General features: G+C 42.1%; 3 protein-coding genes across 5 annotated transcripts in view; 2 read left to right on the top strand and 1 right to left on the bottom strand.

Moving 5' to 3' along the window:
* Positions 1–23,174: 23,174 nt before the first annotated feature.
* Osgin2 (oxidative stress induced growth inhibitor family member 2) lies at positions 23,175–39,496 on the top strand. Of its 2 annotated transcripts, XM_041657129.1 has the most exons (6): positions 23,175–23,323; positions 29,965–30,119; positions 32,105–32,241; positions 33,014–33,205; positions 36,596–36,687; positions 37,712–39,496. In XM_041657129.1, exons 1-6 carry the CDS (start codon positions 23,280–23,282, stop codon positions 38,742–38,744), a joined length of 1,653 nt encoding a protein of 550 aa, XP_041513063.1. In that variant the 5' UTR covers positions 23,175–23,279; the 3' UTR covers positions 38,745–39,496. The 2 variants fall into 2 exon arrangements, with proteins under 2 accessions (XP_041513063.1, XP_041513064.1); XM_041657130.1 differs by lacking the exons at positions 23,175–23,323; positions 32,105–32,241 and having other exon boundaries at positions 29,998–30,119.
* A 2,558-nt stretch (positions 39,497–42,054) lies between these two features.
* On the bottom strand, positions 42,055–69,717 carry Nbn (nibrin). Its single transcript, XM_041657128.1, has 16 exons — positions 69,547–69,717; positions 65,951–66,084; positions 64,646–64,794; positions 64,177–64,336; positions 63,401–63,504; positions 61,304–61,421; positions 60,352–60,545; positions 58,962–59,059; positions 55,959–56,088; positions 52,684–52,956; positions 51,066–51,507; positions 49,299–49,370; positions 48,499–48,651; positions 46,492–46,605; positions 43,007–43,056; positions 42,055–42,219 (listed from the first exon to the last, which is right to left on the bottom strand). Exons 1-16 carry the CDS (start codon positions 69,581–69,583, stop codon positions 42,192–42,194), a joined length of 2,256 nt encoding a protein of 751 aa, XP_041513062.1. The 5' UTR covers positions 69,584–69,717; the 3' UTR covers positions 42,055–42,191.
* Positions 69,718–72,036: 2,319 nt separating this feature from the next.
* Decr1 (2,4-dienoyl-CoA reductase 1) overlaps positions 72,037–72,089 on the top strand; it is a 25,195-nt gene continuing 25,142 nt past the window's right edge. For both annotated transcript variants that reach the window (XR_005974749.1, XM_041657357.1), the window contains exon 1: positions 72,037–72,089. This exon is cut by the window's right edge and continues 62 nt beyond it. Coding sequence is in view for 1 of the 2 variants with exons in the window: in XM_041657357.1 (XP_041513291.1) it covers positions 72,083–72,089 (7 nt within the window). In the remaining variant the exon portion in view is untranslated.

The raw sequence follows: 72,089 nt of genomic DNA, 5'->3' as shown, positions 1-72,089 counted from the left end.
CATACAATCTCTAGAATAGAGCTGGGGGATTTTTGTAAGCAAATTATTTTACTGGCGAATGGGGATTAAACCATTTTCATTCAAGTCTCAGTGTGGGGAGACATATCTTTATTCTTGCCCTAAACACAAGTTTTATAGTATTTGATAGGAAAGACTCAGTTATTTCTTACACTACCACTCCCTACAGTGCCATCATCAGATAAATGCCCCATTTTCCAGGTAAGAAGCAGGAACTCAGAGCCATCAGTTCCCAAGGTTCATTAGCTAAGAGTCAACCTGTAAAATCTGGTCTTTGTGATTCTATTGCCTAATAGCTCCTTCACGTCGCTTGGCCTCCCTGCATCAGGCATCAATATTGTAATGCTAAGAGAGACTATTCTATACATAAATTATATGTGTGCATATGTAAACGACATCATATACACATATATAAATCACACGTATTATATGTGTAAACATGTATGTGTCATCCTCTGTACTTACCCCAGCTGCACATTAGGTCATACACGTTTGTGTCTCCACACCCAGCAACATCCTGATCCTGAGCCAGAGTTCACTAAAAATAAAGAAATATTCTCTCTCTCTCTCTCTCTCTCTCTCTCTCTCCCCCCCCCCTTTTTTTTTTTTTTTTTTTTTTGGTTTTTTGAGACAGGGTTTCTCTGGCTTTGGAGCCTGTCCTGGAACTAGCTCTGTAGACCAGGCTGGTCTCGAACTCACAGAGATCCGCCTGCCTCTGCCTCCCGAGTGCTGGGATTAAAGGCATGCGCCACCATCTCCCTGCAAGAAATATTCTTTAATTTGAGGCAAATATAGGAATATTTCAATCAAAACATACTTTAAAATATTTTTAGTCTTTTTTGTCTCGCTCAACAAGAATCCTGCTCAAAGAGAAAAATCTCTGCCAAACTACGGTTTTTGCAAAACACTAAGCTCCTTTTGTTTTCTGAGAGCTGAGCTCAATGCAACTTTTTTTTTCGGGTCTGTGCCACGTTCACTCAGTTCCACCCCAGAATGGAATGCACACTTGATGCTTGTTCAACTGATGATGCCAACAATTCTTTGTTGCTGGCCTAAAACCAGACTCTAAAGTTTGCCCAGCCTCTCAGATCTGGCTGCCAACATTGGCAGCACCGTTTCCAGATAATTGACCTTGGTTCTGCTGACTGAGAAAGTCAACCCCCAGAGTCAAACAGGACTCCTATTTAGATAGGATCAATGTTGTTTAAGCTCTGGGGAGTGGGGATCGGGAAAGGTAGACACAATACTGAAAAGAAGGAACTCCTGTGAATCCTGAAGCCAATGTCCGGAAACCTAAAACAAGATTCAAAAATCAAAACAATTTGTAAGACCATTTACTTTTCCTTGTTCTCTTCTAAAATACTTTCTCCCAGGAATGACCTAAGGTGGCACAGCTGTATCTGATGGGAATAGCATAAGTCATAAAGCTAACACAGCTGCTTGACAAAGATCCAGCAAAGCTGAGCCACATGACGGCCAGAATGCCACCTTTGCTTTTCATCTCCACCTGTTGCATACACGAGAGACTTTTAATATTTGTGCAATTTTGGAATATTGGAGTGATGGAAAATTTCTTATGAATCATTTATGCCTTCTCCCAGGAATGCTATTCCTAAGCTTTCCTGAACATACTATCCCCCTTCCCCTTTAGGAAGATAGCCTTATCTATTTGAAGGTTTTCCTTACGTCTTGGAGGTCGTGACACACGTAAAGAAGCCAGAGGTCTCTTTATGAGGTTATGAGACATTTTTGAAACATCTGTCCCTGTACTTACTCAGACACAAGATAATCAAAACAAAGTAAACTTAGAAAGGTCAACAAGATTCGGTGGGCTAGAGGAGCTGGCCACAGTTCAGACTGAAAGCCTCTTCCCACTATACACTGAGGTAATTACGTGGCATAGACAAGTTAGATTAGCTGAAGTCACCTCTGTCCTGCACAGAGACTTATACTGATGAGCAAAGAATGATACAGAAAGATGATAAACATATTCTATAAAGATATAAAATATAAACATTGTGTTATGCCAGAATTTAAATAGTAACTGCAGCAGCTTGGGCCTGGGGATATTCTTGGGCACTCTGAACATTAAGAGTTACTAATACACAGCTTGGGACATGGCAGCATGCCTGGAATGTCTTGAAGATTATTTGGATCAAATGTCCTTGTAGCCAAAGAAGCAACCGGACTAAGAACAACTTGTCATTTGCCTCTAGATTCTTAAAAATTGGGTTATCGTGCTAATGAGTAAAAAATGATAACTTTGTTTATCAATAATGTCAAAACTTGAGGGGAAATGATTGGAAATGATAACTCTTTTCTGTCATCGTTTATTAATGATGACTAGAAGATGAAGAAAAGGAAATGAAACCAAAACTGATATGATGTATGTTTTGGAACAACAGGAATGTATCTCTACTTACTAAATTCTGTGTAAATAAAGAAGCACTGTGGCTGCCAGTCAGTCAGGCTGCAAGAGTCTCCCAACCATCATAGCCTGGCTCCCTCCCTTGCTAACTCTGCTTCAGTTGGGACCTGTCCACTGTCGAAGATGGCTTCCGGTACTGAGGTTAGGCTTTCGATGGATGATCTAATAGAGTGCTGATGGTCCTTATAACAAACACATTTATCACCACTAGCTTATTCAAAACACTAGTCCATTTGGGAGAAGTTTGTATTCCCATCAAAAGCAAGCTCGAGGTGAGATGAAAAGCACTGAATTGAGAACTTTGTACAATAACAAGATCCATTGCAAAAAAAAAAAAACCATGACAATACAGCTTTATTCCCATGAGCCAACCTTGAAAGCTGCCACAAATTTGATGCTGTTCAATTAAAATGTAAATTATTGAGGAGTTATGCCCTCTTCTCAGGCATGACAGTCAAGCAACAGTGTGTTGTGAATTACAGAACTGCTCTTGTAAAGACAGTGCACTGCTTACCCACTCCCTAATGTTTCTGAGTTTGTCTTGCCTGCAACTCTGCACAGCACACACACAAGTGTGCTTCCTTTGAAAAACCAGTTTAGGAACCTTTATCTTCCCCATAAGCCTTCTCATCCCCTTTTGTAACAAAGCACCCTGCAAAGATCTACAAGTCCAAGGACTGCCCCCAGAAGACTATGCTGCTGGAAAGACCGGGAATTTTAACAAGCTTGTGTTAGCTGTTGACAACCAAGAAAACCGAGTTTTGGAGAATTCCAGCAAGTTCCACCACATCACCTAGCAGAGACAGAAAACAAACTCAGTCATATGACTCCACACTCTAATGAGTGTGAGCTACATATTTAAGATAACAGGAGTATGTGTGCCATGGATCTTATCATTTTCCCTATCAGTGACTGTTAGATTTAAATCCTTAGCGCTAAGTCATTCCCCTATCAGTGACTGTTGATTTAAAATCCTTAGAGCTAAGTCATTTCCCTATCAGTGACTGTTAGATTTAAAATCCTTAGAGCTAAACAGAGTTCCAAACTAAGTGGATACTGCTTTTGTAAAATATAATTTGGTGATGTACACAAGAAAGGTAGCAGTGTTAACAGAGAAACTATTACAAGAATGAAACTGAAAATTCCAGGGAGAAATTCCATGCACATTGCTTCTGGATGAGTCTGCACTCATGCATTCCCAGGACTAGACAAGAAGCACGTTAGTTACAACATATCCTGCTAATTCTAGGCCGTTGAAGAAATGGAAAAAGTGCTTGGAACGACAGAGGCAGCTGAACTAATCTGCAGGGTGCTTTCAGGCTGTAATGTTGTATCATCGCAGTCCAAAAGCTATCCTGGACAGGATAGACAGATTAAACACCGACAAATATTTTCTGTCTACAGTATTTTTAAATCATTAAAATGCCTATAGCATGTGATAATGGAAAACCCAAGTAATTAAAACATTTACAAAACACAAAGTTGCTGTTTTTAATAAATAGCATAAAACATGGAAATACTAAGATATGCTCACAGGAAATCTTTATAAGTTAATATACTGAAAAGTAAGCAGAAAAAACAAATCCCCTATAATAATCATTCTAAATCCCCTAGGATCATTCTAAGAGGAGAGTGTTAACTGAGACGCTGCCTAGCTCAGATTGACCTGTGGAAATGTCTATTGGGATGGTATTGATCATTGACAGGCCCAGGAGGGCCCTGACCAGTGTGGACAGCGCCATCCCTAGGTAGGTGATCTTAGGCTGTATAAGAACACCACCTAAGCATGAGTCTGTGAGTGGGCAAACCGAAAAGTAGCTGTGTTCCTCCATGATCCTAGGCTCCTGATTTCTTCCTTCAGTTCTGGATTGCTCTGTGATGAACTTTGACCTGGAACTGTAAGCCAAATAAACCCCCTTTTCCCCTAAATTGTGTTTGGGTTGCATGTTTTATCACAGCAACATAAAGGAAATTAAAGTAAATGTATTTTTAAAATTTATTCCCTGAGAAAGAATTTCTTGCACACAGTGTCTTTTAACTACACTTGTTCTCCAGTCCTCCCTCCAACTCTTGTTAGTTTCCTACCTCATCTCCCTTCTAACTTCATGTGTGTCCGTGATTCTGTGTCCGTGATTGTGTGAGTGTATGTGTGTGTACTGTGTGTGTACGTGTGTATGTATATGTGTGTTTATGTATGTGTGTATGTGTGTCTGCCTGCATGTGTGTGTATGTTAGCGTGTGTGTGATTGTGTGTGTATATGTGTGTGTGATTGTGTGTGTGTGTGTGTGCGTGTGTGTGTGTGTGTATGATTGAGTCAGTCAGTGCTGCCTGTGCATGAATGTGTCCCATCCACTGGATCAGGGGCAATGAAGATTTATCTCTTCACTGTTGTTTCTTTTTTGCTGTAAAAATTTTTCATTTTGTTAAAAGAATCTCATTTGTCTATTTTTTGTTTTGTTTCCTGTGATTGACTATTCTAATGCTGTAACACATTTCTTTAATGTATTTTAGTAATTTTTGTAATTTCATGTTTTACATTTAACTTGAAACTGTTGAGATACGAGTGTCTAATTCCACTCTGACCTTTTATATTTTTATCTCCTTATTGCATCTCTTTCCTTGCAGTTGGGGGTCTGCTCTCTGTCAGTGGAATATGCTATAAAGCAACTGGGGGCAACATTCACGTCCTGAGCCCATGGCAAGAAAACTTACAAGTGTAACTTTATCTTGAAAAGGACAGAGCTTTTAAATAGAACTCAGCTAACACATGGCAACCTCCCCCTCCTTGGGAATTATACTTGTTTTCTCCAAAATAGAACCAAATGCTAAGAGCTTTCACTTATTATTAGACACATTTATATCTGGAAACAACACTGCTTGGTGAAATAACCGAACTAACTCCACAGAGGATGTTGTAATCATTTTGCTTGCTCTCTCCATGACTTCATCTCCCATAATACCTCCCCAAGTCCTATAACCCTCATCTCTCACAGATAAATGGGGATATTTATCATTAAAGTCTTTTAGAAAAAGACAACATGTTCTATGGAATTTTCTGAAGTATAAACAGGTGTTCCTTACATTTTAACTTTTACGTTCTATGTATACAATCCTAAACACTCATTTAAGGCTAGAGAGACGGTTTCAGAGGATCAAAGTTCAGTTCCCACCACCTTTAACTCTAGCTCCGGGTTATGTGATGCTTCTGGCCTCTGTGGGAGCCTGCTTGCGCACGTGCAAACACACACACACACAGATAATTTTTAAAAGTCTCAATAGTCTAAACTAACGTTTAACAGTTGACAATAGCCAGAGCCATATGGCACATCAAAAATAAAGATCCTGTTGGCCATGGTTGTGCACACCTGAATATCTCAACATCCAAGAGGCTGAGGCAGGGGATCTTAAATTGAATGCCAGATTGAACTATGTAACTTGAAAAACCCAATGTCAAAAGAAAGGGCATCAAAATGACTCAGCAGGTAAAGACATTTGTCCCCAAGCCTGGCAACTTGAGTTTGATCCCTGAGACCTATATGGTAGAAGAGGGAGCCAATTCGCCAGATTGTCCTCTTAGCTCTAAACATGAGCTCATCTATGCCCATATACACACACACAAAATAAGTATACAAAGTGTATTTTAAAGCCACAGAAATAAGCCTATGAAGCTGGGAGGAGTTGGCACACGCCTTTAATCTCAGCATTTGGGAGGCAGAGGCAGGTGAATCTCATGAGTTTGAGGCCAGCGTGGTCTGCAGAGCAAGTTCCAGGAGAGTCAGGGCTACACAGAGAAACACTCTCTCAAGAAACCAAAAGGCAAAACAAAACAAAACAAAAAACAAAGAAAACAAAAAACGAAAGAGAAAGAAAGAAGTATATGAATATTGTGCTCATCAAAATATTTAAAATTTAGGTAATCTCATCATCAGAAAAATATGTTAAATCTTAAGAACAAAGAAAACCATAAATGAGAGCTGACGGTGTAGCCCAGCTGGTGGAGTCCTTGCACAGCCAGCACAGTTCTCGTCTGTGACATCTGTTTTTCTCAAGGTGCAAGTCTAAAGTCAGGCAGCACCACTGTTTGGGCTTTAGGGAAAGGCAGTTAGGTGGTCTGAATGTAATTGGCCCCCATAAGCTCACAGGGTGTGGACTCGTTGGAGGAAGTGCGTCACTGTGGGGGCGGGCTTTGAGGTCTCTTGCTTAAGCTTTGCTCAGTTCCCTCCCCACCCCACTCCTGTCTACTTCCTGCTGTCTTCTGATCAAGACCTAACCCGCACCAGGTCTGATTGCAGCCACCTTGCTTCCTGCCATGATCGTGACGGACTGAACTGTGAGCCGCCACATCAGTGACCTGCTTTCCTTTGTAAGAGTTGCTGTGGCCATGGTGTCTCTAATGAGCAATAGAAACCCAACTAAGACAGCAGCACATATGAGGCGAACAAGTGTCAGACCAGGGTGTCACATCTTCAGCCAGAAAAGAGAGAAGGGGAGAGAACGGTGAGTGGAGGGCACGGCAGGAAGGGTAGGTCGGCCCTCGATGGGTACACACCCAACAACCTAATGTCCTCCCGTTAGATGCTAACTCCTGAGGTCCCATAGCTCCTCTTGGTGCTCCACTTGCTGAGATTTGGGAAGGTTTGGGATCTTCTTCTAAATCCTCCTTTCATCCCATGCAATTCTTCAGAATTTTCATTTACTTCTAACCTAACTTGTGTGGCCAAACCCTGTCTTATCACAGTTATGATACAGCTTTATTCAAAGAGATAAAGAAGATACAGTTGTTAAATATTTAATTTCTTCAGTTCATGTTTCTGTATCTACACTGTCATTTCATGTTTTCTTAACATCTTAAATAGAATGACATCTTCTTTCCAAGTTCTCGGTTCATTTCATAATCACGTGATTACAGATAAAGAACTCAGTGTTCTGGAAAGGAAGCCATGCACCTACCATGAACCCCATATTTAGGCAGCAACCAGCTGATGTGGCATAGGATTTGTGCAAGTGGCACCTGTAAGAACATGATTTTCTGCATGTATGTGCATATGTGGTCATATAATTACATGGATACATATGTTTACCATAAGACAAAGTAGAAAACCCATTTAAAATGGCTGTATCCCACCATATGCCCATCACACCTCACCTTTAAGCACTGGTCTTACAGCCTCACAGAATATGACACTGTCTTCATTGCACCAAGGAATATTGAATTATTATTAGAATTATTAATTATGAATTATGATTAGAACTATTGAATGAACATTTATGTAGGGGATCTCTTTCTGATAAAGAATTTATGTTACAATATAAAAGAGCTCTTACAACTCCGAAGAAAACAGATAAGGGCTGGAGAGATGGTTCAGTGGTTGGGAGTTCTGATTCCTCTTCTAGAGAACCCAAGTTCGATCCTCAGCACCCCCATGGCAGCTCACAACAGTCTGTAACTCTAGTCCCAGAGGATCCAGTGCCCTCTTCTGGATTCAGCAGGAACCAGGCATGCACATGGTACACAAACATACATGTAGATGAAGCAGTCATACACGTAACATTTAATTTTTAAACAAAAAAAAAACAATAAAATAATGGGCCAGAGGTACCAACCGGCACCTTACTAAAGGAGGCAGATGAGGGCTGGTAAGATTACTCAGTGGGTACAGGTGTTTGCTGCCAAGTCTCACCCCCTGCATTGGATGTCGGGACCCACATTGTAGAAGGAAGTCAGATCTCTGACTTCCACACACGTCACAGTGAAAAAAGAGAACATTCTCCCAAAATTTACCCTCTGACAACCTATGTATCTGGCAGCATACATTAAAATTTTCTAGGATATTACTTGATGCTACATGCAATTGAATCATAAATATGTTGTTATGGAACTCTGTGTGCTTGCATGAGATGGAGTTTCTCTTTCAGTGTTCTGAAGACCATGTTAATCGAAGTGTTAGGTCTTTACAATGGTGTGTTTGTGGACGATTGTGGAATATTAGTTGAAGATGTCGCATCTCTTTATGCCTTGGAACATTTGTTTAATGATGCAAGGATGTGTTGCGTTCTTTTATGTTGTATTTGTGAAGCTGTGTTACTTTGCCTATTTAAAACACCTGATGGGTCCAATAAAGAGCTTAGTGGCCAATAGCAAGGCAGGAGAAGGGATAGGTGGGGCTGGCAGGCAGAGAGAATAAATAGAAAGAGAACTCTGGGGCTGGAGAGATGGCTCAGTGGTTAGGAGCATAGCCTGCTCTTCCAAAGGTCCTGAGTTCAATTCCCGGCAACCACATGGTGGCTCACAACCATCTATAATGAGATCTGGTGCCCTCTTCTGGCCTGCAGACATACACACAGACAGAATATTGTGTACATAATAAATAAATATTTAAAAAAAAAAAAGAAAGAGAACTCTGGGAGAAGATTGTGGAGCGAGAAAAGGAGGAGAGAGGACATCAGAGGCCAGCCACCCAGCTACACGACAAGCCACAGAGTAAGAAGTAAGAGAAACAGAAAATAGTTTAAGCCCAGAGGCAAAAGGTAGATGGAATAATTTGAATTAAGAAAAGCTGGCTAGAAACAAGCTAAGCTAAGGCTGGGCATTCATAAGAAAGATTAAGCCTCTGTGTATTTATGTGGGAGCTGGGTGGCCTTCCAAAAAAGTAATCAGTAAAAATACAATAACAGGGGACAAACATACAAGAGATAGGATTGTTGTTCACCATCACTACCAAGTCAACGAGTGTTCCTGTGAGCATGTTTCTAGAGAGGTTTCACTAAGGAGGGATAATCCCCCTACTGGGGTAGCACTATCCCGTGGTGATAAAAAAAGATATTTGAGTGGTACTGAAGAGATGGCTTAGAGGTCAAGAGCACTGGCTGCTCTTCCAGAGGACCAGAGTTCAATTCCCAGCAACCACATGGCAGCTCACAATCATCTGCAATGAGATCTAGTGCCCTCTTCTGGCATATAGGTAGGTCATCGTATACAGAATAAATAAAAATCTTTTTAAAAAATATTTGAGTAATGTAAAAAAAATTTAAAATTTTAACTATAAAGAATATTTTCATAAGAAGCTAAGAAATTCAACGCCTAAACTAATTACAGAGTTTACAGGCTATCCTTTACCTCCAAGTGAGAACCCTCATAGACGCATAAGCAGGAAGAAGCTGGATCGATGACAGTTCCCAGGCACCTAAGTTACCACAGTGGTGGCTACTTGCCAACTGGATGCTTTTTTCACCAAGTCTTCCTGTGGTGGGCCTTGGTGCTCTCTGGGCCTGAGGCCTGAGGCAACTGAAGGACCTATTGGAAGGGAAGGTACACAGATAAAGGTATCAGCAACAAACAGGGAGGAAGGAATATGAGCTAGCAAACACGTTGGTCCCAGGAAGATAACTTCTCTAGAAGCTTATAACCCACTTGGACCCATTCAGCTTGTGGCTGTGCCCAGTGTCTAAGCTCAGCACATCTGAACACGTTTTCTGATCTGCTCAGCCTGCCTACTTTGTATCCCAACTCTGATTCTAGTATTCTGTTGCAAGACAAAAACTCTAGGGCCCAATTGGACTCAATTCTGATTTTTAAAAGGGCCTACTTTGAGCCATGTGTTAAGGTCATTTCCCAGTAGTCTCCCTGGCCTTCAGTCTACTGGGAACGAGCTCAGCATTTTTCTTGTCTGATAGCTCATATAATCCTGACTTTAAGTAATAAAAATTACATGTAAATTCTGCCAAAGTACTTTTACTGGGTATAATTACATGCCAAATAACAACAGCAACAACAATAATAATATACTAAGTATTGTGTATTTCAGTAGGAAATCCAAAGAATTGTATTATACCTCAGGAATGATGAACACTCAGAAACTACATAACGTAGATCAGATCTGTCAAATTTTTCAAGGTGAAAAAGTGGGGAAAAAAACCCTACTTACTGTCTTTGAATCTGATACAAGTAAATATAATTTCTACAAAGAAACCCATTCCTTTGTATAGTAACTTAAAGTTAATAAAAAGCTAAATATTTGCTTTTTCAAAAACAGTCATTAGTAGATCTAATTAGAATTCATAAGAATCAACTGAATAGTAAAGGTTTATGACAACCTTTATGCATTAAAGGAACCCACACATGGTTAGGTTAGTACATCAATATAAGCTGATACCCACTCTGCGATACAAATACGTAAATCAATCTAAATCACAGTGGAAAGTCTGATAGACTGTTAAGCTAAAAATGGCTAGGAAACTTTCTAGATGTCAGGAATAAAGGTTGAGTAGAAAATTGGAGGCAGAGACTGATGAGGGTGAACAAGATTAAAAACCGTGATGGTATCCTCAGCATTGAGAAGACAGAGGCAGATATTTGAGTACTAGGCAAGCTTGCTGATCTACACAGTGAGTTCAAGGTCAGGCAGGTCTACAGATTGTGACTTTGTGGCAAAAACAAAACCAAAATAAAAATTTGTAACACTACAGTGATCATACAGTGATACTTTACCAGGGCTAAGTCTTTTTCCTACCAGCTTCTCCAGAGTAATTAATACTAATATAAAATTCAGTTTCCAAAGCACTGACTTAATGATTAGCTGTCAGCTCTTGCTAGCTTACCAGATAGTTTGAAATCTGATATTATGCTCATGAATGTGATGTTGGGATACATACAAGCAAACACGAAGTGCTAGCACCCTGACCACAGTGTGACTAAGTTGGTTGCATAGACGCAGGAGTTTCGAGGGGATGACTAGTCTGTGATACGGAATATGGGGTACGGATATGAGAGATGGGAAAATCTCTGTCCTTGATCACACTCCTGAGTCAGCAAGAGTTTATTCTCCAATGAGGCTCTAAAATGGAACAAAGCCTTAGCAAACCAGCACTTCAGCCTATGGTTAGCTTCTGTGTGCTTGGCTCAAATGATCCTAAGCAGATGTCTGCATGGTAACCGGTCAGGATATAACCAAATCCACTCAATCTAAGCAAATGTAAAACTGCCTGTGGTTAAGATTCTATGTACTAAGCACACACCAGCCAACTACGCTTCGTTGGAGATGAATTTACAGTTTGAAGAAATGAGCCACTCCAAGGAAGCATCGACAGAGACGACAAATAGAATTTGTACAGCAAGGACTAGAGAAGGGACACGGTCTTCTCATGAAGGAATATAACCGCAATGAGAGAAATACAGACTCAAAAGAAAAATAATAAAAAGTAAAAACAGTAGGTGGAAAGTTCAAATCACTTTTCTTTCATGAGTTTATCTAAAGCATTGGTGGTTTGTGATGTTGTGGTCTGGAAATTAACTCTTGAATACAGAGGAATTCTAGATTAGTTTTTCCTCATGAAAATGCATGTAGAAGGTAGATGTGTTTTCCATGTTAGCTGTTGTTTGTTTCAATTTACTTCAAACTCTAATTTTAAGTTCAGGATACCACACTACACTTATTGCGCACTTGGCAGCTTTTATTGATTTTTCTACGGTACATAAATTGACATTAAAGTCTGGTTCCTTGTCAATTCTGTAAAGAAATACCTTTGCTAAACCATGCAGTATAATAGGCCATTACTTAATCTAATGATCATGTCAACTGTGTTCTGACCAGTACATAACACAAACAAAATAACTACTTATGATTGAAGATTTTATTTATTGGACTTACAAAGATCTGTTATTAGACTGAGAACCAAGATGAGAATATAGTTATTCCAGTAATACTAAACATCTTATAATATCACCATTACATAAACAAAGTGATTGTATTATAAAAGTTCAATACTTCAAGTTGGACTTTGTGGCGGATCTCTCGACCGGCGAGAAAGAATAACCACCACATCAGGATTCCACTCAGATCACGCTTTACTGGAGTACCCTTGATTGATGGGGAGCAGGAAACGAGAGGGGCAGGAAGCGAAGGGGCAGTAAGGGAAGGGCAGGGAGAGCATGAAGCGAAGGGGCAGGGAGCGAAGGGGCAGGGAGCTAAGGGGAGAGACAGCATGAAGCGAAGGGACTGGGGGGCACTTAGGCAGCCGCTTAAATAGGGAATTGGCACACGGGTCGCCCTGTGATTGGCTGCCACCAACAGCTGACATCAGACCGCATCGGGATAAGCTCAAGGATCCTCATCCACCGCGCATGCGAGAAGCTGGGACGCGCAGCTCTCAAAGCCATAGCCAAATATGGAGTTGTTTATAACCAACAAGACAGGATGTCAGTGCCATCTTGTAATGGCGATCCTGTCCGGCTCACTACAGGACTTTAAGGCATTTAATATATTAATGATTTCTACCTTAAGCATAAATTATGTAATAATGGAACTAAATGCCTTAAAGTGTTAACAACTTTACCATAAAACATACTAAAATAAATAAATAGTGGTGAACATTAATTTGTTCCCTGGTATTTGACAGTATGCTGCTTTGGTGCAGTTTTGTTTATGAAATACATAGAGAGCAGTAGTGAACAAACTGGGCCTAGAGGAACATGCTAATACTCACAGCTCTTGGGAGGCTGATGTTGTTAAGACCGTAAGCTTAAGGCAGGTCAGAGAAGCTTAGTTAGACCTTATGTAAAAATGAAAAGCTAAACAGTTTGGGGGGCCTCAAGAAATAACTTAGTCAATATAGTTAGTGTCCGCTGGATAAGCAAGAGGACCAGCACCCAAGTCTGAGCTGGGCATGGTGGTCCATATGTGTAACCCAGAATTACAGAGGTGGAGATGCTGAATCTCGACCTCACAGGACAGCTAGCCTTTGCCAACAGGTTAGCTGCAGGTTTAGCAAGAGACTCTGTCTCAAAACATGTAAAGGGGAGCGACAGAAGACACCTGACAACATCCTCTGGCCTCCAAACACGCATACGAACATGTGAATACATATCCACATGCCCACACTCACACAAAAACACACAAGACTCAAGCACACATGCATTCACATACAAGCATGAACACACACACGATCACACGCACATGCGTGCACACACATGCACACATACATGCATACACACACACACGTGCACGCACACACTCACACACATCTCCTTTGATTTCTCTCAGGACAAGGGCAGCATGCCTACCCATGCACTCTCTCTGTAGCTAAGGTAGGCTTTGAGTTCCAGACCCTTCTGCTTCAACTTCTGGAGTTCTGGGATTACACACAGGTCCAACTAGAGCTGTTAAAGGGTTGAGATGTAGAGCATAGAGTGGTGCCTGACTTTAATCACAGTAAAGCACCTCCCTCCCCACCCTGCTCCCCAGCCTTTCTCCAAAGCAGTGTCCTTGTTAGGTGTCCCACATGGAGCTGAGATCAAAGATCATTGCGCATACCAAAGCACTGCTGAGCTGGAGAGTCCTGTCAAGGACTGGGGAGCTTGACCTTTTAACCCAAACAGTAAGAGCAGAATACAAAAACACACTTGGAAGGGGAAAAATAGCATTAGCATCCTCTTAAATGACCCTATTGGTGGCATCTATTTGAATTCTGAAGCTTATAGATTGAAAGATAGGATAGGGATCCCTTTCCAAATATACCTTGCTCTACAATGCTGAGTTTGTGTTCAACCTGAATGACATAGTGAGGTCCTGTATCAAAACCAAAAGCAATCAATAAAAGGAAAATTCAATATTAACAGTTGTTTTTCAAGCTCACAACTGATAAGAAAATACTATGTAATAGAAAAGCAAGTTAAATTAGAATTTGTTTATGTTAATCTTGTTCTTTTATATATTATGTAACTGAAGTTCACAGTGGTAAAATAACTTGACTAAACTTTTGTAGAGACTTAACAGACAAAAGGAGATCAAAGGCCAGATCTCCTGACTGCTAGCCCAGGCTTCACTGGGAAACAGAACACTTGCCTGGGGAGATTGGAACTCAGGAAGATTTTATGTAACCATGTAATGTTAGTACATTCTAAACACATATTATGTAACGTGACTAAACACATATTTTTTTAGGAAGAAAATGAGCCAAATGCTATTTAAGAGGTTACTGAAGTTCAACAAATACTTACTGAGGGTTCATTAGTGTTGAGTGTTTCAGACATTTAAGGTTTATTAATGAATAAAATGAAGACCCATCATTTTACTGGCTTATATTCTTAAACATATTAAGCATAATAAATCTAAGTATGGAAATTATATTACAAGTGTTACAATAAAAATGGGCAGAACAGCTGAGATGAGGGTGCCATGGGGGTGTTTTTGAGACAGGGTCTCTGTGTAGCTCTGGTTAACCTGGAACTCAGTGTGTAGACCATCAGGCTGACCTGGAACTTGTAGAGACCGTCCTGCCTCCTGTGTTCTGGGATTACAGGTGAGCACTACCAAGCCCGATATGGTGGGTGCCATTTTTAACACTGAGGGAAGGATTTCTTTTTAAACAGGGTGATGGCATCAGCCTCATTGAGATAATAGGAGATTTAGGTATGTGTAAAATGGGTGAGTGTTGAAGTGGGACTCCCCTTTCTATGCTATGAATATGTTTCATTACCGTTGGTTATTAAAGAAGCTGTTTCAGTCAATGGCTTAGTAGAGTAAAGCCAGGCAGGAAATCCAAACAGGATATGGAGAGAAACTAGGCAGAATCAGGGAGAGGCCATGTAGCTGCCAGAGGAGAAAGACGCCAGTTGCCAGCCAGAAACAGTAGGCCACAGCCTCGTGGTGATTCACAGATTAATAGAAATGGGTTACTTTTTACTTTAAGTTAGCCAGAAACAGTCAGCACAGAATTTTTTTTTTTTTTTTGATTTTTTGAGACAGGGTTTCTCTGTAGCTTTGAAGCCTTTGAAGCCTCTCCTAAAACTAGCTCTTGTAAACCAGGTTGGCCTATAACTCACAAAGATCCATCTGTCTCTGCCTCCCTAGTGCTGGGATTAAAGGCGTGTGCCACCACCGCCGGGCTGCTGCAGCACAGAATTCTAGGAGCTTGCTTGGTGAGAACTGAGGTAGGTGTGAGAGGAATGAGAGACTATGGAAAACAGCTGATGTCTGCTATCGTAAATCAGGGAAAGGCACATTGAGAGGAGAGATCTTAAACAGAAGTAACTTTGCCAATAAAACAAAAGCTACACATTTTCTATTTATGCCATAACTATGAAAAGCTAAAAAAAAATGTGCACAGAGGCCGGGCATACAACTCAGTGGGTAGAATTTTTTGTATGTGCATACATCTAGCATGTATGATGTTCACATACAGCTCAGCTGGTAGAATGCTTGCATGTACATACATCTAGCATGTAGGATGTTCACATACAGCTCAGCTGGTTGAGTACTTGTATGTGCATACATCTAGCATGTATGATGTTCGCATACAGCTCAGCTGGTTGAGTACTTGTATGTGCATACATCTAGCATGTATGATGTTCGCATACAGCTCAGTGGGTAGAATGCTTGTATGTGCATACACCTAGCATGTATGATGTTCACATACAGCTCAGTGGGTAGAATGCTTGTATGTGCATACATCTAGCATGTATGATGTTCACATACAGCTCAGCTGGTTGAGTACTTGTATGTGCATACATCTAGCATGTATGATGTTCGCATACAGCTCAGTGGGTAGAATGCTTGTATGTGCATACACCTAGCATGTATGATGTTCACATACAGCTCAGTGGGTAGAATGCTTGTATGTGCATACATCTAGCATGTATGATGTTCACATACAGCTCAGCTGGTAGAATGCTTGCATGTACATACATCTAGCATGTAGGATGTTCACATACAGCTCAGCTGGTTGAGTACTTGTATGTGCATACATCTAGCATGTATGATGTTCACATACAGCTCAGGTGGTTGAGTACTTGTATGTGCATACATCTAGCATGTAGGATGTTCACACACAGCTCAGGTGGTAGAGTGCTTCTATGTGCATACATCTAGCATGTATGATGTTCGCATACAGCTCAGCTGTTAGAGTGCCTGTATGTGCATACATCTAGCATGTAGGATGCTCTGGGTGGGATCACTAACCCATGTCAATCAGGAGTGGTGGCATATGTGTATAATCGCAGCACTGGGGAGGCAAAGGCAGAGGACCAGAAGTTTAACATCTTTAGCCATATATAGTAAGTTTAGTGAGTTCAGGGCCAACCTAAAATACATAAAACTCTGCCTCAAAAAGCAACAAAGCAAAACAACAACAAGAAGACAAATCTGGGGAATTTCAAATATTAGAATGAAAATGTTTGAACAAAGGGAAGTTGAGGTGGGAATGATGGCCTGGTCCTGTCATCCCAGGACTCGGGACACAGAGGAAGGGGGACTGCTGTAATTTGAGGCCAACCTGGTTAACAAAGTAACTCTCAGTCTACTCAGGATGATTTAGAGCTACTCCTCCTCCCCTCAAAGATAGGGGGCCGGTTTGACAGTTTTTTCGATTCATTGGCTAACTGTTCAGTAATTGTATGATTTGAATGATGGGCCTGAGGAAACTTTTAAACTTATTGGCAGTGGAGAGGGGAAGTGGGGAACAGCTCCAGCCCAAGCATGAGAGTGTGTTAGCAGCACTATGGTATTCTAATGTGCAGCCGTGGTTAAGAAACTCAAAGAGCAAACCTGGTTCCTCCCATTCCTGCCCCCAACAACAGCTCACTTCTCATCAGAACTACTCCTTTCCCTGCTACCCAGAGCTCCAGAATCACAAATCCTACCTGCAGGAGCACTGGGAACTCTATTCCACTAGACTTCGTGGGGGGTTTTCTGCCCCTCTGTGAGGTCCTGCCAGCAACACACAGCACTACGTGCACAGAGACGTTGTGAGAATGGAAGAGGATGGGAGGAGGGTACCATCAGGGCGGGCAGCAGGTACTCACCAAACCTGGAGAACAGACCTGTCCAATGTCCACTCATATAGTTTGGTATTGTTATGACAGAAAAGTATTCTGTCTCAGACCTCAGAAAAGTCCATTTCATACACGTGTGCCTGGATAAATATGTAATGTGGATGAAGTGAGCTCATTGGAATAAAACAAAACAAAAAGAGGTTCTCCAACTTTCCAATCTTGTTACCCAGGGACAACTACTGTTAATACCCTCATACCTGTAAAAATATGCTCATGATGCTAATTCTTGATTATTGTTAGTGCCTAAACCTCATGACACAGATTTAACACATTAAACTATCAAAATTTCCCTACCCACAACACCTAATTCTATCACTATTGTTAGTTTCCCCACTGATTACATTTGTGATCTTAAAATCTGTTTCAATTCATATTTATTTCAACTATAGGCAGTCTATCCTCACCTCACAAGACAGCTTCGTACCACAAACTCCTAATCTCCCATGCTTTTTTATATTACAGTGTTTAACACTTGCAACCAGCTCGGTGAGGATAATGAAGAGCTTCTTATTCAAAGGATTGCAAATCTGAGAATGGGCAGGTGTTTACTTTGTCTCTATGCAAACATTATCCCCTGTCCATTTCTGTCACAAAGCCACCTCAGCTGGTTTTAAATGCAGTTTTACTTCTGTCTTTAAAGTCTACTTTTATGGCAGTATTATCAGGGCAGGTTCTTCAAATATTTTCAGGGTACTATCATAGAGAGGAACTCCTTTTTATTATAGGCAATTACCCTGACATCCTTGTAGTCTTTTGATCTAGATAGGAGGCCTCCAAGCTCAAGCCATTACCTGGAACTTTCAAAGATTTCCCTTCTAAGACTCTGTCCTGTTGATTACAAGTCTTCTGCTAGTCTGATTTTCACTCCCTTGTAGAGCTTTTCGACTCTTGCTTATTCTGCTCTTCCTGAATACCACAATATACCCTAATGCATGGTTTTGTCTGCTCAGTGCACAATAGTAGGCTATCTGCTTGTTCAGACTGTATCCTCTTTTTCTTTTCTTTGTTGTTGTTTTTTGAGACAGGGTCTATATGGAACACTGACATACTGGAACTGTCTATGAACCAGCTGGCATCAAACTCCCAGACATCCATGGCCTCTGCCTCCCAAGTGCTGAGAACAAAAGCATATGCCACTAGCTGCTTCTTACTTTTTATACATTTTCTTACCATGCATTTCATCCAAAATCTTCTACTCTTACTTTCTGAAAAAAAAATACATAAAACCTGTTATCTTTTGCTGCATGAGGTGCCTCAATTTTTCTGTTTTATCTTATAGTAATGCATACAGCATCCATATAGAGTTTACAAGCTATAAAATACATATCTCTCCTAACTTCTGTTCATCTGTTCCATTCAGTTCAAAAGACATTCAACCTCAGCCCTTCTGAGGTCACTTGGCTGTTACCTGTGTGTTCTACCACAAGCCAGGATCTGCCATACAACAGTGAACAAAGAAATAAAGTTCTGAGTGTACCCCTTTCTCCACAACCTCTCCAGCAAAGGCTATCAAGGGTGTTTTCTATTTTAGCCATTCTGACAGGTGTAAGATGGTATCTTAAAGTTGTCTTGATTTGCATTTTCCTGATTGCTAAGGAAGTTGAGCATGACCTTAAGTGTCTTTTGGCCGTTTGAACTTCTTCTGTTGAGAATTCTCTGTTCAGCTCAGTGCCCCATTTTATAATTGGGTTGATTAGCCGTTTACGGTCTAGTTTCTTGAGTTCTTTATATATTTTGGAGATCAGACCTTTGTCAGTTGCGGGGTTGGTGAAGATCTTCTCCCAGTAAGTGGGTTACCTTTTTGTCTTAGTGATAGTGTCCTTTGCTTTACAGAAGCTTCTCAGTCTCAGCAGGTCCCATTTATTCAATGCAAACTTGTGCAACCACTCTGGAAAGCAGTGTGGTGGTTTCTCAGGAAATTCAGGATCAACCTACCCCTGGACCCAGCAATACTACTCTTGGGAATATATCCACGAGAGGCCCTATCAAACAACAAAAGTATATGCTCAACTATGTTCATGGCAGCATTGTTTGTAATAGCCAGAACCTGGAAACAACCTAGATGCCCTTCAATGGAAGAATGGATGAAGAAAGTATGGAATATATACATATTAGAGTACTACTCAGCAGTAAAAAACAAGGACTTCTTGAATTTTGCATACAAATGGATGGAAATAGAAAACACTATCCTGAGTGAGGTAAGCCAGACCCAAAAAGAGGAGGAACATGGAATGTACTCACTCATATTTGGTTTCTAGCCATAAATAAAGGACATTGAGCCTATAATTCGCTATCCTAGAGAAGCTAAATAAGAAGGTGACCCAAAGATAAACATATAGGCATCCTCCTGAATATTAACCTTCATCAGGCGATGAAAGGAGACAGAGACCCACATTGGAGCACCGGACTGAAATCTCAAGGTCCAAATCAGGAGCAGAAGGAGAGAGAGCATGAGCAAGGAACTCAGGACGGTGAGGGGTGCACCCACACACTGAGACAATGAGGATGTTCTATCGGGAACCCACCAAGGCCAGCTGGCCTGGGTCTGAAAAAGCATGAGATAAAACCGGACTTGCTGAACATAGTGGACAATGAGGACTACTGAGAACTCAAGAACACTGGCAATGGGTTTTTGATCCTACTGCACGTACTGGCTTTGGGGGAGCCTAGGCAGTTTGGATAATCACCTTACTAGACCTGGATGGAGGTGGGTGGTCCTTGGACTTCCCACAGGTCAGGGAACCCTGATTGCTCTTTGAGCTGATGAGGGAGGGGTACCTGATCGGGGGAGGGGGAGGGAAATGGGAGGCGGTGGCAGGGAGGAAGCAGAAATCTTTAATAAATAAATAAATTTAAAAAAATAAAAAAAGAAATGAAGTTCTGACCTGCGAAATTTTATATCAGAGAAAGGAATAAAACATATTAAAATAACACATGTCAGGCATAGCTGTAGACTGTCTGCAAGTGCAGCTTTCTGACTGGGCACACAGCTTTTTGTTCAGTGATGGGATCTTACAGTGTAACTTGGGGATTTTTCTGACTCCTACCCACATTAAGGCCTCTGCTCTCTATGATTCTCTCGAGTAACCTGTATGAAACATAATGCATGAAATTATTTTTCTCTGCAGTTGAATTGGATTGTTGAACATTTAACAAAATCTTTTAAAAGGTTTATTTAAGTGGGAAGCCTCTGTGAGGTTTCTGTCCCCCAAAATCAAACTGCAGTGCCAAACCTCACCTGGTCTTCAGCACAGCTTCTATCCTTGTTTTGTATGGAACCATGGATGTTCTCTTAGTGCTTGCTACCTAGGGTGGAAGGCTGAGCTGATGACAACTCCAGCATCATCAGATGCTGACCGATTTTCTGTCGTGTCCTGTCCTGCATCTGTTAAGTCCCAAAGAATCACACAGAGGTCTACATTAATTATAAACTGCTTGGCTCATTAGCTCAGGCTTCTTATTAACTAATTCTTATATCTTACATTAGCCCACAATTCTTGTCTGAGTTAGCCACATAGCTTGGTACCTTTTTTGGCGGGGCAGTCACATCTTGCTTCCTCTGAGATTGGGTCAGGACTGCAGACTGAAACTTCCTCTTTCCAGAATTCTTGTTGCCACACTTCTACTTCTTGCCTGGCTACTGGCCAATCAGTACTTTATTAAACATAATACAAGTGACAGGATAAAAGATTATTGTTCCACAGCAATCAGAGGTAGGCAGAGCTGCTTATGGTACCAAGAAGAATCAATGCCCTAGGTGACAGCAAATTTGAAAGCCATATCCGGCTTTAAGTTAATAAAAGAATACCCTTTCTAGAATCTTTCCTGGAACTCTCTGAGTATTCTGTGATCAAATTACTGGCTTTTCTGAAATGGTCTATTGCCAGTTGTCCAGAGTATACATAACACAACTGTGTGTTTTGAATGATTAAAATACTTGTTTGTAGAAAATGCAAAAACATACTATCTTGTCTCCGACTGGCATTCTATAATACCACATATTAAAAGGCATAAACACTAGGAATTTGTTTTCTCACAATTCTGACACATTCAAAACGATAGGGGCTGGAGAGATGGCTCAATCATTAAGAACTTTAGGGCAGGAGCTGGGCTCTCAGCATGGACTGGACTGGGCAGCTCCCAAATGCCAATCACTTCAGCTTTAGCGGAGTCCCACACTCTCTTATGGCTTCTGTATGCTCCTGAACCCATGGACTCATTCCTGACCCATACACCCTGTACAACAGTGATTAAAAATATTCGTTAAAAATACGTTAAATACAAACCAAAGTAAACTTGAAATCTGATATGTCTTCTTTATTTTTATGCAACTATTGAAAAGCAAAAAACGCTACAATTTAAAAATGAAGTCATAAAGGAAAAATGTATAAAAAGACAACGACATATTAGAAGTGTAATCTTATGTGCCACATTGTTGATGCAAAAAATACAGCTGTCCTCTGAAAGGGCACGCGAGGAATTATTCTGTGAGTGACCATGGCCTGGGAAAACAGATTTAAATGGCCTCAAATTTCATGGTTCAACTGGAAACAGTTTCATGAAGTTTTACAGAACAAAGAAATTGAGGCACGTTTAAAATACATTGGCATATTTTACTAAAGTACATCAGACCGGCAGGCAGGCTGGCCAAAGTGCAGGCAGCTTTACTGTAGTCTCAGGATGCTATCTTACCGCATTCTTAGCTTTGGACTGGTTAAAGTCAGTGGTCTGCTAAGTTTATAGGTTCCGAAAGGTATTTTATCTCCTAGTCACAAGGTTTTTAGTACATACTTAGAGGCGGTCAAGTCAATGGCTACTCTGTGATGCTAGAACTAGCCCAAGATCATGTGATGAGCCTCTGGCCCTGCAGCACTCCCAGCTTTCCACTGTATAGCAGCAATAGTCAGTCAGTCTCTGCAGACACAGCTTCCTTCCAGACGTCCTCCTTCAGCACTGGTAATACACTACAAGTAAAATGAACTGCCATATTGCTATTATTTCAAAGAGGAGAACATAGTTCAAAAAACTGGTGAAGGCACTGCAGGCTGAGTTCTTTCTTTCTTTTTCATTTATGAGGCAGGGTCTCTCATAAAACTCTGGCTGTCCTATGCAGACCACACTAGACTTGAACTCACGGAGATTCACCTGCCTCTGCCTCCCCGGTGCTGGGATTAAAGGTGTGGGTCACTGCGCCCTGCCTGGTTGATTTGCTTAAAAATCCAGACTCCAACATTCTGAAAAATTTAAAGACTGCTTCTTTCAAAGACAGAAACACGCGCGTGTTTTATTTGTCCCAAACAATCAGGATTTCCTGTGAAGACTAGCAGGTAGTCAGTTGCTTCTGGGGTGTCCTCCCCCACTTTCCAACTTTGGACAAATACCAAAGAGAATGCACGCCCGGTCCAGAATTTTCCTGCCTGCCAATGGAATCGCAGACACCTGGAGGAACTCAACACTTTCTGGCCCTGCCCCTTTCTCCGAATGTCCCCGCAGGGTCGAGGCCTACCCCACCCTGGGGACTGTGGGGGCCTCGCTCTTTAAGGAGGGAGGCTGAAAGCGGCCAGGCGCAGCGCCTGACGAGCAGCCGCCCGGAGCACCTGTGGTTGGCCCAACTCTCGGGTGCCCGCGATGCGAGGCCGTGGGCTCAGGTGGGTGCTCGTGGCGGGACTCTGGCCGGCTGCAGGCGGAGGGAGAAGCCCCCGAGGCGCGGGGACTCAGCGCCCGCTCCAGGTCCGGGGGCGAGCACAGGCCTCGCTCTGACCCAGACAGCAGCGCCACGGCCCTGCGCGTCTCCCTCCGTGGGCCCGCCCCCCGCCGCGGCTCCACCAATCGGCGGCCTCGTCCTGATGGGCGGGGCCGCGTGTCGTCGACGCAGCGCCAGGCCCCTCCCCTCCCCGTTGCACCGCCCCTGCCGCCGGCCGGGAGGAGCGGAAGCGGCCTTGCGGGGACGGACTTCCCGCGCCGCTGAGCCGCGGTGCGGGACGCCCGGAGGACCGGCGATCTCCATGCCCGTGTGGTGCTGCCGCTGCTCCCTGGCTGGGCATCTCAGGTGACTTCTTCTCCCCAGCCCCGGACGCCCCGGGACGGGTCGGAGCCCGCGTGTGCTCCTCGGCCGCCGCCCGCTGGGCCGGCACTGCTCGCAGCTCCGGGGACCCTACTCTTTTTCCTGTCCCCACTCTTCTTGTCCCCGGACCGCGGGAGTGGCTAGGCCGGTGACGAGTCGGTTACGTGGAGATGGTAAATGTGAAAATCCGTGGAGAGCCTCTTCTACGTTTTTACCTTTTAAAAATTGAGGAACCTTAAAAGTTGCTGGCTGGAAGGGAAGTGGAGGAGGTGTCGTGTTGTGACAAGGGAGTGTGGCTAAGATGTTAGTAGTTTTAAACCGTGTTAGGGTGGAGACAATTGGGATGTGGCAATTTTATACTCAAATTATGATGAAAGTTTCTCAAGGTGAGAAGAATAGTTTTAAATATGAATGAACGTGTGTGTGTATGTTCTAGATCCAGTACAATTGACCAACATTTCAGAGAATACAGAAAAGATCGAAAGTACTAGAAACTCGATATTTACAGTGGGGAGAAGAAATGTTATGTTTTAGTAAGGACTCCAGGACCCGGTTTTACATGTATGGATGGATGTCACAGAATAAGGACGTGTAACACTTGGGTTTTGTTTGTTTGTTTTACAAAAAAAAAAAAAGAAACTGATTAAGAGTTATTTAATAACGCTGGGTGGTGGTGGCACACGTCTTTAATCCCAGCACTTGGAACGCAGAGTCAGGAAGATCTCTGAGTTCGAGGCCAGCCAGGTCTATAAGAGCTAGTTCCAGGACAGGCTCTAAAACTACAGCGAAACCCTGTCTCGAAAAATCAAAAAAAAAAAAAAGTTGTTTAATAGAACATTAACTTGGGTGGAAAGGATATTAATATCAGTAACCTCTAATAGTTAGAGGTTAACTAACTAATAGTATTCTTATACTATTCCTTCTTTACAAATATGAGCCACAAGCCACAGTATTTGTGTCTGTCATCAACACAAATCACAGAGATTATTATTTAATATAGGTACATGCAGTGTATATTTAATAACATTCATTGAAGAGGTTGCAAAAGGGCAGTGAGAGGCAGAGGAAGCGCAGACGCCTGCTGGAAATGCAGCAAGCTAGGCCTGCCCAACTTAGTTTGTGTTGAGACTTTAAATTCTAGATCCTAGAAGTCTTGTGTCACAGGCTGCTGGATGGATAATGGCTAGACAGATTGTAACAACCGATTCACTCTGAGTGTTGTAGAGAGAGGCTGGAGTGAAGATTTGAAGCCCCTTGGGAAACTACATTCCTTTTAGAACATACCCCTCTGAAAGCCTGCTGGCACCTCTGGCATGCTGTTGAACGGGAGGGAGAAAGCTTGGAATTCACACTCTTGTTGCTATATGGTAAATACCATATGCTTTTCCCTGTGAAAAGAAACTTAGGGGAGGGAGAGAAAAGTCTTTGCTACATTTTAGTGTTGAGAGAGAAGAAAGCATGCCTAGTATATTATCACCGGTAAATGTATCCTTTTAAAATACTTCTGGCAGGGCCAGGATTTTTTTTTTTTTTTGAATGTTTGCCAGGTCCTTCAGGACTTGTTTCTAGTCTTGTGTGCTTCATTCATTTATTTTTGTGTTGCTGGAGATGAAATGCAGGGCCTTGCTAGTGAAGCATGGGTTGGGTTAACATCTGCAGCACAAATGCTGTCGTTGATGCAGCTTTTTGCACCATTTTTTGATTACAATTACATTTGGGGTTTCTCCAGAGTCTGCATTAATAGACCATGTGATAGAATGTCGCATGAATTTTTCAAGGGAAAAAGCTTCACACTTCTATTCTGGAAAATAAAATGTGAGATTGCTTTTATTTGTCACGTGAGAACCTTTTTTTAGTGTGGTAGTGTCAGTTTGGTAAAACTGAGACGAGTGATTCCAATTCCCTTAGAATTGATGTGCAAAGGCGTTTCATTTGTATTTGGTTGTTTAGAAAAGCATTGCTGTGATTGAGCAGAAGTCTTTTTATTACTAAATATTATGCCTATACTATTTCGTTTAGAAACTTTGGACTGAAGTGTTTCAAAAGCACAAAGTAGAAGGCTTCCAAAATTATAGCAAATGATCTTTAATGTCTGACAGTTTGGTAATATTTTCGCATTCATGCAAAATGCTGTTCTTTACTGGTTCCTAAATGTAATTTTACAAAATTTGCAATTTTATTGGTGTCCTAAATAAAGGAACAGTGAATTAAAAAAAAAACAGAACAAAACAAACCTCAAAATAGTTTGCCTTCAATAGAATATTCATCAAGTTGGAAATCCAAGTCCAGATGAACTGTGTTTATAGTCCTAAACTTGAGCACACATGTCCTGTAAAACATGCAGCAGCAGCAGCTCCGTAACTCCGGTGGTGCATAGTTACTACTGCATTTAGATTTCATTAGTGCCTTAGGCGAAACCAGTCAGCTAACCAGAGTCCGGGAAGCGTATTGCCCGTGCTTTGCCACACAGAATGATTATACTAATGACTAGAAATGAGGAGTCACCTAGATCGTGTAATCCAGGTAAGCTAATATACAGATAATGTAGAGCCACTAGACCTTCAGTTCTTTTTATCCTCAAGTCTTAGGAGATGCCTGAGTCAAACTTCTTGAGATCCATACCAAATTCAGCAATATTTCAGAATACAAGATTGATGTATAAGAGTGAACTGTACTTGTATACAGCAATATTAAATAATCAGGAAAGTGAAATTAACAAAATAGTTTAATAGGCTGGGCAGTGGTGGCACACACCTCTAATTCCAGTACTCGGGAGGCAGAGGCATGTGGCATCTTTATGGGTCCAGTGTGGCCTATAGATAGTTCCAGGACAGCCAGGGCTATACTGGGAAACCAGTCTCAAAAGACCAAATAAATACAAAAACAAAACAAAACCCAAAATAGTTTGATTTGGCATAAGAAGTGAAACACTTAAAAGATCAACAAAAAATGCAAGACTGCACATTGAAAAGCAGTAAGCCTTAGAAGAAATTAGGGTCTAAATGTGTTGCAGGATGAGGTTCCAGGCAGTGACAGGCTGAATATAGGCGGGGCTTCCCGTAGATGTGTGTTTTCTGTAGTGACATAGCTGTCATCCTTTGTATGTTGTCATGGGGATGCAGATACCTGGTGCGTTTCTCAGAATGTCTTCACTCAAGGCATGACTGTACATGGAAATGTTCCAAGATCCCTAAAGTAATGCTCTTGTGGTGGGTCTGCGGGTCAGGGCAGTGTCGTAAAGTTAGAGGACTCATCTTTTTGGTTATAAATCTACTGCAAAACCACAATAACTAAGAAAACCTGCCACTGGCATAAACATAAGCGTCAGTGAGTGGAATGAAATCGAAAGCCCAGAAATCCTTCCATTTCTGGTGAATTAAGTCTGATGCGGGCCGCATAAAACAGGAAACGGACGTTAGTTTCAGGTGTTGTAGTTCAGTCACACCCCACAAAGATCTGCACAAACATAAGAATAAATATGTGTGCTTGCTGACACTGCACAAAAATGAAATCAGAAGATTCTTAGATGAAAGCAGTAAATATTTATGGCTGTGAGTTATGCAGTCATCTATTACATACGGTATTGAAAGCACAGCACAAAAGGAAGAATACATTGGGAGTGGTCAGAACTTAAGTGTACGGAAAGGATACCAAGAAAGTGAAGAAATAGACCATCACGATGGCGAGGGTGCTTGCTGCTGCGCCTGTTGATCAGAGGGATCCCACATGGGAGAAGAAAATGGACTCTCAAAATTTTTCTGATTTACACACACCACAGAAGCCAAATAAAATCCACAAAATAGGAGAAAATGTTCACAAGCCATATATCTGAAGAGACTTGAATCTAGAACTTAGAAAAAACTTAAAAGATCATCTGTGCCAAATTTAAAACCAGGCAAAGGATTTGGGGAAAAACAGAGAAAGAGAGAGAGAGAGAGAGAGAGAGAGAGACAGACAGAGACAGACAGAAAGAGAGAGAGGCAGGGAGAAAGAGGATAAACAACAAACACGTGGAACAATGGTTATATTCTTAGGGAAATATACATCAGAGCTACCGTGCGATGCAGCTAGAATAACGGAGAGCTAAGGGTTGTGGTGTTTAGTTGGAGGGATGATAATTCTCAGGAGGGCTGGAGAGATGTCTCAGTGGTTGAGTACTTTCTGTACAAACACGAGGTCCTGGGCGCAAATCTCCAGCAATCTTGTTTAAACACAAGTGTCCGTGTGTGCCTCTGGATTTGGGGAGGCAGAGACAGGATTCCTGGGGCTTGCTGGCTGCCGGTGCAGCTCAGGATTCAGGGTAATAAGGCAGAGTGACCAAGCGGGACGTCTCCCTCCTTGAGCCCTCTCGAGCCCCGGCTGCACGTGGGCCATCATCACACAGCCTGTGTACATAGATAGTGGACACATAAAGAATAAAAGCGAATACTGAGATATTTTCTCTGAGGCTAGTGTTGATTACAATCAGAAACTGTGGATTTATTGACGGGAGCCTCACAAAAACAGAAATGGACACTAGTTTCAGCTAGTTTTAGGGCAGATGGGTCTCTGCAGATGAAAGGATGGACTGGCCCACACGGTCACTGGGCTCCTCAGAAGGGTTTAGTGCATTAAATATATCGCGTTAAAGATTTTAAAAGTAATAATGCGTCATCTGTTTACCTTGGTGTTGGGCCCTCAAATGGCCTATTATCTTCTGTTCTTAATGTTGAATCTCTTGAAAGCCATTTGGTTTTCTTACTTAACAGAAATTCTAGAGGACATTTATTTCTAGTTTCCTAACCTGTCTAGACAGTGTGTGTGTACACACACACATCCAGTATAAGAGGGCACAGCCAATGAAATTAAAAAGCACTTACTCAGGAATTTTGTAGAGTTACGAAAATATCTATGGGATTATTTTTTACGTCTCTTTCTGGCAGTGACCCGATGAGTTTTCCTAGACTTGTGTACAGGAGATGGACAAGACGTTCTTTACTGGAGCAGGCATGCTTCACCAGTGGCTGTACCACTGAAGATATAGCTCAGCCTTTAGATCCCGAGAAAGAGGTGGAGCCTATGAGTCCCTGTCCATGACAGGATGTTGTGCTCAATCTTAATGCAGGTGATCAGAGCTGGCGTAAGTCCAGAATTCGGAAGTGGCTGTGGCATCCCAACCCATTCTCTGGCTCTTACATCTGTTCACTCTCTTTCAGCAGTGGTCCTGTTTCCTGGAAGGAGTGATCTAGATGTCCCAAACAGGACTCAGCACACCAGTCCCTTACTCTTGAGTCTACAGTAGCTGCTGCCCATTGTAGAAGAAGCTCCTCTGACCCCTCTAGTTGGTAGGCTCCTCAAGGGATGAGGCAGGGAGGCCAGAGCAGTGGTAGGATGGAGCCTAAGCCTATTGGCTGGAGGACTCTAGGGGCGGGGCTTACAAGGAGTCTCTAAGTGGGCAGGTAGAACCATCCTGCTGCCTGAGTTGGTGTGTAGCTAGGTTAGCATCTAGGATGAACAATTTCACCATCATTTAGAAAGTCATAATGACACAGATAGTGTGTATTAACCTTTCCAGACATAATTGTTGTTAAGTATGGAAAGTAATTCGGTGATTCTACTGTGAAGTAACCTAAAAAACTGAGTTTATTTATTGAATGAATATGTCAGAATATTAAAACTAGTTTCTAGAGAGGCAGTTGGAAAATAGGGATTAGAAGACAATGTTAAGGTATTTCCTACTTGAAAATGTGTAGACCTCATTTCTTTTACCAAAAGGCCCACTTTTGTATAATAATCTGTCCTTAAAACATCCATGACTAGGGCTGGAGCTGTGGCTCAGCTGCTAAGAACACTGGCTGCTCTTCCAGAGGACCCGGGTTCAGTTCTCAGCACCTACATGGTAGCTCACAACCGTCTGTACCTCCAGTTGCAGGGGATCTGACACCCTCATACAGACACAAATGCAGGCAAAACACCAATGCACACGAAATCTATGACTAGTTCTGCCTTACAGGTTTATCTGTGTAGCCTGGGCTGTTCTGGAACTTGTTCAATAGACCAGTCTGGCCTTAAATTCAGAGATTTTTCTTGCCTCTGTCTCCCAAGGTTGGAATTAAAGTTGTGTGCCTGGCTGAGGAAAAAAAAAGTAGAGGGCAAGCTAGCCCCTCCTCGGCATCCCAAAAATTTACAAAATCTCAGATATAATTTTGTGTGATTGTTAGAAGCTCTTGCTTGCCCTTCCTCTCCGTGTGTGTGTGTGTGTGTGTCAGTCTGTCTCAAACAATTTTTTTCCCCTCAATGGGCTCATCCACGGGTTTGGAGCTGTCCAACGGGCCTAGACTGGCTGACCAGTGAGCCCCAGGCATTGGACACAGTGCTCAGCCGTTTTATGTGACTCTGGTGATTGAACTCAGGGCCAGATGCAGTCAGGTGTTTTAAACTAAGCTATTTCCCTAGCGTGGAAAAAAGTTTGCTTCGAAGATATTTAATATGAGATAAATGTCTACTTCAGACTCGTGGACTTGAAATGTTATCCTATGGAAAGCATTACGTAACTTGATGGATATTTTATTGTCTAAGTAAACTATGAGAAAATAATGGGTTTTATAAAACCTAAACTATAATTTTACTTTTTTTTTTTTTTAAAGAGACTATAGTGATACTGAAACGGAAGGAGAGATTTTCAATTCCTTAGTGCAATATTTTGGTGATAATTTGGGGCCAAAAGTTAAAGGGATGCCATTGGTTGAAGAAACTTCTTTACTCGAAGATTCATCAGTGACTTTACCTGTGGTAATAATTGGTAAGTTACTGTATTTCATTTCTTAAAGCTAGTTACTACTTTTACGGCTTTTATCATTTTAAGGTATGTATGTTCTAACATTGTATTGAAGAAGCTCCCTGCCTTAACACAGTAGAGGTTTACATGTTTTTACCGTAAACACTGGTGTACATCTGAAGTGATGTGTATGTTAGTCTGATCTACGGTGTAGACATGCATTAAAACGCTACCCTGTGCCTCACAAATATGTACAACCACCATGTGGCAATCAATAAATATCTTAAAAGAACAAAAATATAGGGATGCTTCTGTGAAATGGAGACAGATAATTAAGGACAGAATTATAAAGTATTAAGCTGTTTGATTTGTTAAAATAACCATGACCAAGTCTTTGGAGAAGCATTGACTTATATGATAGAGTCCATGCTGGAATGCAGTAGCTTTTTGTTGAATTACCGATAAAAGCAGTTAATGGTGAGCAGTGTTACTAGAGTTCTGTGGAGGGCATTCTGTGTGTTTTATCAATGGAGTTCAGCCGTGTAGCTCTGTGGTATTGGTTAGACACCTGTGGACATGAACTGAATGAATGTCAGCTGTGGTTCGGAAGTCATGCTATTTGCAGTGACATTGGCGTGCTCTGCTGCAACATTTATGATTACCTAAAATATTATTTCACTCCTTTCCTTTGTATCACCTCAGCAGATAGGATCTACAACTATTACAATTAAGGTGTTCAATAATTCAGACTTTTGAAACTTTTGATAATTATATTCATTTAATTACCTGCTATTTATATTTTCATCTAGTGCTCAAACTTGAGGAAGTCAGACAAGACTTGCCTCAAGATGATAGCATTATGGTGGCTATTCTGACCCGTTGCTTTTCTAAAATGTTTTAGAATACATATTTAAGTAAGCTTACCGTTAATGAGTTTTTTATTGGAATTGCATTAAGTCTACAGATCAGGTTAATAACATACAGTAATTTTGAGGCTTCCTATCTATGAACATAGAATAACTTATCATCAATTTAGGCCTTTTTAAAATTATTATTTCTTTATTCAAAATTTTGTGGCATTCTTTATGTCGCTCTTATACATATTTTGTTAAAATTATGCTAAAATTTTCTTTTTTGATGTAGTTGTGAACGATAGTGTTTTTTATTTCAAATTCCGTTCTTCATTGGTGTAAGAGTGTTTGACTTTCGTGTATTGACTTGTGTTCTTCAGTTGTGGCTGTAACTTGTTGTTCTGGAGTCTTGAGAGGTCAATTCCTGGGATTTCTATATAGATAATCATGTCATTGGCAAACAGTATTTTCAGTATTTTGTTTTTACCTCTTTTTCTCCAATCTGTTTATCTTTTATTTCATTCCTTCACACCATCCATTCTGGTGATGATTATCTGGTTTTTTTAGTTTTGTTTTAACATGACCTGTGTCATGTTTAAGTTTGCCTCTTTCAAATTTACTATGTTTTTTCAACTCCCAAATGCAATGCTGTGTTTGGTCAAATGGCTTTTCTTGTATTTGAGGATATTCGCTGATGAATTTTCCTGATTTTTTTTTTTAATGTCTCCCCCTCTCTCTTTAAATGTGTGTGCGCATCCCTGCATGTATGCCCACAGTACTACTTGCAAGAATTGATTTTCCTTCCACTGTGTGAGTTCCAGAGATAATTCAGATTATTAAGGGTGGCAAGAACCTTACCCTGCTGAGCCGTCTCTCCTGCGCTTAGTCCAATTCTACATCAGTTGTAATAAAGAAGTAGCCTATAAAATGTGTATTTCTCAAGAACAGGTCATCCAAGAGAACTAATTTTGGAAGTCAGTAACACAGAGTTGAAGCCTTAAGTAGATGAGATACTGAAAGACAGACAGACAGACAGACAGACAGAAGACAGAAGTGTGTGAGTCCCAGGTTTTAGTTGATTGGAGAAGGAGGAACAGGTGAGGGGAAACGCCAAGCAAGAAGAGGATCAACTTACGTCATTTTACTTTTTTAAAACAGGAAATGGACCTTCAGGAATATGCCTGTCGTATATGTTGTCAGGGTACAGACCATATTTATCACCGGAAGCCATGCATCCAAACTCAATCTTACACAGTAAGCTAGAGGAAGCAAGGCATCTCTCCATTGTTGACCAGGTATCGTGTGCTGTGTCAGTTCTAAAAGATTTTAATACCTAAAGAAGATTAGCTTTATTTATGTATATTTCTTTGTTGTAAATCCTTCATTCCAAATAATGCTGTTTATTTTAGCTTTATAAATATATTCTGATGTCATATCTAAATTATACTGAATATTTGAGTAAAAATTCCCAAATTATTTCCTAGTGGAGTTTTTAAAAATTTTATGTGACCTGTGGCTGCAGGTTTATGTGAGAGAGTGAGCGCATGCCCTCATGTAGGCCACAAGTTAACTTTGTGTGTTAATTCTCCAACCGTCTGCCATGTGTTTTGAAGTGAGGTCTCTAGTAGGCCTTAATCTCACCTAGTAGGCTAGGCAGCCTAGCCAGTGAGTGAGAGAAGTCTTCCATGGCCCCCTCCACTGTGCTGTGATTAGAAGCATGGCCCACCATGCCTGGCTTTCAAATATGGGTTCTAGTGAAAGGACTCAGTCTCAAAAAAGTGCTTTGTAGCCTGCCGGCGAGGGCCTGACACGTTCTCCGCGCTGAAATCAGCCTGGGAAGTGCTGCCTTTCTCGTCCTACCAACATCCCCATGCCACGGTGGCCTCAGCTCTTACAAGGCTTTTCTTAAAGTCTCGTTTTAAATCTAAATGTTGCCTACATTTATTTTGCCAAGCAAAATATTATGAATGCGCTTACTCTCTGGAAACTGTTGAGTTGGAAGTCCTTATTCACGTAACGGTCCTGGCTTTCTCAGACTCCCCTTTCTCTCTTTCCCCTTCCATTCAGGACTTAGAGTACCTATCTGAGGGTCTGGAGGGCCGGTCGTCCAATCCCGTGGCAGTGCTGTTTGACACGCTTCTTCACCCAGATGCGGACTTTGGGTATGACTACCCGTCTGTTCTACACTGGAAGCTGGAGCAGCACCATTATATCCCCCACTTAGTTCTGGGGAAGGGCCCGCCTGGTGGGGCGTGGCATGTGAGTATGACGTTCACTCGTTAGTGCAGGGTGAAGTGTTGGTTATGTTTGCCTTAATAAAGCCAACTTGGTTTTTGTTTGTTTTATTTTTTTTCCAAGACAGGGTTTCTGTGAATATCCCTGACTGTCCTAGAACTCACTTTTAGATTAGGCTAGTCTCAAATTTAGAGATCTACCTGCCTCTGCCTCCCAATTGCTGGAATTAAAGGCTTGTACCATCATGTCAGGCTTCCAACTTGAGTCTTTAGCATACACTAATTATAGGTAGTTAAGCCAGATTTTTCTTAATGATATAGTCTTAGAGCGGATCTCTATACTACCTTGTATAAATTGTATAGAAAAAAATTAGCCAGGTGGTGGCGGTGGTGGCGCTCGCCTTTAATCCCTAGCCTGAGGCGGCTGATCTCTGTGAGTTTTGAGGACAGCTGCTGGTCTATAGAACTAGTTACAGGACAGCTAGGGCTGTTATACAGAGAAACCCTGTCTTGAATAACCACCCTCCCACACCAAAACATAAGAGGACACTTTTCATAATAAAGTAAATTTCTTTAGAGCTTAGAAAAAATTCGCAGGGTATTTTGAAAACCAGTGTCTATTACTTCCATGTATTTTTTTCTTAAAAAGATACGTTTATTTTATGGGTGTGAGTGTTTTGTCTGCATGTATGTCCATGTACAACCATGAAGGTGGCGGGTGCCCACAGAAGTTAAAAGAGGATGTCTGAGCCCCTGGAACTGGAGTTACAGATGGTTGGGAGCTGCCTGTGGGTGCTGGGAATCACACCCTGGTCCTCTGGAAGAACAACCTGTGTTTTTAACCACTGAGCTGTGTCCCCGGCAACTATTTCCATGTATTTTCAAGATTTAAATGAAAAATACTGTAAATGAAAGGTTTAATTAGAACAAAAGACATTTCTCACAGTTCCAGAACCTGTAAAGCCTGGCTTTAAGCCCATTTCGTGATTTAGTGTTCTGTTGCTGTGAAAAGACAAATGACCAAGGCAACTCTTACAGAGGGAGCTTGCTTACAGTTTCAGAACTTTGGTACTTATGATCACAGGGAGCGTGGCAGCATTAGTGGTGGCATAATGCTGGAGAAATAGCTGAGAGCTTCATCAGTATCCACAGGTAGCAGGCAGAGAGAGTAACATTGGGCCCAGCAGGTGCTTGTGATGCCTTCTCCAGCAAGGCCACATCTAATCCTTCCAAATGATTAAGCCGGCTGCCAGTAAGCAGGCACGTGTGTGAGCCTGGAGAGGCCGTTCTCATTCACCACCACAGGGACACCATTTGTCCTGTGCTGCTGCTCTTGCTCTTGAAATCTTGCGTTTGCTGAAGATGTGTTTGTTGAAATCCCCAGTAGTCAGTCATGTGTGAAAACCTGCCCGCAGAGCTGCCAGGCAGGGAAACTTGGTATCCGCAGATAAATAGATATGTCAGTCAGGCTAGGCTGGCCCTAAACTCTCAGGGACGCAAAGACGACTTTGAATGTCTGCTTTTCCTACCTTAACTCCCAGGTGTTGGAATTCCAGGTGTGTCCCAGCATGCCCAGTTAGTTGATGAGGTGCTGGGGACAGCAGAGCTGTGTGTACGCTAAGCAAATACTCTGTCAGCGGGACTGAAGCCTCAATCTGCATGTAGATTTGTGTTGACGTCTGTGTCAAGTGCACTAGTAATCACCATAGGTCACAGTCAGGATAGATTTGTGTTGACGTCTGTGTCAAGTGCACTAGTAATCACCATAGGTCACAGTCAGGATAGATTTGTGTTGATGTCTGTGTCAAGTGCACTAGTAATCACCATAGGTCACAGTCAGGGTAGACTACCATGGTTACAAAGGCACAGCGTTACCCAGATACACACGCACTAAGTAGAGGATACCACAGGCATCAGCTCATCTAAGAGGCTGTGCAGGGACTGACCTTTTTTAGAAATGTAAAACCGTGACTCAGCTTGGCCAAGTCCAACACTTCTCACTTGATTCCTTGGAGGACATTGATGGTCTTTTTCGTCATTAGGCTGTCATCTCCTTTTCTCAAGGTACACTCCCCAGACTGCATTTGCATCTTTGAAGAACTGTTGCACATACACTTGGACAGTGCCTCTGTCACCTCTGCCCATCAGAACACTGTCGTCCCAGTGGACAGTGCCTCTGTCACCTCTGCCCATCAGAACACTGTCGTCCCAGTGGACAGTGCCTCTGTCACCTCTGCCCATCAGAACACTGTCGTCCCAGTGGACAGTGCTTCTGTCACCTCTGCCCATCAGGGCACTGTCGTCCCAGTAGCAGCTGGCATCGATGGTGTACACAGTACATAGATTCAAGGCCAGATGGGTGTATATGAGACCATGTGTTAAGAAATTGGGGCTGGAGAAATAGCTCAGTGGCTGAGAAGAGAACTGGCTGCTCTTTCAGATGTCCTATCACCCACTTGGTGGCTCACTACCATCTGTAGTGGGATCTGGTGCCCCCTTCTGGTGTGTGTGGACAGGCCACTCATCACATAAATACAAACCATTATATGTTTTTTGTCTTTCTAAAAATTGCATAAATAAAGCAGATACGTGAGACCCTGTGTCAAAAATTATACATGTGACTGAATATAATGTATTATAATATGCCCATTCTCCATGCTGGGCTGTGTAGAAATGGGAAGTTGTGAGAACGGAGCCTCTGTCCACAAGAGCTGAAGGGACCTAATGGTGATTGGGAAGGTGTCTTGGCCCTTGGCTTTTTGCTTTGCTTTGAGCAAAGCAGAAGTAGGTGGAGGAAGCTTGAGAGGTTTACTTCTTGATGATAACTAACCCAGTGCTTAGTTGAGTCTGTTTCTTAGGCAACCGCTGATTATTTTTCTATTTTTAGAGTGATTATATTATATCCAGCTTAGTTCAGATTTCAAAATTATAATTGATAGAGGAAAGCAGTCTAATTAAAAAGAAAAAATCCATAAAAAAATACCAAAATGAAAAAATTTTGGAAATTAGTGAACTTTTTTAAGAAATAAAAATGCTGATTGTTCTTTAACACGTATATCTTAATTATTCTGATCACAGACCAAAGCTAGTGCTGTTATTTGTTTCATAAATATATACTACAAGTAATATCAAATGGTGAAATATATGAATGTCTTATTAGAGTGAAAGTTTAGAGGAAATATAAATGAGAAAACATAAGGTGCTTTTATTTCTGAAAACAGTTAATTGCGTTAATAGGATTAACTCCAGGTGCACCGCTTTTCTGTCGTTGACTGTTATTGTTCATGTCTGGAAGCAGAATCCATAGTGCTTTTTACGCCACTCTTGGGAGCACACTTTATATGGCCTGAGTTTGTACCTTGTATTTGTTTTCAAAAGGTAATACTGCTTTTCTTTATCTGTACTTTCAAACTAGAATATGGAAGGCTCTATGTTGACAATCAGCTTTGGAAATTGGATGGAGTTACCTGGACTTAAATTTAAAGATTGGATGTCAAGCAAACGAAGGTAAAGATCGAGCTATACTAGAGTTCCTTGATGTGTGAAGAAAAGGGGACACGGTATCTGCATCCTGTGTTAGACAATCCACCTAATTCGGTATCTTTATTGCATCTATTTTCCTGTTGTGTGACTTTACCCTTTATGTCGGGGGCAGGGGTAATCCGTTGGTTTTATGTGCTGCTTCCTTTACCTGGTTTCTGTGCTGGACTCTTAGGTTGGTTCCAAAGCTTTGGGTTGTGACTAGTGATGCAATCATTGCTGATGTGCAGATACCTTTGTGCTCTGTTGACGTGAAGCCCTTTGGGTAAATACATACCCGGGGGTGGTTTAACTGTCATGAACGAACTGGTATCGTGTTTGGAGACCCTCCATACAGATTGTCCTAGACCAGTCATTAGACTAGTTGTGTCCTTACTAGCATTTGTTATGTGTTTTGTTAATGACTGTAGTGTGTCATTTTATTCTTTTGACTTTTTGGGGGTCCGCCACCCAGCTCCTAGATAAATCACACACGGAGGTTTATTCTTACTTAACTCGCTGGCTCGGCTCTGCTTGTTTCTGGCCAGCTTTTCTTAACTTAAATGATGCCGGCTACCTTTTCCCTCCGGGCTGTTGACTTTTTCTGTGGTGTGTGTGGAGCTGGGTGGCGCCTGATGCTCTCCTTTCAGATTTCTCCTTCTGTTTATTCTCTGCCTGCCAGCCCCGCCTCTCCTTTCTCCTGCCTTCCCATTGGCCGTTCAGTTCTTTATCAGGACTATCAGGTGTTTTAGACAGGCAAAGAACCACAGCTTCACAGAGTTAAACAAATGCAGCATAAACAAAAGTCACACACCTGAAAATAACATTCCTGAACAAATGGCTGCCATTCTGACTAGGGTAAGAAAACGAGAACATTGTTTTATAAAGCACGAGGGTAACTGTCAACTAGCGCAGTGCTGGAAGAACTAAGATACGGAAGCTTCCTAGCTCGGACGGTAACCTGAAGCAGAAAGTGCTCTCCTCATGGGCTCTTTCTCCTTTTCATCTGCAGGAACTTAAAGGGGGACCGTGTTGTGCCAGAGGAAATAGCTCGCTACTATAAACACTATGTGAATGTCATGGGTCTTCAGAAGAATTTCAGAGAGAATACTTACATAACCTCTGTATCGAGACTCTACAGAGACCAAGGTGATAATGGTGGTCAAGACAGAGATATTTCAACAAAGCGTTTACAGAACCAGAAGTCAAAATTTATTAAGAGAAACTGGGAAATCAGAGGCTATCAGCGAATAGCAGGTGGTTCTCATGTTCCCTTTTGCCTCTTCGCTGAGAATGTAGCTCTTGCAACAGGAACCTTGGATTCTCCTGCCCACCTGGAAGTGGAGGGGGAAGAGCTTCCTTTTGTGTTCCACTCACTGCCCGAGTTCGGTGCTGCTGTCAACAGAGGGGAGCTGTGTGGCAGAGTGGACCCAGTGCTGATCGTGGGCTCCGGCCTCACCGCGGCTGACGCGGTGCTGTGTGCCTACAACAACAACATCCCTGTGATCCATGTCTTCCGCAGACGAGTAACTGACCCAGGCTTAATTTTCAAACAGCTTCCCCAGAAGCTGTATCCTGAGTACCACAAAGTGTACGACATGATGTGCGCTCAGGCACACTCCGCAGACTCGGATGCTGTGTCTGAGTACACCAGCTTTCCTGAGCACCGTGTGCTCTCCTTCAAGTCAGACATGAAGTGCGTTCTTGAGAGCCACTCGGGACTGAAGAGAATATTTAAGCTGTCCGCAGCTGTGGTCTTGATCGGTTCCCATCCTAACCTGTCCTTTCTGAAGGAACAAGGGTGTTACCTAGGCCGCCACTCCAGCCGGCCAATAACGTGCAAGGGGAACCCTGTGGAGGTCGATGCATACACCTATGAGTGTGTGAAAGAGGCCAACCTTTTCGCTCTGGGCCCTTTGGTTGGAGACAATTTTGTTCGATTTTTAAAGGGAGGGGCACTGGCTGTTACACGCTGTTTGGCTACGAGACAGAAGAAAAAGCAGCATTTGTTTGTTGAAAGAGGAGGAGGAGACGGGATAGCTTAAAGAACACTCACGAGTACTTTACATGGACACTTAACCATTAAAGGTTTTTAACAGTGGTTTGCAGTGTATTGGCTTGAATTAACCAGGAGAGCCTGCAGCTGCTAGTCTCTTAAGTTAACAAAGCTTGGTGTCCCAAGTTGTACTAAAGTGTATCAAGGTGTCGCTCTCAGGCAGATCCAAGCACTGCCAGCTCGGTATACTGCACGCTTTCATTGAACTAGGATGCTCCTTTCTAACTTGGCATTTATAAAGCCAGTCATTAAGACAGAAATCATATTTAGTTCATATTGGGTCACCTTACTCCTCAAGGGATGGTCCAAGGGCCAGCAGTATCAGCTTCCTCTGTATCTCATTAGGAATTTAGGCTGACTGCATTCTACAGGATCCCCAAGGGTTATCTGTATAGTCACTGGATGAAGTGTGAAGTACAGCAGCCTACGTGAAAATGGGCTATAGAGTGTGTGTGCTGGGGCAGGATACGAGGAAGCATTTCCAACTCAGGTTTTATTTATTTTGAAATTAGCAGCTATATAAACCTAATTTATTACCAAATATGATGGTCTTTAAAAATATTTTTACTGTTAAAACTTAGGTAGGTATTTGATATCCTTACTTTCTCATAATGTAACACGTCAATAATGCTGACATCCAGGAATCCACCAGGATCCTTTTTACAGACTTATACTGTTTAGTCACCGTAACATCTAATGAATCTGATTCTCAATTCAATAAATTGTGGACCGAACTACTTACCCTTGTGTGCACACTGAGTTAATTTCTATTAATGGAATGAAGGTTCGGGGGCATGCTAAGTGCTGGAATTAGAATACTGTGGGTTTGCTAGAATTATTAGAGAGGTTAATGTGGAAATAATATTGTGTCTTTTTCCGTTCTCAGAAATCTGTAACAATGTTCACTTCGAGGAAATGATAGCAGCTCACCCTGGTTATTATCGCCTCTAATAGTCTTAATTGCATTATCATACAAACGGTGAAATGTGTTAGTGCTAACAACAGATCTTCCAGAGTTCTTGGGAAACTGAAGTTTTCAAAGTCGCCCCCCCCCCACTTTGGAGGATACAATTCTATCTAGGATGCCCACTGAATTTGTTTTCAGCTTCTTAAAATAGATTTTCAACACCAATTCTGAGCCTTTGCATACCTGTGAACACCTGCACACGCACTTCAACAGGAGTCCTGGGCTTCAAGGCTGACATACAGTTACAGTGATTCCAGGAAAGGAATCTGAAGGAAGGATGGGTAAACATAATAAATCATAACTGAGGTTTTATAAAGTTGCCAAGGTAGTTTAATGCGAAAAGATACTTCCTCCAATAAACTGAGTTTGATATTCCTATGGGGGAAGACCACCTGACTCATACTTTATAAAGTTGGGGGTTTTAAGTAGTATAATGGAAATATTAAAATGTAATCTTATTGACTACCATTAAGTCTTGGAATCAACGAGTACTTTGTGTGTGTGTGATAGGAAAAAAAAAATCAAAGAAAATAGGCAAAAGTGACTTTACCAAACTTTAACGTTTGGATTGGGGATGTAGCTCAGAAGGTAAGAGTGCCTGCCCATCAAGCAAGAGCTCTTCGTCACAGGGACACCTCTGCAGCCTGTATAAGGAACCCCTGAGTCTGGGACTAGAGACCTAGCAAATAAATGTGTGTGTGGTGGTTTAAAAGAGAATGACCGCCCAAAAGGTGTGGCATTTTTAGGTGTGACCTATTGGAGGAGGTGTAGTCTTGTTGGAAAGTGTCACTGTGGAAGTGGGCTTTGAGGTCTCATATATGCTCAAGATACTGCCCAGTGTCTCAGTCCACTTCCTGTTGCCTGCAAGATGGAGCACAGAGCTAAATCTCTAACACCATGTCTGCATGCCGCCATGTCCCACCATGACAATAATGGACTAACCCTGAGAAAATACAAACTACCCCAATTAAATGTTTTCTTTTGTAAGAATTGCTACGGTCCAGAAACAGCTGACCTGAGCTAGTGCGAGCTCACTGACTCCAGACTTACAGCAGGGAACCTGCATAGGCCCAAACTAGGCCCTCTCAATGTGGTAGACAGTTGTGTGGCTGGGGCAGTCTATGGGGCAACAGACAGTAAGGTCAGGATTTACCCCTAGTGCTTGAACTGGCTTTTTGGAGCCTACTTTTTATGGAAAGATACCTTGTCCAGCCTAGATATGGGGGGAGGGGGGACTTGATTCTGTCTCAAGTGATGTGCCAGACTTTGTTGACTCCCCTTGGGAAGCATTATCCTCTCTGAGGAATGGATGGGGTGGGTAGAAGGGGGGGCCAGGAGGAGGGGAGGGAGAGGGAACTGGGATTGGTATGTAAAACAAGAAAAGATTTTTTTCCCCTCCTTTTTTTAAATAAGAGAATCGCTATGGTCATGGTATTCCTTTAGAGCAACAGAAACCCTAAAATACACACATACACACCTTAATTGCTTCAATGTTATATTCTAACTAAAAAAGGTAAGATTGCTAGAGAGGCAGAATTTCAATGGACCAGAAACCTTTCAGTTTGTAATAAAAGATTTGTTATACTTTGTAGAATATAATGTACAATATACAAACAGTTAAGATCCACTTCTCTATATTAAAATATTTGAAAAACAATTCATTTCCTGTTATTTTATGTTTTAGGTAAAAGACCACCTCACTGCCTCTACTTTACAGACTTGAATCTTAGAAGAAAAGATAGTCACTGTGCTCAGGAAACCCACCAAAACCAGGTCCATCCCTCTCTGGTGTGACCTAACCACAGAATGAAGCTTGTACACTACCTCAGTCTCTTGTACTAAGTGATATGGGACATGTTCTCACCACTGAAGTATTTCACTTTGGTCACATCAGTTTAGTAAAGCTTACATTACAAGATAACAGAAAAGGTTCCACTGACATGTCTACCATCTTCTAATGTAACATGAAAGCGAACATGGCAGAGTAATTACACGTGTAATTTCTGAAATGTTATGCAAGGAATTTGAATAATGCTTCAAAGGAAGTAGTACCATATATAGATACAGATATGTCCCCACCCAGGGGAACCAAGTAGCTAGTAAAAGGGAACTGTTTATCCTTAATGCAGTTTCAGAACCTTGGAAACTATGACTGTTGTAATAACTTATTAAGTAAGAAATACATTTAAAATATAATACATATGTATATATATTATCATCTGTCTATCTATCTATCTATCTATCTATCTATCCATCCATCCATCTATCTATCTATAATGAAAAACAAGATCACAAAGCCCCCAGAGACAATATTACCACACAAAAGGAATGGAATTTGTTCGCTTTATTTAGTAAGTTGAAACCTTAAAACATCTGTAATTTATATGTATTGCATTCATGTATCCCACCTGGCCTGAAATAAATGTTTGCTAAGAAATGTGTTTCTACAGCTTCCTTTACAAAGTTCAATTATCTTCTTTTTACATTAGGATTATATCTGCAAAGAAAAAAAAATGGGTTAAAGGTCATTTCACTAAGGAATTCCATTAAAGGGTTTCATTTTAACAATCATGAGATTACCAATGTTGTCCTTGATGTTGGATGATAAACAGTTTTCTTTCTGTTTATCCCTTGGTGTTGCTTAAATGAATACATGGTAAAACATCATCATTAACAAAAATCTTATGTATTAAAATTGGAAAAATAGCATACACGCAAGGAGTAAACGTGTAAAAAACAAAAAAGCCAAGAGATTAAAACATCCTCTACTTAAGTTGGGGAAAATGTTTCTCCGTGTCTACCTGAAATGGGACTTCATTTGTTTGGAGAGGTTTAGAATGTTGATTGGGTTTCCAGAAATGTTCAAAATATATAAATTATAATCACTCTTAACAATTCCTCTAAAATCTGCCACAAAGCAAACAAAAAACAAATCCAGTTTTGGATCTCATCCGCCCTTTCATTTTTATCCATTTATCAAATTAAAACTCGACAAATGGTCCAGATTTCAAAATCTGTTCATTTAATTTTATTGTAACAAAACCTCACATATACTTTAGGCACCTTCCTTTGCCTGGATGATACCATGCACAAGTAAAACATGACAGCAGGAAATTCAATGAATATATGTTCAAATAATAAGACTGCACGAGCTCAGAACAAAAGTTCTTCCTATGAGGAGACTGGGCATCTCTTCAAGAACCGACAGAACAAGTATCTGACCGGCACGGATATAACTGCATATGTACATTTCTCAACAGCACGGAGAGAAAGTCAAAGCTTACCTAAACAGATCGTCCGCGAGAGCCTCTTCTTTCGCTTGTTGCCTCTGCACCTGTCAGAGTTAACATGACGTGAATCATCTGCTCCAGGTTTCCATAGCCAAGATGTCACTGGGCAGTTTTCCTTCTGTGGTCTCTCCCATTCCCCCGACCCCTCTATTTCAGCTTCATACTAAGATGGGCCCAGAACTGTTCAGGTAATTTCTAAGACAACATCACTAGCTTACTGAGTTTCTAAACATTCCTCTGGGCAGAAAGTTCAGCTCTGGGGTCAAGAATGATGACGGCACATGGGCTTCTTAAAACTGGGGATTTAGGACAGCATGATGGCCCGGGAGTGAGGGTGTATGCCGACAAGGCAGATGGCCTGAGTTCAACACCCAGGATCCATACAACAGAGGGAGAGAAGAGGCTCCAAAAACCTGTTTTCTGTGTGCATGCAATAGGATGGAAGCGCATGTGTGTGCACATACGTGTACACACATTCCACAAATAAGATTTGAGTTGAAGATTTAAAGAGAGGCCCAGTCACACGTGTTTAAATCTGTTCTGTCTAACTTGCTCAGTCATAGCCATTGCCTATCTGAGAGTGCAATAAACATGTCATCTTCAAAAAAGGCAGCAGTATCGACAAAAGGTCTCTCATTTCTAAATCAGGACAGATTTTTTTTTTTTTGGCCACAATCATTTTCAACAGACTTCAGCAAACTCCTAAAGCACCTTATAGTTAGAATCAGGGAAAAGCTCCCAATGAAAGCCCCTTTCTCAAGTCCAGAGTGATCCTGTCACATGGCATTCAATACGCCTCCATGACTTCTATCTACCAAAGACAAAACAACTCTTGAGTCTGACCCTTAAAATATGCAAACCTTAAATCTGGCTTCTCCCAATCACTTCATGCCTCTTCTCGGACACTGTGTGCTTATTTTGTTAATCTGAACAGAGCCACAAGAAGAATCATCTCTGCCATATACAATTCCTTCTGCTTTTATTCATATTTCTCTCTCTGCCCAGAAAGACACCCTGATTTCTTTTCCTACATCTAGTATTTTCAATGTACTCAATATCTACTTAGTGCCTTCTTCACAATGAGAACCCAGCCTTAACTTCACTGTTGACAGCTTGGATCTCCTTTATTGAAACAGAGCACCTGTAACAAATCAGCCCAAACCACCTGCGACAGAACTTCTACAACACACACCAACTTCTGGTCTTATAATTATGTATGCATTCTGTGAGTGACCCTGGGCCACATGGAAGAAGAGGACTACTTCCTACGAGTCACCCTCATTGTTGAGAACTGTAGCACGGCACGTGTGAGAACACACACACACACACAGAGGCAAAATACATGTAATAAAAAATACCCCAAACAAACGTAGCCCAGTGACCCGCAGGCATTTAGTCCTACACATTTTGTTTGATCCATACTGTGAAATGATAAAATGAAATTCCGTCTTTTCTTTTTACATTTTCTACTACAGCAGCAGAACATAAATAGGAAGACACAGAGCATGCATAAAATAATTGTTAAGAGAAGCTGTTTATGTCATTTTCTACAAAAAAAAAATCTCAAAGCCTCAGGAGAAAGGATACTAAATTTTTGTTGTATTTGTCTGTTGTTTCAAGACAGGGTTCTCTGTGTAATAGCTCTGGCTGTCCTGGAACTAGCTCTGTAGACCAGGCTGGCCTCAAACTCACAGAGATCTGCCTGCCTCTGCCTTCCTAGTGCTGGGATTAAAGGTGTGCACTACCATGCCCAGCTAAAGATTTTGTTTCATCTACAACATTCAAAATTCACAGAAACTTTAAGAACTGGCCTACTATAAAAATTATGATGGGTTCGCTGAATGTTGAAAAAGAACAACAACAAAATTCTGAATGCAGAAGGAAAGTAGTGGGGGTAAACCCAGGGCAAGATGCCAACACGTGATACCTTTAGGTATGTAGTCTACAGAGTGCTCACACCGCTGTGCCATGGTGTGAACCTAGCACGCATAAAGCCCCTCTCTTCATCTCCTACTCAAATACAGAAGACAGAGACAGCTGCCAGCGGCACCATCATTTCAAACTCTCCGGAGCAAGTGCAAACAATAAAGGTGGTGCGTGGGGCGCGGATCCCTTCGGCCCCTGCCTCTCACCCTCCTCAACAATGATCCACTTATGTTCCAACAGGTAATTTCCGGGCTTTGGGTTCATTATTATTTTATGTACTGCCATAAAAATGGTGTATTCATAAAACATTTTGCAGTGGGATGGCCTTCTGCACGCTGTGAATGTGTTGCTCTCATTGGTTGATAAATAAAGCTACTTTGGCCTATAGCAAAGCAGGATAGAGCCAAATGGAAAATCCAAGCAGAGATACAGGAGAAGAAGGGTGGAATCTGGGAGACACCATCCAGCTGCCCAAGGAACATGCCAGGAGACTGGTAATGCCACAGCCAGGAGGTAATACTTAGATGAGTAGAAATGGGTTAATTTAAATGTAAGAGTTAGCCAGTAATAAGCCTGGGCCATCAGCCAAACATTTATAATTAATACTAAGCCTCTAAATGGCTATTTTTAAACCAGCTGCAGACCGGGTAGGACAAAAACCTCCATTTACAACACTTGTATACGTAAGAACAAATAATTTTAAAAAAAGATCAGCAAGCACTTCAAGAATTGGAATCATTGACAAAAACATCTGCAGAAAATAGGAAGAATTGGAAAAACAAAACAGACATCAGCAATGAAGAGATCCAAGTCCAAATTAAAGCACCATGGCCGGATGTCAACAATTAGTGTTGAAGACAGAAACAAAGAAAATTTAACTCGATAAAACGTTATTGGGCATTCCAGAGTCAAGTCCAGGGAAAGAGGATGACGAAGGCGTTGAGAGAAGGGTCGGAACTGCTGGATGGCGGTCAACCCCTGCAACCACCGCGTCTCATGGGAGAGCTGACCACAGCCGTCTTTCTAAGGGCATGCTCTCTCACCTGCATTTCTGTGGCTTCAGGATTCCTTTCTCTTTACATTAGGATTTAGCTTACTCTATTTGGTCCCACTCGCTTTATTTTAGTCTGTAATTCTCTTAAAATAAGTCTGGAAAAGTACAGACCAATCTTAACGTTCTGTGATGGAATAATTTCTTAAGTGAATGAGCTCAAGTCATTCAAGTTTGCTGCACTAGGGAGATGGCGCTGTGGATAAAGGAAGGCTGTGCACATACGTCCACCTCAGCTCAGCGCCCTAGAACCCGACCCGTACAAAAGCGAGGCACTCACAAGCTACTCTACAGGAGGGGGCAGAGACAGGCAAGTGAGAGCTCACCGGTCAGCATGGTCAGTGAGACCCTATTTCCCAAATGAATAAACAGAAATAAAGACTTCTGAAATCAGCCTCTGGGCTCCAGACGTGCAGGAACACGCAGGCACACCCACGCACACTCTGACACACGCATACACACCAGGCACACTAAAAACAGTGGGCAAACTGCCCCTCCTGACCTCCATCTCGTGTCTCAGCCACTCCTCTAACTCTGTATTCTTCCGAGTGTGGTGAGCAATCAGATCTGATCCTCCAATGATGTGTGGAAGTCTCCCTGCTCCAGGAAACAGGACCTGGAAGACAGGAAGTAGCGAGGCTTGGCATATATTAAAATGCTGACGTAACTATTATTTAAAAGCCATAACATGCACACAGCGTAAGTCACTCACAAATATCAAGAGTGCGTATATTCTAATAGTACAAACGAGACACAGAACTGTACCAGACCCACCTGTTTTCAGCCTTTTCTTTCCTAGGTATTATTGCATGTAGATTCAGATATGCAACCAGGACTTACACACTAAGAAAAACTTAATATAAGTTTTAGTTTGTAGGTTTCATTTAAAAATCGATTTAGTTTGTTATCTAGCAATCAAAGTTAACTCCTGGAAAGCAAACTATAGTTTGAACCACTATTTCTTATTCTAAGATTTTCAAACTTAACCCATAATCCCAGCATTTGAGAGGCCACACAGGAAGATTACAGAATTCAAAGCAATGCCGGGTACACAGTGAGTTCCAGGCCACCTCATAGACCTCACATAAGACTTGATCTCAAAAACCAAAAATACGGCTGGCCCCTGGGACAAAGGGGCTTGTCATCAAGCCTGAAAACGTGAGTGAAGTCTCATGACTCACAGTGGAAGAAGACACACGCAACCCCAACACTTTGTCCTCTGGCATCTAGACACATGCATGTGTTGTGGCATGTGGAGACCTTTACACATGAAGCAGGTAAACAAAAACCAAACAAGCAACAGTGCTGGACCACAGCTCAGCCGGCCGAGTGTCTGCCTAGCACGGGTCAGGAGGCCCCGAGTTAGACCCCAGCTGGACATGGGGCTGCACACCTATAATCCCAGTACTCAGGAGGTGGAAACAGGGATCAGAAGTTTCAGGGTAACGCAGGCGTGCATGCGTGTGTCTGTTTATTTTTTTTTTTTTTTAATGAAGTTACACTTCTCCCCAAGAGTCACAGAATTGAACAAAAACCCCAGTTCCAGGCACAAAAAACCTCTTTATGAGTTTTTGGTCAGAGGAGTCCAAGCAACTCCCAACATAATATAGGCATTGCCATTGCCCTTGCTTGCCTCCTAGAAGCTGAGGCTAAGTCTCCACTGCTGAAGACACCATGCACTTCGGACACAAGAGTTGGAAGAATCAAGCTGGATTTGACCTGGAAGCCTCCTTTCTGAAAGCCAACTTTCATAGTACCTAGTAGGAGTGCCACTAAATGGATCTAGTAGGTTGTTTATAGAGATATAATTTGTATGTATGTATCAATAATAATGACAGAAAAGAGGCTATGAATCTGGAAAGGAGTGGGAGATGTGGGAGGAGCTGGAGGGAGCAAAGGGAGGGAGACATGTAAACACAGTGCTCAGGTATCAGGCTGACAGCAGAGCACACGGCTCTACATGTATTATACCAACAACAAAACGGGCTATCATCTCACTACTGACCCTTCTCTTCACTGACTCCTGAGTTGCTAAACCCTTTCAGGTACTCAGAGACGAACATTAGAACTGGGAGGACCCCGTCATCAGAGAGCCTAATTCTAGAGTTGGGGAAAACAGCAACTTCAGAACTAAGTAACCATTAAACACACTTTTTGAAAGCTCTAAATTTACTAATACTCTGTGCTATTTTTTTTTTTAAGCATTTCTTCTTAACTATTTGAAACAGAAGAAACAGCATAGGTTTCCCAAATACTACTTTTGGGGTTGGTGAGACGGCTCAGTGGAAGGCACCTGCCATCAAGCCTGACAGCAGAGTGCTCTCTGAAAGAAAGAACTGCCCCCTCGCAAGCTATCCTCTAACCTCCACTCACACACAATAGACAATTAGTTTAAAATGCAAAACAAAACCCAGACGTTAAATACTCCTTTTATTAAATTTAGTGCCAGTGCTGGTTTCTGACAATTCGAACCCTGCCCTCCTGAAACACAGTTCATGAAGACACTTACCTTCTTGAATTTCTTAAAATTCTTCAGCTGACCACAATCATTTAGCATGGACAGATTTCGGGAAGTGGAGTTATTAACCACCAGCGACCTAAATTCCGTCAGCAGCACTTTTCTCGGAAGCAGCTCACTGCTGTCTGGGAGTTCATCACTGTTCTTAAATGGGGAGTAAATGGTTAGAGAGGGAGAAGGAAAGGGAAAGAACGTGACATTTAGATCTACAGCCAAGGTCTAAGTACCCAAGGAAAACAGAGTTGCTCCTGGCATCTGAAGTTTGTATTTGGGATCAAAACCAGAAAATGACTCGGGAGTGCTACAGCAAGCACAGCTACCAAGAAGGCTACAATTCACAGTGTTTCCACACAGCCGCTTGGGTAGCACCTCACAGCAAGCTTCCTCCTTTAGATATTCTCTGGATATACCTCATCACTATCTGCTTCTTTTTCATGGACACCACACATCATGATTATGAAATATTCCATTCCTCCAGTCCCCACCTACTGTATTTATATTTTCATGACATCTAGAGACCAATTCTTAAAAAATGATTTTAAAAATCCTTAAAAAAAATGATAAGCTTAAAGACCGCACATCCGTGTGGTACAGAGAGAAGAGTTAGACCTAAGGTTCCCTACATCCCCATTTCATGACCAAACACAATCTATTTCCAGAAAAGGGAAAATCACGAACTGAACTGGAATTATACAAGGAAATATTAAATATGGATGCATTTGACAGAAATTTGCATGAGGATAATCCTTTTACGTTGAACGTTTCTAAGAAAAAAATAAGAATCTCCTTACGGCTGTTTCGTCTTTTGTCGACCACAGTAATTCCTTCTTGACTTCAACTTTCTTTTCTGGTTCATCTTCTTGCTAAAAGTAAAAAACACTGTTTATAGACAATCTGTTTAAAAACCTTAAAAACAATTATTCTGTGCCCTTGGAAACACATAAATGATAATACTTAGAGACTAGCCAACACAGTATGGACACAACAAAAAGCTATAAAATCATAGCCAGAAAACTGCAAGAACAGTTGATCTACAGCACACAAAAAAAAGGTTTTATCAAGAAGATACTATTTCTGAGATGGCAGAATATCAATAAACTATTGGTCCACCTTCCTCTACAAGCATTTACGAAGATAAACTCTCAAAATTGTGTAAGAAAATCAAATGAAAACTAATCTCATACTGAGTAAGGTTGGTGAGCAACACCACGATTCCTATGTGTGATGCTGTATTTTATCAAGCTGTCCAAGTACAGGAAAATCAGTTGAGGGCACATGCATGCTATGCTCTCTATACTATTTCTCTCATGTAAAGAGAATCAGCAATATAAAGGGTTTGTTTGTTTTGAGTCAGGGTCTTATTGTATAGCCCTGGCTGGCTAGGAACCTGGTCTCAACTCAGATATCTGCCTACCTCTGTCTCCTGAGTGCTAGAAAAATAAAATGTTCCTTAATACTGTACAAACAAAAACTTTTCTGCAGAGATTCTTACAAAAACAAGTTAGTACCTGAATATAGCGATCTATTTGAGGCTGACTGTTGCTTACTCTCTTAACTTCCCACACTGTGTTTTTCCATTGATAATGCCATTCTTAGGTCCGAAGGGAACCAATACCATCCTCCACCCTGACCGAGGCAATGACATCTCAAGATGGAAATGCCGCTCAGGCTGGACTGTATCGCGGGCAGCACTCCTCAGGAGCCTGAGAAGAGGATTTCTTTCTGCCAAGAAAAGCCGTTTACTCTCATATCTCTTCCTGCTGGAGTTGGGCAAATGGGCATCTGGCTACACATCAAAGCCCTGTGCTGCCTTCAGGCTGCTCTGGTCCCTACTAAATTGTACCTGTTTTGCGTACCAAAGTCCCCACACTAGTGTCCTGGCTTTTCACAACCCCACTTCTTCCCCAAACTCCCAGACTATTCCAGTTTTCAGGCTTATCTCCCCCCAGTTTCTCTGTTTCAGAGAGATAGTCCTGTCTGCTAGACTCCTCTCTGTCCCAGAGAGACTCATGGCTGCTTGGGCTATTCTCTCTCTCATAGATACAAGGATCTTCCCCATCTACAGAGTAGTCAGGTTGGTGATCTCACCGCACCCTTGATTCTCTCAGTATGTCCTGAGATTTAAAACAGTAGAGTAAGAACGAAAGAACTATGCTATAGAACCATGTAGCACAGGAAAATATCACTGTCTAATATTGTTATCATAAACCCTTAAATATTAAATGAAAGGCTTTGGCTGTTTTACAAAATACTAGTGATGTCCATGGGTATATGGTGCTCAATTCTTGTCTGTTCCTGTCTGGATTCTAATGACGGGAGTGACAGGAGCTTTGAACGAGTGTATAACAAAAGTAGGCACTGAGGGATATGAAGGAAAGGCAGAGAGCACAGACTTCTGTGACTCAAACTAGAACTACTTTTTGTAGGTCTGCATTCACCGTGTGCAGTGGATCAATGAGGAACAGAATTTAAGGGAAAGAAGCTCTCTGGCTATGCATCAAATCTGAGACCAGTCTGGGTACACGAGATCCTGTCCCATAAAACAAACTGTTACTTACACTCACTCTGCTGCTTCCTGGCACCGAGTCACCACTAAGGTGACTGCTCCTTCCCACATCCATCCTTGGCTTTTTTCTGACACCAACGTCTGCCTCTTGTTTCTCCACTTTCACTTGAACTTCCAGCCCCAGCTCTGCACTCTTGAGTAGCTCTTCCAATACTTCCTCTTCTATGGCAGAATCAACCTCTTTCCTTTTGTTTGGTCTAAGACATTCTGTGGAAAACGATTTAGTGGCAGGACTCGTCCCATTGAGTTTCATGTCTCTGTCACCCACAAGTGAGCTACCTGCTTCCTTGTCCACAAGCTCACTCTGAGAAGGATGCTCCTTGCTTTTCCACAGTGAGGGGGCAGCAGGTTGCGTTTGTTCTAAGAGAGAACAAGACAGGTCCATTCTTGACGATTTGGATGAAGACATTTCTGGATTTTCTTCATCCCTTTCCCTTAGGTTTGAAAAGAAAACAAAATGAGAGACAGGAATTTTGTTTAATTTCTCAGTCTTTGGTACTCACTCCTGACTATCGAGAGTATTACTGGAAATCAGCCTTTAGAACGGTATGTGCGTCATGATTTCTACTCTGCTGACAGGACTGATGCAGCCTGTGGTTACAGCACAGGAGAGCCCTGTCCTCTGCTAAGGTATCATCAGAGATAAATCCGTATGAAAAGAGAACTATATAGACACACCCAGGACCCACTGGCAAAGGCAGCAGTTTATTCAGCAGTGTAGGAAATTCATGGACAACTAAAATTATATCTGGGACTGTAATCTGATGGGCTAATGAGAGCTGCTATCAAAAAATTAAGCCAAACAGGCTAAATCTAGAGGCTACCGCCAATTGAATACTGTAAACACGTGTGTCATGCCAGAAGCACTAAATGCTTTTGTTTACGCGATTGTACCACAGTCCAGAGGATTCGCATTTGGTCCTCTGCTGTCTAGGTCGCCAAAGACCTGAGTACAGAGGTGGGGGCAAATGGATGGAAGGGAAGATACAGATCTGAGGAGGTAAGGGGGGAATAACTGACAATTGTAAACCACTCTTCTTACCTTGCAAGATAGGTTATTACAAGAGAGAGAGAGAGAGAGAGAGAGAGAGAGAGAGAGAGAGAGAGAGAGAGAGAGAAATGACTCTGGAACTTGGGTTTGGCTAATCTTTCCTAAAGATGAAAGCACCCAGAAAATAAAGCTAAAGCAGGAGGACATGAAGAAAAACAAAGTACAGTCTGTATAATGGGCCTAGTGAAGGAGATTGGGACAAAAATGAGATTGAATCAGCTCAGAAATAAAACCAAGGGGCCAGCAAGGTAGCTCAGTTGGTAAGGGCCCCAACCCTGAAAGTCTGCAGCTGGTTCAAGGGATCCACATGGTGCAGAGAAAACCGATTCCTACATGTTATCTTCTGACCTTCCTTCCTTTCTCTCTCTCTCTCTCTCCTCTCCTCCCCTCTCTTTCTCTCTCTCTCACACACAGAATATAATCTTTAAAAACAGAAATACGAGCTTTCCACAGAAACACTGTTTCTATTTTAACAGACCAGCTAAAGAAAACACTACTCTAGGTTATCTATCTGAACATGTCTTTCACAGACACATTTGGGGAATCATTGACAACTTACCTTTTCTTAGTGCATGGCTGGAAGTAGTTTCTGATGGAGTTCTGTTGCTGCTGAGAAGTCCAATCTTTATTTTTATTAGCAGCAGGGACTTTCACTGGTGAAAGCTGATAGTTAGGGTTCTTTTCCCTAACCAGGGAATTTGGTGCCACATGATTAGTCTTGGAGCTGGATGTGGGGACCTCCTTTATACTACAAGTTCCCCGTGAAGACGGTCTAACGTTTTGTTCCACTCCACATATCTTTACTTCTTTTGATTTTTCACTCAAAGACATGCTATGAGAAAAGGAAAGAAAGCACACAATTAGCAGCATTTTTTGAGAAACACAACTTCAGATGACTAGATAATAATTCAACTGTGTCTTCCCAGTCCAAGAATGGGAAGACCTATCTAAGGCCTCAAGGACAACATCACATTCTCCATGCTGTAGCACACTTCTTCAGACACACACTTGAGAAGTAACTGCCAAGTACACTCACAGCCTTAACCAAGTATCCTACTGGAGACTAAACTAGGCAGTAGCCTATTGCATTTAAACATATTTTTTTGGTTTTTCGAGACAGGGTTTCTCTGTAGCTTTGGAGCCTGTCCTGGAACTAGCTCTTGTAGACCAGGCTGGCCTCCAACTCACAGAGATCCGCCTGCCTCTGCCTCCCAAGTGCTGGGATTAAAGGCGTGCGTCACCACCACCGGGTGCATTTAAACATTTTTAAATTGTTTTCATGTAAGACTGCTATAATGAAATATAGAAAATCAGGAAAACTCCTATTATTTCAGTATCACACATACCAGTACATTTAAATCACTGTACAGACTGATGAGTCTCTCTAACGAGATGGTGGTTTCTGCTATACAACTTCAGACTACTACTAGAACAATATTTTAAAGACACGCACTATTTTGTAAAATATGATTGAACAGACTGAAAACCAAATAAAGCTGTCTTTCAAGAAACTACTAAAAATTAACCGTTTCTTTTACAAGTTCTGCCCAATTAATATAATAGTAAAGTTAAAGACAATCTAACATAGTGTTATTAAATATCTCAATAGGAACATGCTTTTGTGTAATATTGAAAATAAGACTTTGAAAACTATCAAAGAATACAAAATGGTAACCCTTTCTGGGAACCAACAAAATAAAAAGAAACAGAGTTCTTCAAATAAGAGAAACCACTGAAAAACTACACGTAGGGATGAACATGAACTAACTGGATATCCAGGCCAACCTAACATAGCACCTCCCAAATTATGTAGCAGGGCAACCCAGCGGGAGGTTCCTCCAAGCTAGGTTCCTGCTGAGGCCAGTCAGGTTTAACTAGAATTTGATCTTCCTGATAAATAATGTCGTGGCAAATTCCTCAACTGTATCTATTCTAGGATCCAAGGCCAAGATGTCCTAGCTTGCTTATCTTAGTTTGCTTGCTAATGCAAACATCCTGCAGCTGCTGAATGAGATGCCAGAATGTGGGTTTTGCCTTTAAAAGCCACTTGGTCTAAATGCTCAGGGCTACACTTGGACGGGAATAGTTAATACTTTACAGCTGCCTGGAAAAATGACTTTCAATTGGCTCTAAGTTTGGTCTGACTCCCTGTAACAATTATACAGACTAGCATATTTATAATAATACTATCCCTATATTCTAAGACCATCAGAGACCTGAGGCCTGAAACCAAAGATGGTGCTGAATCCTATAAATAGGTTTTGCATGTATATACACCATTACTTTAGACATTAGAATAGGGATTAACAGTAGGAACTAACAAAGCAGAATAACTACGGAGGCTGGAGAGATGATTCAGTAGTTAAGAAAGCACGGGCTGCTCTTCCAGAGGACCCAGGTTCAATTGCCAGCACCCATATGGGAGCTCACAACTGTGTATAATTACAATTTCAGTGATCTGACGCACTCGCAGACATACATGTAGGCAAAACTGTCAATGCACATAGAAATAAACTTTAAAAGGATTTAAAAAGATAGAACACTACATACTATAATAAAGTTCCAGGAATGTGGTGTCTCCAAAGAGTCTGACTGCCCTGTACCCACCCTTCTTTTGAGACAACACAAAATAATCACCATGTGGTTACGATGAGGAGCACGAAATGGTTTGGGCACTGTGATACAGCATCAGACAAGATGTAAGAATTACGAGAACATAAGCACTGAAACACTGAGACACTCAATCCAGTAACTACAGCAGCTAGTAGTGACAAACAGGTGTGCAGCACACACAGTGCGGACCCGCTGCACAAGGGAATAATGTGGATCTAAGGAAGATAACGTGGTACCAGTTCTCGACCTGGGGGTCAGACGACCCTTTCACAGGGGCCACCTAAGACCATCAGAACACAAATATTTACACTACAATTCACAACAGTAGCAAAATTACAGTTATGAAGTGGCAGGAAAATAATTTTCTGGTTGGGGATCACCACACATGAGGAATTGTATCAAAGGGTCACAGCATTAGGAAGGCTGAGAGCCGCTGTGCTAAGAGACTTCATCACGCTATTCAGAAGCATGAGATAAACTTAGGAATTTCTAACTTCAGTGATTTTCCACTCCACATTTTTAGTCGATGGTTTACTATGGGTAATTAAAAGTACATGTAAGGAGGGGCTACTATATTTCAAATTAATTTCAAAGTCACCAACTCTCTTTTTCAAACACATTTGAAGAAATAATAAAAACTACCCTAAGGAAATAAAAGTACAGTTAGCAGACTCAATCGGATCTGCCACACCACCGCACTCCATCACACGCCGTCTGTAGGGACTTCGATTCTGCAACAATGGAGTTACGTGATACAACACAGACCAACAGCTCACAGCTCCCTAAGATTTCCTTGCTGAAAGAACTACAGGCTAATGATCTGATGTCTCAGGGTGTTAAAGCGATTGACCATTTGAGTTATCCTTTGGATCATGTTAATAAAATCTTTTGTTAGTTTCTCTCCCCACTTGTACTGGGTATAAAGCTATGGAAAAATAAACTGGGCGATTTCAATATTCACTGGAATGCCCTCCCTCACTCTTCTGTGGTTTCTGTCTTACTATTTTTCATGAGTCTTCATAGTCTTTACTAATATTTCTAAATTCCCACACCCCTACCCTGGCAAGAGGTATTTTTGTCAAGGCTGGTCAGCCAGTTTTCTCTGGCATTCCCTTCTCCCATGCTTTATCTCCAAAATGATGACTTGAGAGGGAGCAACTTCTTGGATCCGCTACTGACTGGTAAAACAAAGACAGTAACACGATAAGAAGGATATTTTACCATGTATCTGCTTGCTCGGATTCTGTGTCAGTTACATATGCAGTCATATTCACCGGAGCACTTGGCATTATTTTTCCATTGACTGACAAGCCTTGGGAAAGGCTTGGTCCCGGAGTAGTTGTTTTCAATTCTGTACATCATGCAAGTGGAAAGGAAAAAACAATCACAATCATTGTATGTAACATGGAAACAATTCTAAAACCTCAAGCTGTCTTAGGGGCAAAACGAACTGCTAACTGGCCAGCAAGAGGAGAACAGGGAAGTCAGCAGGGCTAGGACTGCTGCCGGCACCTTGACCGGCTCACACACTCACTCCCTCATGCCTCGTGGGTAACATGATGGCAGGCATGTATACAACTATTGATAAATGCTTACTAATTACAGATCAATTCATGAACACGAAGAGAAAAAGAGAATGGGAAGGAAGAGACTCTCCAGCTCTATTGGCACGAATGAGACTGTGCAGACTGTCGCTGCCGTCCTCGGCCTGGTTTCTGTATGAAATCACACCCTAGAGAAGGCCCTGATCTGCCCGTCAAAAGCCAAATGCAGGACCAGTTTGGCCCTGATTGTTGTAAAATCTCCAACTTTCTCAGCCTTGCCATCTGCTCCCCTCTCTTGGAGACAGGGTCTCAAGGCCCATGCTGGCCTTGAACTTAGTAGTAGCTAAAGCTTTGAATTCTTTTTCCTCCTGCCTCTGCCTGGGAACGCTGCAATTTCAGACTTGAACACCTTACTTGGTGGCTTCCTAAAAAGCCTCATGATGAGCTTCAACTTTAGTAATTTCAGAGTTACAGAAGAGCTGAGCCATGCGTTCAGGTTCCTCACACACCCAGGATCACGTACTGTTAGTCGCTTCCATTCACGTAACACAGGGGGTCTCAACCTGTGGGTCGTGACCCCTCTGGGGGTGGAGTGGCCCTTTTACGGGGTCACATATCAGATGTTTACGTTATGATTCATAACAGTACTAAAATTACAGCTATGAGGTAGCAATGAAAATGATGTTATGGCTGTGGTCAGCACACATGGACAACTGCTGAAATGAATGAACCAACACTAATAACACTTAACACCACTCCTAAAGCTTCCGCATTATGTCTAACGTTTATTTACTCTTTTCCCACTACAGGACACTTGCTCTGTTTACCTGCTGGCTTTTATAGTGTCTGTATTTACTCACTGTTGAGGGCGGAGCCCGGTACCTTATACCTGCTAGGAAGCACCCGACCTCTGAGCTGCAGTACCAGCTCTACCCTTTGCCTTTCAATCCAAAGATTCAAGGACCTCTAAGGCCTTTTCACACATAAACTGCAGACAAAAAAAGTTTGTTGGTTCACACTGCCAAGATAACCTTGTAAACTAGTAACCTAAGCTAAAAAAAGTGTTCTGTAAAGGCGTCAGGAAGAGGTAAGAGCTAAAGGAGAGTGACTGCGGCCAGACTGAGTTTAGAGGAGGCTTCTGTTCACAATGAGAGGTGGGTGAGTATTCAGAAAAACCAGAGTGCTGATGCTATTCGGGCAGTGAGGCGTGAGCCACACTGACGCGTCTGGAGGAGAATCATCACCACCATAGACCCCCAGAGGTCTGTGCAGACATAAACCAGGGCTGTGGCTGCAGACAGGAAGGAGGAGGGTGAGTTTCCGATCTGAGAAGTGAGACATGGGATGGAAATGAGGTTGACGGAAGCTTGAAGGCCAAGTGTCTCCTCACACACGAGCTCTAGACCAGCTCTTCCCCAGACATGCATACCCAGTGGCTCAAGGTCGGTATAGAAATGCAAGTTTACAACCAAAGCACGCAGCTGCCTCGGCCACGTCCCAGAATATTGTAAGCTAAGGAATTCAAATATAGTAAAAACTACTTCTATAGTGTATACATAGTTGAGAATCTGGGCTTTAAACAGAAACAAAAGACTGATGCCACCAACAGGGACTAGGATTAAGAGAGGCTACTGACTTAGATGCAGTTCTGTTTCCATGTTTATTGTTCATGTCTTCAACTATTGATGTTTGGTCCCCGCCCTCATAATAGCAACAAAACAAACAGCCCATGCTATTTCTAAAATGTTGGACAGATTTTTTTTTAATTTTATTTTTTATTTTATGGGCATTGGTGTTTGACTTCTATGTGTGTCTATATAAGGGTGCTGGATCCCCTGGAACTGGAGTTATGTGGGTGCTGGGAATTGAACCTGGGTCCTCTGGAAGAGCAGCAGTGTTAACAGCTGAGCATCATTCTAGCTCCCAGATTTCTAAGCGGTAGGAAGGGGCAGCCTCTCCAAAAATGTGATATTTAGGTATCTAAGCTAGTTTTCTTGTTAAAAGGATGAAGAGTAGTCTCTAGGCTATAATCTAAAGATAAACTCTGGGAATTTCAGTCATAAACGTTAGGAAAATATTATTCATAATACAACTTCAGCAGAAGAAATCATGTGACTATTTAAAACTTCCCGAGCACTTCACTCTGTGTTCTTGGAAGCAAACCTACTTCCACGTCAGAAACAAGCAGTGCAGGGGAAAACCACAACAGCTGCAACCCAAGAGTCAGTCGGCATGGGCTGTGTGGTGTGAACTCAGATTAAAGGGCTAACTTCTCTATAAGTCAGTGCCTGTTCACTCACTAATGAACCAGCAACTACAGCAGCACCCAGTACTATGGCAGAACTATGCATCAACTGAGTGAATGAACGAATGTATAAATAGGTGAGTTTTTTTTTTTTTTTTTTTTTTTTGGTTTTTTTCGAGACAGGGTTTCTCTGTGGCTTTGGAGCCTGTCCTGGAACTAGCTCTGTAGACCAGGCTGGTCTCGAACTCACAGAGATCCGCCTGCCTCTGCCTCCCGAGTGCTGGGATTAAAGGCGTGCGCCACCACCGCCCGGCAAATAGGTGAGTTTTTAAAGAAGGAATGGTTACACCTCACAAGCATAATAGTAAAGTACACATATAAACAAATACATACATTTGTAGATTTTCTAAACAATCAATAAAATGCCTTATTTACCTGTACAAGGATGGCCCTGAGGATTACAGTAATTTTCTGTAGTCATAAAAATAACAGCCAATCCAATTTCTGCTTCAGGAATAGACCTAAGACCATGTCTATGAGAAGAAAATAGTTCAAATATAGTAATATACGAAAACTAACAACTTTCATTAATAGAATATCAAGCTTGACGAATCTATTTTTCTTCCCAAAGAGACACTAAAATTCTACGGTATGGACAGACTTGAAAAGTAGACAGTATTTTTAAATTCCTCCCTAGGGCAGTATTGTGGACAATCCCTCATCCTCCAGCAACTCAGCTACATCATCAATTGGATCAGGGCTAGAGCAGAGGAGAGGTCTTCTCAGTTCTACACTGCTATGGTAATTTTCAGAACGAGCACACAGTACTATCTAGAAAGACAACAGAACAGACCTTCATATAGAAATTTACAACTACACTGACCCCATAGAAAGGCAGCAAGAAGGTGGGGGCTACAATCCCCATCCATAAGCTCACCTCCAGCTAACATAAGATTAGCACACTAGTCATACAAGTTTCTGGCTGTGCCGCACTGACCAGCCTCACTCAGCGACTCCAGTGATTCCCCCTCCCACTGAGAGTCCTGGGCTGACACAGACTACTTCACGCAGGAGTCTTATGGGGACTCTTATCTGCTATATTCTACAATATGAATGATTTTATGAAACAGAATACTTAGTATAATTTAAAAAAATATTATATAGACACTGTAGCTTAAATCTTAAGCTACAAAGCATCTTTTAAAACTCAATGAAGAGTTGTTTCAAATGGCTGTGGTAGTTTGAATTATGTGACATGTTTTCTGAATTTAGAATTCTATTGTACTATGATTATAACAACATTGCAGTGAAAATAAGATTTTGGCTCCCCAAGAGATGTCTTAGCAGTTAAGACCATCCTTCCCTCTACTCTCTCCATGCAATTAGGGCAGGATTAGCTACAACTGGCTGGAGGGGTGGCTACTCAGCTGAGGGTCCAGTGAACCTCCCCATACCTCCTTCTATGAGGAAAGACCAGCAGCTACAGTGTGGTGTGGTAGCACATGTCTTTACTCCCAGCACTCTGGAGACAGAGCTCTTTTAGTCTGAGGTCAGACAGCCAGAGCTATATATAGCTATATAGTGAGACCCTGTCTCAAAATAAAACAAAATGCAAGAAAAATTTAAAAAAGAAAAAAGGGGAAAAAAAAGAAGCAAATTCCATAAATTCTATTCAAGGAGCAAAAGGCAGAAAATACCTAGCTAAGATTATAAAGATATTCCACCCTCTAGCACCCCAAATGGCAAACCTTGTAGACACAGTTACATTAACTGGGCTGCATATAAATGTACCTGAATTCCTAACCAGTGAAGAATGATGACGTACCTGTGAAGCACATCCATTACCAAATGAACCCATTTTTTCTGGGAGTCAGCAATTATGATTTGCGTATTTGTTATTCCTATGTCGACAACACAAGTTCCAGGAGCCGAAAAGAAACTCTCTTCCTCTTCATTTTCTTCTGCCATCAACCTGGCTTCCCCGCCTCCAAAAACAACTGCTGAACTTAATTTCTTATGCTGGAAACAGAAGAAGGATTGAACCAAGCCAATGGTCAGCTGCAGTGAGGCCATTCTCACTAGGTACAAACTGGACTTGGGAATTCAAAGACAAGAATTCATCCTACTTCCCAGTGGCAATCTGAGCTTCCACTCTGGAAAGCCTGGCTCAGTACCCCATTTCTAGCCCACACATCACTACGGTTTTCTCATCACGCAGATCATGGAGGGCTGGCTCATCTGCACGATTTTGCCACTGCATCATAAACTCCTGAAATCCACTTTTTAGAACACAAAAGACATTGCACACATGTTCTCTTAGCTAAACCAGCGAGGACTTACATGTTTTCTGTCCTTCCCACTACAGCACTCACACCGACTACATGGGCCAATTAGGCAGTGTTCGGAGACACCCAAATCAGATACACACGCAAGCAGGCTATAGCGTGCTCACAGCTCTTTATCTTATTTCACACATCTACAGAAAACCCACAAATAAAAAGCCCTAACAGCTGTCAATAAAAATACTAGTGTGGTGGCTGGACCGATGCCCAAGTGACTCAGTGGATGCTCTCGCGAAGGACCTGGGTTCATTTTCCAGTACCCACACGGTGGTAACTTAACTGTCTAACTCTAGTTCCAGGGCATGATGCCCTCGTCTGATCTCCCCAGGTACAAGGCATGCATGAGATGCACATGCAGACAAAACACCCATACACAAAAAATAAATACACTTAAAAAAAAAAAAGAAAACTAATGTATCCAAGCTTTAAAATTACCTGTTTGGCATTTAAAAATACAAATGTCTTCCCTTTGAAGATTTGTTTTCTCTCCTGTCGTCCTGACAGATCAACACTTTTACTTCCGATAGCTGGTTCATCAATGGGTGGGTAAAAACTGTAAGAATAATTAAAATATACTCTAATTATATGCTCTTCTGTATGTTTACTATTGAATTTGTGAATGAGGTGACTGCCTGGAACCAAAAAGGTTTAATTTCACTATGACTTGAGCCAGGCACAAGGATCTATGTCTTTATCCCGAGGAAGCAGAAACAGAGGATCAGGGCAAGTTCAGAGCTAGAGTAACTGACAGAACACAGAACATGAGTGACCTGCCAGGGCAACACGGTGAGACCCTGTCATTCCAAAAAAAAAAAAAAAAAAAAAAAAAAGGCAAAAACCCAAGAAGAAGTCAACAAAAACCACTATTTTGAGGGGTTTTGTTTGGTTTTGTATTTTCTCAGTAAAGTTTTATCTGAAACAAAAATACCAAAGGTATCTAAATGCCTTTTCCTAAAATAAGATATGGTTGCATGCATTCTAGCAAAATGCCTCTGTATTTTCTTAACTACACCAAGGGAGATGACCGCAACAAGACACACGCCAAGCAAGAATGAAGCTACAGGTTGTTTTTGGCCCATTTCTTCTTATCCTAGGCCTAGACAGTGTAGAGAAGGCACAAAGCCTTGTGTGCTCAGGGTAAGGAGGGGTGCGTGTGTGAACCCACAGCTAGGGGCCAGCAAGCATGCTCCACCTCGCCTCCCATGCTCTCACTGCAAACATTACACAGCCATTTCTGTGTCTCTGCACAGCCAGCAAACTGCATATGAACGCCAGAGATCCGTGGAGACTCTCCCAACAGTGAGACTTGTTTGAAATAAAATAATCGAGACAACATGTCACAACATGAGAGCTGTACACACTGAACGAAAACTCCCTCCTCTTTTACTTATGTTCAGACACACACAATGTAGACTCTCCTGTTTGAATGTACAGGATACACTTCAACAGTTTTTACAACACCAGGTCTTCTAGAAACGACTTCATCTGTCTCCCCGTACATCAGGTACATGTGGTGGTGACTGTCCTACCCCATTTCGGGATAACCTGCAAAATGCAGGTCTAAGTGCACTAAACAGGACAGCACTTGAGGTGTAGTAACACCATAGCATGCCCTGATTTAAATTCAGAGCTAGGCATGTTTTTCCAGAACTAAAAAAGTGTTTATGACATAAAGAGTCACTACAGTTCATTATCTCTTTTATATTCATTTCTATTAATAATGTTTTTAAAAAATTTATGTTTATGAGAGTTTGCTTGCATATGTATATGTTGGTATAGTGTAGACCTCAACTAGAGCTACAGACAGTTGTGAATTCACTATCTAGGTGCTGGAACGAAACCTATGAAAAAAGGTCACCTATCCTCAACGATCACAATTTATATTACTACAGAGTATCACTACACAACATATAAATTTCCTAAGGTGGTTGTTCAGAACTGACAGAATATGAAAAGCACTGAAATTAAGACTATGAATCTACTCGGATATTTGAGAGTTAACAACGACAAACATTTCTTTTCGGAAACGCTTCTTTCAGACAGCCTGCTCGGACCTTAAACGCGGTGCGCTATTACTAAGCACGAGTCACCCCATACTCAGGTGACAGGGTTTCACCACGCAGGCCAGGCTGGCTGGGAATTTGCTGCCCTTCTGCCATAGCGTCCGGCCGATGCTGGGGCTACCAGCAAGAGCCTCCTCACCCAGCTTAGCAGCATGTTTGAAAAGAGGTAACGAAGACCACAGCCCTGGTCTCTGTGGCTGCAGGAGTCTTGCTGTACAACAACGCTTTTAGGCTTCTTCTCCGATGACGTCATGACTGTCACGTGTGCTCTCCTGACCACACCTCAGAGCCACTCATTGCCCTTACACTTTGATATTTAAAAATAATAATTATATAAGTGTCAATAAGAGTACTTATGTAAGATTTGTTCCAAGGCAACAGAAAACATCTGATATGGAATTAATATAAATAAAAGCAATGCCTACTTATTTCTATGTTATATTTTATCAAATTTAACATAGTTATATACCTTTCAATTTCTGGAGGCTGTTTCTTGGACTCAACTGCTTTGAGAAATTCAGAAAAGTATTCTGGCTTTACAATTGGACGTCCACATATGAGGGCACATATAGTCTAAAACAGAAAATCACATGTAACTATAAATACATATATTCATACAATAGCTTACTTACTTAAAAGGAAGCTGTAGGTTATAAACTACAAAGAGGAGGTTCTATGTTTTCGTAGAGCCACCTTTTCCTATCAAAGTCCTGACTTTATAAAGGAGGCACCATCTAAAGCACAAGTCAGCACTTGGTCGCACCTTAGGTTAGGACATAGCAGGCACATTTACAAAGCCCTCCGTCACCGCTGTGACTCTGCTGGCGGGACTCACTGAGGTAATACTGAACTATGCCAACTCTCTAGTCTTTGTGAGCAGACTCTTCCTTCCATAAGAGCAGTGTGAGGCACAGGTGGTGAGGGCAGGAGGAAGGGGACCTGCCTGACAGAGGAGACATGAGGTGCTGACCTTCTAGAGTGGCAAGCACTTCAGTCTGTTTTCGACTGCATGCAGGATCTATGCAATCAGATGAATTTCACGGTAAAGGATAACATAAAAACCTTTCTAAAATACCAAATCAAACTCTGAAATATTATTCAGTGTACTTTTGCTTCTGAAACAACAAACAGTGAAAAGCCACAACGGGGTGGACATCCATGAGTCTATAGCTGTTCTGACAATAGTATGTCCCTTCAGTGAGCTCGAGCCAACAGAACTGATTTCACACAAAGATTCGAACCTACTTTAATGGTGACTTTAACTGACGCCATGACAAGGTGAGTGCATTCTTCTGTCCAGCTATTTGTAGTGAGTCCTCCGAGCTGTAATACAGCTTGATTTAAATCAGTTTTCCTGGGGATGTCTAAACAAGAAGAGCACACAACCAAAGGTTCGTACTCCACTCTGCAAAGAAAAATAAGTTACATAAGGTTAGATCATAATTCTGGGGACAGCAGCTTACAGGATTCAAAAATATCAGTCATTTTAATTTTAATGCATTTTTTCCTAAGAAACTATCATTTCTTAAGTCTCAAATCCTAATGAAGAAAAAGCAATGACCAAAAATTAGCATTACATGTCACCTATGAGACTCAAACAATTGACCTATCCTACGACTCATCTAGTTACGGCAGTTTAATTCATCACCCAGAAAAGCTCTTCTAGAATTTCAAATAAAGCTGTGACTTCCACATTAGCTTTGGAAGTTCTTACCTGAATTTGCTTTCAAACACCCCAAAGGTAACTCTGTCTCCTGTCTTCAAAGTGCAGGGAAGGCCATTCTGCATTTTTTCCTCATTAACAAAGGTTCCATACTTTGAATTATCTTTTATTGTTAATGTAGGAATTTCATCTGTTTGACTCTGGAAAAAAAAAATCAACAAATGATTTAAAGTCTTTAACTACTTCGTAATTACAGGGCAGAGCTCACAAGATCTGTAACTTTCTGGGTAAGCAAAAACTAAGTAGATGGGGCTGTCTTCAGGGAATGATCACTCAACTAACAATTTTTATTGTCCCTTAGACTGCTTCTTAAAGCCAAGAAGTACTAACAGTGTGGAATTCCCTAGCCACTCAGTTCATTCTCCTGAGGCTTTGTTTGTTTGGTACAGTCTGTTTTGTGTTTAAAAGACGAGGTGTATCCTCCCCTATATATATATATTTTTAAATACTATCAAAATCGTACCATTAAAAACTAACCCAATGAGAATATAAGGTTAAAAGCTAGAGTTTCTGGCTGAATGTAAGTATTTTACTTTTTTCTAGAGGAGTTTCAATAATAAACATTTTCTCTACTCCTAAAAGAACAGACTTAAAACCTGAATTTCTGAGCAGCTAGCATTTACACATATACAGGCTGCACAAAACAGTGGCTTTTCTTAGGCTACAAACACAAATATAAGTCCCGACAGTCAGGTAAATCCACTTCCACAGAGCACAAGACAGTTACTTTCCCTAGGAAGACATATCAATCCCCACCCTAAAATACATGAAGTCCTTTAAAGCTGTATTCTCAGAACTGACACACGACCAAGGCGAACCACTTGGTAAAGGCCCTACAGTTGGATCTGAGTGTCTTCCAAAGACCCATATGCTAAAAGCTTAGCTGCCACTGGTGGGGCAGGGGAAGGAAGCTGGGTCTGTGAAAGTGTGCACTGGACAGAGTTCTCGGACTGCACCTTTGCCCAGCTTGCTTCTTGGCTGCCAGCAGGGAAGCAGCCTCTATCGCGTGTTCCGTGATGTACGGCATGGACCACAGATCAAATACGACTCGGCGAAGAGACCACAGATGGAAATCCTGAGCAGCAGTGGACCTTCAGCATTTCATCACCGCGAGAAAAGACAAACCCAATGTTTCCTAACGCCTTTTCTGAATTTCAAAATCACCCAAAGAAAAGGAAACTATTCTAATAGAGTCACTGCTACTTATGTGTGGGTTCTCCTGCTGTTTTCATTTTACCCAGACAGACAGGATTTCTAATCTGCTTACTAGACACTAAAATAAAGCCAGCAGCATACCAAGCCGGCTGCAGGGAAGTTTACTCTTAGCACAGCATGGCTCCGACTGATCGACTGATCGTTCTCTATTAGAATGGCACAGTTTTTCCTTCCAACGATGTACTCTATGCCAGCCAAAAGTCTGCATGGTTCTCCTGAAGAAAAACAAAAATCAACAAATTTGAGGTACACACACACACGTTTTCAAGGTACGTGACAAAATGTAGAGGTATTACAAATAATTCACACTTCTGCTATATAAATGCTAAGCAACTGAGCATAATATATTACATACATATATGCATACACACCAAATTGTTTTTTTTTTTAATTTTTTTTCCTGGGTTTACTTCACGCGTTTTGCCTGTCTGAATGAGTGCACATCACGTACTGGGGCCCCTGCAAGCTCCGCAGCTGGCAGCAGAGGATCCACAGAGAGCCAAGAATAAAACTCTGTGCACATGACTTAGTTACCCAGTGCTGGTTCAAACGTCTGGAGCCTGACACCAGGCAGTTTATTTTATCCATATTTAGGCAGAGCACAATTTTAGGAAAATGTTTCCTGGTAACAAATTAGTTTAGGGTATACAACAAAGCTTAAGACAAGTTTGCACTGAAACTCTTTACAAAGTGCATATGGCTTCTTCCACAAAAATGGGCTCACTTAACTCAGGGATTGTTCAAGATAAGGGTCTATCTAGTGAGAATGACTAAGGTAACCATAACATTTGGGGGAGTCGGGACTGGCCCTAAGATAACACAGGTGTCACACAGGCTGTTGTAAAGTACACGTGACATCTCCCATAAGGGTCGTTTGATGGACTGGAAGGCAATGCTTAACATGTAGGGGGAAAATTCTGAGATAAACAACAAACGTGATAGTCTGGGGGACTTGGGTGAAGCCTGGCACTGCAGAGGGTGAAAGATCACCAGTGGTGACTACATCCTTTCCCAGCATTCCAGGCGGCAGACAGGCAAACATCTCCTTGCTCCGAGGAGACAAGCCTGTGTGTTTAACGTCCCTGGTTTCCCTAGTGCGTGTCTCTCAATCTCATACGTGCTTGGTGCTCCTGTCAATCATAAGACGGCATCAGATCCCCAGGATCTGGAGTTAGAGATGGTCATGAGACACCACGTGGATGCTGGGAACTGAACCTGGGTTCTGTGCAAGAGTAAGGAAAGGTCTTGGCTGCTGGGCCATCTCTCCAGCCCCATGTGATTTTTTTCTAATAAATCTTCACTGAAGGATAGATACATAATGTTATCTAAATACACGGAAGCCTTTATCATTTTGCAAATGAAAAAAAATACCGAATACTCCCTCCAACGTAACATAGATTTAATGTATAATAAAACAAATTCACACTACTGATTTTGGAGTTGATTAAGTGATTTTAAAACTTTACTAGAAAAATATCATAAAAATAAAGGAGGACATGGACAAGTCTGTTCGACTTTAAACCTAGCACAAAGGAGGCAGAGCCTGACAGATCTCTGTGCGTTTAAAGTCAGGCAGCTGATATAGTTGAGACCCTTTCCTAATTAAAAAAAAAAGGGGGAGGGCTAGTAAGAAAAAAGATTATCAAAAATACTTTATTTTATTATGTGTATGAGCACTCGCCTGAATGTCTGTCTGTGTAGCATGTGTATTCAGTACTCACAGAGGCCATGGGATGGTGTCAGATGATAGACTGTTCAATCAAACAGAGATCCTCAGGAAGAGCTAAAATTCAATCCTATTAAAGGAATCTGTCCTACCGCATTCCAAAATATGCCAAAAATCTATAAATAGTAATTAAAAGATGTTTCAATGGACCAGGAAAAAAAACCAACACAGATTGGTATAATTAAGATCAGATTAGATGCAACTACACATTTAGGAGATTTTTGCTTTACTGTTAGCAGTAGTATTTCAAATCAGCGTGAGTTCGAAGCCAGTCTGATCTACAAAGTGAGTTCTAGGACAGCCAGGGCTGTCACACAGAGAAACCCTATGGGGAAAAATTAAAAACCAACCAACAAACAAAACACTTGTAATTTCTAAATGCTGGAGTAATAGCATGTGGGAATTGGGAGCATGGGCTTCTCTTAGAGAACGGTGGCATATTATCACAACTAAACAAACAGGAACCGTCCAGTAGGACCCTGGCATCCATTCTAAACAGCCTGAGTTATATCTTGTCAATGAGATTTGGGTTCGTTTTATTTTGTTTTGGGGAGGAAGTCTCAGTATGTTGCCCAGGCTGTCCTCAAACTCAATCTATTCCAGCCTTAGCTCTGGGAATTGGGATTACAGGCAGGCACCATTACACTCATTTTACGAGAGTTTAACCTGGACAGTCTCAAGGACAGAAAACATTCTGCTAGTTTATGAAACAACACAAAGGTGACCAACTGATTTGAAAACCAATCCCTTAACTCCCGTCAGATGCTGAGATGCACCTCTGCCAATGCTTCTAAAAGCATATTTATTCTGCTATCCTGTTAATAAAGGGTTAAGGCTGCCTGGGTGGATACCCAACTACAGCCCACAAACACATTTTTCTAACAGATGGTGAGGTATCAGCCAGTCACACCAACCTATCAGAGGGCAGCCTTGGGCTATAAACCCCTCCTTATCCACACAAGTAGGGCGACTGCTGAAGTCAAATTCAGGGAAGGTGTTTTTCTAAGTTATGTTCATTTTCTGTCTACAAACTATTGCTTGACCAAGGTGCTGTGTGGAGTTCCGTGAAGCTCTGCGGGTCAAGGCCTCAAGCTTGAATGTGTCAGGTTGTTTATCCATTTTGAGACGCGATCTCTTGCAGCTCAGTAGACCTCTAACCCTGTAGCTGAGGGCGGAGAACCTTTAACTCCCGATCCTCCTTCCTCCACCTCCCAAGTGTGGGATTGCAGGCCTGCGCCACCGCGTCCAGAAAATTCCTGTCATCTCACAGCAACCCACGGACCCAGCTAGGCTCAGGCTAACTACTCAGAGTCCTGCTCGCTCACCCACATAAACCTGTGTTCTATCTTTGCAAGGTGGCCAACGCACAGGGACCATCCTTCTGCCTGTATATTTCTCTTTATGCTGTCAGCAAACTTCCTCCTCACTAACTTCCCTGTTAACAAAATCCAACAGCGGACAAGGGCTCACCTTTCCGTCAACTAATAATGACTATATATGGCGACAACCACTTAGCACGCGATAACATTTTCGCTGCGCAAAAATGGGCGGGTGGAGGCTTTTTTCCATTGCCCTGAGAGTCTGGGGTGCAATGATGAAGTAAAACTTTAAAGCGGTCCCGGGTCGTCACGTGATTCTCCACCGCGTGCACCCGACCGGGTCTTCGGTCCCCACCCTTGCGTTTCCCGTCAGGGCTTCCGTTCCGCCCCCGGCTCGCAGCCGAGCTGGAGCGGGTCTCATCGGGCAGCGCACACTGCACCGCCCGGCCCATTCGGGGCGCCCTGCCTGGATTCCAGCGCTCGGCTCTCAGCGGCCGGCCGGACTCCCCGAGTCCCCGGAGCCTCGCCACGACCGGAAGGCGAGCCGGACGGATCGGAAGTGCGCCCCGGCGCGGCCCCCCGCCCCCAACTCCCTGCAGCGGCTCCCGGGAAGAGCTTCCCCCGCCGCCTACCTGCAGCCCCGCTAGCGGCGGGGAGCAGCTTCCACATGGGTCCGGTGCCTCGGAGCCCCGCCTCGCGCCACGCCAACCGCGGCTGTCCGGCGTGCGCGGCCACCGAGCTGCAGCGGCGCGGGCTCCGGGACGTGCGCGCTCCCAGGACTCCGCCAAGTTCCTCGGAAGCGCCGGAAGGAGGCGCGAGTGAGCCGCCCGCGCCGCGCGCCACCTGCTGGTCGCTGGGAGCAGTGCAGCGCGGAAAGTGTCCCGTTAAAGGGGGTGTGACTATGACGCCCTAATCCACAAACTATAACAGTGTTTAAAAATCTCCGAACTAACGCGAATTTTAAGCTAGAGTCATTAAAGTACTGTTTGGTTATATTATTTCCCTGTATTTAAAATGTCTTTATTTGCATCATTTGTGGCAGGATCGGTTAAAATGAAGACCTCATGCCAAGGCCAACTTTTTGTTTAACCTTTTCCAGTGCACATTATGCCAGAAACATAAGTTTGTGTCTTTTCACAATGTCATAATTTACTGAGTAACAATAAATCAACAAGCTACACGGATATCTGGCTGTAATTTGCCTAGTCCCAATTTTCCTTAATAGCTGGTCATTGTAAAAAAAATTTTTTCTTATTCCAGCTGTAATTTGTAGTGGCATTTCAAAAGACTGCCTGAAGATCTGAGAATAAAACAGTCCCACTGGTCAGTCTTGCAGGCCAGGTTATGGTAACATACACCTTTAATCGCAGTAACCATAGAAATCGGGTGGTGCAAGCCTTTAATCTCAGTGGTGCACACCTTTAATCCTAGCCCTAGAGAGAGGATTATAAAATGGAAGGTGAGGGGAGAGAGCTCTCACACAGTCTCATTCTGAGATTCCTGGAGGCAGGGTCACCATTTTCCATCTGAGGTCAAGGTAAGAGCCAGTGACTGACTGCTTTACTTTTCGGGTGGGTCTTCAGGTTGAACTGCAGTTTCTGACCCTGAACTTTTATTAATCGTGCCTCATTAATTGCTAATAATCACTTTGGGATCACACGTTGCACATCATATAGTAAGTGTGTGTGTGTGTGTGTGTGTGTGTAGATGAAAGAATGATTGTAAAGGAGTTTGAGACTGTAGCAGAGAGGTCAAAGGACTTTGAAATCAAAGTACAGGGCTGATACAGATGCAAACAGAGAAGACGCAGTACTTGCCTAATACGCACAAAGCATGGTTGGGATCTTCAGCAGCAATAAATTCATAAATAGAACAGTAATCTTCCCATGTAGTGTAACTGACTTTTAGATTACATATGGTATATCACAAAATGTCAATGCTATTTCCACAGTTGTCCAGTACTATTATTTTACAGAATAAGAATATAAATCTCTACATATTCAGCAGAAATACTTTTTAAAAAAGTGTTTTAGTCCGTGGCTGTTAGAATCTAAGGCTTTGACTGAGAGTCTACTGTTTGCTCTAAGGGACAAGGGAAGAAAAAGGAAGGCTTGGCTCACAACAAGGAGAATTCAGCTTGGAAATTAAGTTTCTTTCTTTCTTTCTTTCTTTCTTTCTTTCTTTCTTTTTGAGACAGTCTCATTATGTAGTTCTGGCTTGCCTGAAACTCTCTAAATAGACCAGGCTGACCTCAAACTAACAGAAATGCCCGCTTCTGCCTCCCAAGCACTGGGATTAAAGGTATGTGCACCCATGCCTGGTTAAATTGCTAAGCTTTTTTTTTCTTAATTGTGAGCATACTGCAAAGCTAGGAGGGACTGGTCACTCTTTTCAAACTCTTTCCTTACCGCAGAAGCTACGAACCTTAACTTCATCCAAACCAAACGTCATAATTTTACATAAGGCTCTGAATATAAGGTTTTAATAAAGCATTCCTCTACATGCTGACATCCAATTATGCCAGCACCATTTGTTGAAGATGCTTTCTGTTCTCTACTGTATATGTATATATGTCAGCATGGTAGCCTTTTTACCACTGTTTATTCTCGTCCATGAGCATCTCTTTCGACGTGGGAACACAGCTAAGACAGCCATTGGTAACAGAGGCGGGGTCATTGCTGAGATAAACCTGACTATGTGGCCATTGGGACTGTTTCATGCCTGAAATGGGGAAGACTTGCAGCTTAGGTTTAGAAAACGCCTTGAATTCTGCAAACAGAATTTACCATTCAGAAAGGATCTTGGAAGACAAGAATGTTGAAAGAAATGTGGGTAATGGAGGCTAAGCTCAGGAGATTTCAGAGGTGAGCAATGACTCAATAAGGAATTGGAGAAGAGACATTCATTTGATTTTGGGGTGTGTGTGTAAAGAATATGGGTTCATCCTACCTATGCGCTTAGCACTTGAGGGGCTGGCTGGTCCTGAGCCCATTCTCGGGTGGACAAAATTCTCTAGTCGAGGAGAGCAGGACAAAGCATGGAGCAGAGCCATGACGCCCCGGGACCTGCCCTCTCCGGCCACACCGCCTGAGGTCTCAGTCCGTCCCCGCCCCTACCGATACTTCCGGACCGGGCGGGCCCTGCGGTAGAGGCAGTTTTGCTGGAGAGATGGCGC

The sequence above is a fragment of the Microtus oregoni genome, unplaced genomic scaffold (assembly GCF_018167655.1).
Source record: "Microtus oregoni isolate MIOR12 unplaced genomic scaffold, Mior012 000008F_ref0000371, whole genome shotgun sequence".
Taxonomy (NCBI): domain Eukaryota; kingdom Metazoa; phylum Chordata; class Mammalia; order Rodentia; family Cricetidae; genus Microtus; species Microtus oregoni.
This window is presented reverse-complemented; position numbering and strand designations above follow the sequence as displayed.

What these genes read in the sequence shown, in the direction of transcription:
- Nbn (XM_041657128.1), bottom strand. Translation starts at nt 69,583, where the DNA reads ATGTGGAAGCTGCTCCCCGCCGCTAGCGGGGCTGCAG. An exon ending in CAGCCTCCAGAAATTGAAAG is followed by an intron (nt 61,422 to 63,400) that starts GTATATAACTAT and finishes TTATTCTTACAG; the next exon opens with TTTTTACCCACCCATTGATG. An exon ending in GGCTGAGACACGAGATGGAG is followed by an intron (nt 43,057 to 46,491) that starts GTCAGGAGGGGC and finishes TAACTCTGACAG; the next exon opens with GTGCAGAGGCAACAAGCGAA.
- Osgin2 (XM_041657129.1), top strand. Translation starts at nt 23,280, where the DNA reads ATGCCCGTGTGGTGCTGCCGCTGCTCCCTGGCTGGGCATCTCAG. An exon ending in ATCTCTCCATTGTTGACCAG is followed by an intron (nt 32,242 to 33,013) that starts GTATCGTGTGCT and finishes CCTTCCATTCAG; the next exon opens with GACTTAGAGTACCTATCTGA. An exon ending in TGGATGTCAAGCAAACGAAG is followed by an intron (nt 36,688 to 37,711) that starts GTAAAGATCGAG and finishes TTTCATCTGCAG; the next exon opens with GAACTTAAAGGGGGACCGTG.